Genomic DNA, 72,089 nt, shown 5'->3' with positions numbered 1-72,089 from the left:
CAAGCACAGTTGAAAACCATAACCAGTGCCACGAGCAGCTCACGTGAACAGACAGTGCACGCAGTTACTAGACACACACCAAAGAACACCACCCAGAGAGCGTGTTTCAGAACAGAAAGAACAGAGAGAGTTCTAAAAATGAGTGACACAGACATAAAACGCTTCAAAAACTGTAGATATTGTGGAAACAAGATGCACGGGGAAAAGGAGCATTGCCCTGCCAAAGGAAGGCAATGTGCTAAATGTGGTAAACGGAACCACTTTGCAAAAGTTTGCAGGACTGTTTTTGTAAAGCAGTACACACAGTGAGTGACAGCCAAATGCCAGATAGAGAGCCAAATGCAGAGGAACTGTTTATTGATTCTGTGTCACAGAAAAAACAGATTTCAGAGACTGAGCAAGCTTTTGCAGACATTGAGATAGGAGAACAGGGCACAGAGCTTAGGTTTAAACTAGACACTGGAGCTCAGGTTAATGTAATTCCTCTGAGTGAGTATCACAACTTGAAGGATGAATGTGAGCTACAGCCCACCTCATGCAGACTGACCAGCTATGGGGGTGAGCAGCTCATTGTAAAAGGCACATGCGTGCTGAAATGAAAGTACAAAGAAAGCAGAATGATGTTGGACTTTTACATTGTTGACACTCGAGCACCTCCAGTGCTAGGTCTAAAGGCATGTTTAGACATGGACCTCGTCAAGCTAGTGCTATCATTGACAGCACCAGTTGAGAAGCAGACTGTCATGGAGGAGTTTGCTGATGTATTCAAAGGAATCGGACTATTCCCAGGTGAATGCACTATTCACCTTGACCCAGCAGCAACCCCTGTGGTTTGCCCACCGAAAAGGATACCCCTTGCTCTATGTAGTTGCCTGAAGGAGGAGCTGCAGAGCATGGAGAATACAGAAATCATCATCCGGGAAACAGAACCGACAGAGTGGGTCAATGCGTTAGTAGTGGTTGAGAAACCACATACAGGCAAGCTCAGAGTCTGTCTTGACCCCAGGGATTTGAACAAGGCTATCAAACACCCTCACTACTCTTTACCAACGCTAGATGACATCACACCCAAGCTAGTGGGAGCACGTTACTTCAGTGTAATGGACGCACGATCAGGATACTAGACTATCAAGCTCACGGAAGAGTCATCTAAGCTAACAATGTTCAACACACCATTTGGACGCTACCGATTTCTATGTTTACCATTTGGTCTTATCTCAGCTCAGGATGAATTCCAGCGGAAGATCGACGAAACCTATGAAGGCCTCGACGCAGTAGTCGCAATCGTAGACGACATCCTCATCCTCAGGAATAGAGAGGAACATGACAGGAACCTCCGTGTGATGCTACAAAGATCACGGGAGAAAGGTATTCGGATCAACCCCGAGAAAATCATAATCGGATCCACCGAGATCAGTTATTTCAGACATCACCTCTCAACTGATGGCATTAAGCTGGATCCAGAGAAAATCTCCGCCACTCTGCTTCCATCTCTTCAGGGAGAGGTGAATCCCACTCTGCGGCGCATGTGGAGAGTTCCCTGAGGAGCAGCCTGCCTTGTATGATGACAGGGGCTAAGAAGCCGAGAGGGTCGTATAGGCTGTTGACTGTAGAGAGCACTCCTCTACGTGTGAAGGGTTTCTTGGCGTCTAAGACTTGGAATGTGAACGTGTCTGTTGCTATGTTCCACAACACCCCTAGGCTACACTGTAGGGGGAGGTCATCAGTGAAGAGGTCTAGGTCCTTGACGTCCTTAGCACGATCTTCAGGGGGGAATGCCTCCATCACTGCTGGTCTGTTAGAGGCTATCTTGTGCAGCCTGAGGTTGGATAGTGCAAGTAGTTCCTGGGCTCGTCCGAGGGTACTGATGGCCTCTGCTTCGGTCGGGAATGACTTCTGTGCGTCGTCGACGTAGAACTCTCGTTCGATGAACCCTCTCACATCACTGCCAAAGTCGTCTTCTTCTTCCTTAGCAGCCCTCCTTAGTCCGTATATGGTGACAGCAGGGGATGGGCTATTCCCAAAGACATGGACACGCATTCTGTAGTCCACAATGTCTCTATTGGGGTCATTGTCCCGATACCACAGGAAGCGGAGGAAGTCTCTATGGTCTTCTCTCACCACGAAGCAATGAAACATGTGCTGGATATCAGCAGTGATGGCGACGAGCTCTTTCCTGAATCTCATGAGCACTCCCAAGAGGCTATTGTTAAGATCGGGCCCTGTAAGGAGTACGTCGTTGAGAGAGATGCCCTGATATGGTGCACTGGAGTCAAACACCACGCGGATCTGTCCGGCTTTTTGGGGTGATAGACTCCGAAGGAAGGGAGGTACCAACACTTTTGGCCTTCCTGGAGTGGAGGAGCTATCTCTGCATAATCGTTGACAAGCATTTTCTTGACAAATTCTAGGAAGTGTGCTTTCATCTTTTCAGATTCCTGGCGACGTCCTACAGGGTACACATTAACGAGGCATATCTTGGAGCATGCTCTTGCACTCACTCCTTCTCCACACACCTCGGTGCACCTGGATGTAATCTCCAGACCGGCAGCTCCCTCTCTTTCCCCGCCGTGCTCTGAAGCAGGAGGAGGTGACTCTAACTTCCAAGAAGCTGGGCCTGGGTGGAGTGCTGAAATGTGCCGATCACTTTCGCCTTCTGTGCATTTTGCATCTACCTTGCAGTTCTTGGCGAGATGGCTCGTGGAAGAGCAGCACTTGAAACATATAGAGTTCTCTTCAAGATATTGTTTCCGATCTTCCACGGACATCTCCCTGAAGCCTCTGCACTTCTTTAAAGGACGGGGCTTGTTGTGGATAGGGCATTGTTTGCTCATATCCTCAGGTTTCTTCTGAATCTTTGTGTGCTCAGTTGAGGACACTTGCATTTTGTGGACAGATATTGGTGTCTTTCCATGTCTGTCGAACTTGTCTCTTCTGGCAAGTGCTGGGTGGGTGGAGAAAAAGTTGAAGCTGGGGTCGTTCCTGGCTTTGGCTTCTTTACGGATGAATTTAACGAATGCAGAAAATGGTGGGAACGCCACGTTGTGCTTTAGCTTGAACTTTGATCCAAACGTTATCCACTTCTCCTACAGGTTAAATGGAAGCTTCTCAATGATGGGACTTACCCCTCTGGAAGTGTCTAAGTACGATAGACCGGGTAGGCAGCCGTCCTGCTTTGCGGCTTTGAGTTCTGACAGCAGATCTCCAAGATCGCGGAGCTTCTGGGGTTCCTTACTCGTCAACCTCGGAAAGTTCTCCAACCTGTCAAAGAGAGCCCTTTCAATGGCTTCGGGCGAGCCGTAGCTTTCTTCCAGCCTCGCCCAAGCCTTCTTCAACCCCTCTGGCAGCTGTCCCACATTGGCCGCTTTTATCCTGCAGGCCTGTCCGGCGGACTCTGGGCCGAGCCATTTGATAAGGAGGCCGAGCTCTTCTCCTGCCGACTGGTCTAAGCTCGATATGGCATCGTGGAAGCAGGACTTCCAAGCCCGATAATTCTCCGGCCTGTCATCAAACTTGATTAACCCCGAAGTCACCAGCTGGGTGCGTGCAAGGTATTTGGTGAGGTCGTAGGTGCTGGGACCTGTGCCAGGGTTGCCTTGGCTAGGGGCTCTGTTGGGGGTCTCAAGGAACCAAGAGGGGATTTGTCTCTGACTTTCTCTATTCGGCATCCTATTCCTCTGCACCGTGTCTTCCGTTCTGCTGGGGGAGACTCTGCAGCTTGAGGCACACTGTCTACTTTGACCTTGGTTGGCAACTTGTGGCATGTTATACGAAGTGCTTGCGTCTGTAGAGATGTGCGGGCCTCCATCCCTTTCTCCTGTAAACTGTATGTCGGCATGGTCGCTCACGTAATCTATGGTGCGCTGTCGTGGACTCTGCCACGAAACGGGTATTAAAGGTTTATAATCAGCTCCCTCCAAAATTGCCTCGAATACTTGTGTCTCGGCTAATGCAGCATCTATCTCTTTTTGTTGCTGCAGAGCGTCTAATGTGGCTTGGAGACGGGCCTGTTCGGCTTGGCATTCAACTTGGTGACAGGCCTGTTCGGCTTGGAATCCGGCCTGTTCGGCTTGTGATTCAGTTTGGAGACGGGCCTATTCGGCTTGGAGTCGGGCCTGTTCGGCTTGTGATTCAGCTTGGAGACGGGCCTTTCTTACTTTTATTTCTATTTCACTGTTCACATGCGCAGCTCTGGCTTGAGCTGCCATTAGCTTAGCCCGTGCTCTGGCGATAGTCACACTTATTCTAGAACCACCTGATGACCGTGAACCAGCTTGCGATCTGACGTAACCGGAGAGGTCATTTGAACTTCGTACCTTTCTTCCTGTGTAACCCAGGAAGTAGAATCCCAGGAAGTAGAACTCCAGGAAGAACCTGGCAGTAATGGAGGATTCCATGAGGGTTTCACAATCCAATGTAATCTGATTTCATATGTTAGGCCAAGCGCAATACAGTTTCGTCTGCCTGTTTAATGTCTTCTCCTCGCTGCAAAGCATTTTCGTTATTATCTTCTGACATGTTGACGTGAGGTAGATGTGCTCTACGAGGTTAAGGCTTACTCTGGGTTCCTCCTTCTCCGCTCTTCACAGCTAGCCGTATTGCTATCTTTTCACTGATATCTTTTCACTGATATCTTTTCACTGTACTGGCCACGCTAAATGTGCTCCTATCTAGTTATCCAGCAAGTTAAACACTTATTCAAAAATAATTCTTCGTGAAGCCGTTTGCTGTTTTGAAGCTTTACTTGAACAAATTTGTGAAACTGTAAACAAAGATAAAGTATGTTTTGTACATAAACTGAGTATTATACATTCGCTATTACATAAGATAGAACATATTTACAACAGTAGAATAGACTAATTGTATAACTAACTAACATTTGGACTAACTTCTGTAACTATCAAATATTAACCTTTTATAAACATATTATTGTCAAAATACTACTCTGACAATGTTGCTATTATGCTAACAATTAAAGATACTCAAAGATATTGCACTTGGCCTAACATATGAAATCAGATTACATTGGATTGTGAAACCCTCATGGAATCCTCCATTACTGCCAGGTTCTTCCTGGAGTTCTACTTCCTGGGATTCTACTTCCTGGGTTACACAGGAAGAAAGGTACGCAGTTCAAATGACCTCTCACAGGAAGAAAGGAACAAAGGTCAAATGACCTCACACAGGAAGAAAGGAACAAAGGTCAAATGGCCTCTGTTTCATACAAACACACTGCTAACACATAACCACCACCAGAGGGTGCTATCTGCACATAAAATAGTTCATCGGTCCAGAACAAAAAGGGATGTAACATTTGCATATTTAATTATCATTGGCCTGTAGGCATCTGTAAGGAATACCTATTATATTCACATGTGATCACATGCTGAGTTGTCATTGGCCTGCAGGCATCTGTAAGAACTACTATCATTTTGGAAGACCCAGGCTAGGAGTCCTAACTCCATCTTGTCCCCACTGTGCTGTATGAATCAGATCATCAGACCTTATGCTTAAATAAAGAGTTAAACTGTAATACTCCGTTGCCCTGCAATTTATTATTTTTGTACAAAGTGTGCAAAACAAGACAGGGCCCACATATCCCAGAGGCACATGCAGCTCACAAGTGTCCCTGGGATCACGTGGGCCAGGCTAGCCAACAGGAGAAGGGAATCTCCCTTTACGCTTTTGACAGATAGACCTTTCAAATATATGAATGGAGATCACCCCAAAAACACAATAAAACATTAAATACATTTTTTTAAAAGCCACCACGTTTTTAAGATGAGTTATAATTACAATAAATTCAATATTTTAAACAAAAATTTAACTTTTTGAAAAGAAAATTAACGTTTTTTACGGGGCTAAAAATAAACGTACCCTTTTTTAAAGTATTTTAAAATTTTAAATGCGTGCAAAAATGTTTTTTTGTCCTTTTTTCAACTCTTATGCTGGTAAAAGCAGGCCTTATGCCTGCTTTTACCAGGCATAAGATTTTTAAGGGTTTTCTGCGGGCAGAGGTTCTCCAGAAAGCAGAACTATCCGCCCGCAGAGCCCCTTCTCCAGGGCAGGCGTCCGATCTGTCAAGAGCATTCTTGACAGATCGGAAATACCGGTTTTCAGCACATGCACTGTGCATGCCTGAAACCGGCGTTTCCGATGTCCCTATGGGTGTGTACACAGCCCGTACACACCCGTAGGCATCGGAATATACGGCCCAATGTTTTAAAAAAGCATGAGGAGCTGTCCTTTTAGTTCATTGTGATACTTTTATATCATTTCATTTCAGCTTTAGAACCTGGGTCATTTTTGTGAGTTATACCTTCTCTTAATAAAGCATCCATGCATAGTCTTCTTATTAGTAAGATGAGTGATGTGACTGGTATCTCTGTGCCACAGAAGCAATTTTCCATCTGTAAATCTCTCAAGGATTATCAGCCACACATTCACAATCTTCAAGTTTTTGATCTTCAAATGATCCTGCGTCTCATCAGCATGACAGTAAGGATCAGTCCTCCGCCTTCAATAAAATGTATGAAAGTATAGCATTCTGATTATGGAGATCGTAGAATTCTAATCATTTCGGTGTTTACCAAAATTGGAACACTGTCGTGGTGTTGTGAACCACAGCATCTCCAAGCAACTTTGGTTTGGGCCCATCAAGGGACTCTGGCACTTTGAATGCTGAGGATTATTTTGGGAGATTCTCAATGTTGGAGTTAGTTGCTGTTGACAAGCAGGACTAACTGGGGTGTTGGCATCTTGGGTACAGGGAGTACTTTACAAAACATTATTTGGGACTGTTTTAAAAATTTACTGAAAAACTTAAATGATAGGGCACAAAGGATGAAAACAGCCAGAGAAAAGATACAGGAGCAGTGATTTGTGAATAACAAAGCTGGTTTTGTAGGAGGAGATCGAGGAAGATAAGGAGCTCCACAGTGATCAAAGGTCACATACAGTGTGATGGTGAAGTAGATTAACATTTGGGTTAAAAAGCTTGACACTGCACTTCTGCTGAAAACAAGGGAGTAACAGAAATGCAGTTAGCAACAACTCAATTCTGTATATGCAAAATTAACTCCTCATGTCCAATAAAAAATAGAAACCCCTGGAAAAACCCAGTGAAAAGTAGATTTCAGGAAGCATTATATCTTCAGAATAATAAAGCAGTAAGGGTCCATGTGCATCAAGAACTGGACAACATCCAAGCTTGGGCTGATAAGTGGCAAGTAGCATTCACACCACACAAGTGCCAGGCAATGACCATCTTCAACAAGAGAGTCTAACCACCTCCCCTTGACATTCAATAGCATTACCATCATTGAATTCTCCCACCATCAACATCCTGTGGATCACGTTTGAGCAAAACATAACTGGGCCAGCCACATAAATACTGTGGTTATAAGAGCAGGTCAGAGGCTGGGTATTCTGCGGCGAGTGACTCACCTCCTGACTCCCCAAAGCCTTTCCACCCTCTACAAGGCACAAGTCAGGAGTGTGATGGAATACTCTCCACTTGCCTGGCTGAGTGCAGCTCCAACAACACTCAAGAAACTTGACACCATCCAGGACAAAGCAGCCTGCTTGATTGGTACCCATCCACCACCTTAAACATTCACTCCCTCCACCACCTTAAACATTCACTTCCTCCACCACCATGGCTGCAGTGTGTATCATCTACAAGATGCACTGCAGTATCTCGCCAATGAGGACAGCACCTCCGAAACCCGCGACCTCAACAACCTAGAAGGACAAGGGCAACAGACACATGGGAACACCATCACCTTCAAGTTCCCTTCCAAGTCACACACCATCCTGACTTGGAAATATATCACCGTTCCTTCATTGTCACTGGGTCAAAATCCTGGACCTCCCTCCCTAACAGTACTGTGGGAGTACCTTCACCACACTGACTGCAGCGGTTCAAGAAGGCCTCTCACCACCACCTTCTCAAGGGCATTAGGGATGGGCAATAAATACTGGCCTTGCCAGTGATGCCCACATCCTGTGAATGAATAAAGAAAAAAGAAAAAAAAGAATGTAAATTTGGTTTTAGTAGTCATCCATTCCTGTTAGCCCAGTACTAAAGTAACAAGTACAAGAATTATCCATTTCTATTCACCCACCAAGTACAAAAAATGTAATTATTCTGTCACATTTGTAATGTGCACAATGAGTTTCATTGGAGAAAGTATCTGTATTAACAAAAGAAAGTGTTTGTACTTCAAATTAAATTGTGACAGGAGGGCAAACTAGGAAAACACAAATTTAGGACAGGTAGTAAAATTCTTCTTTGCACAATGTAGGTAATTTGGACTTGAAGAGCTGGCGTCAGCGGGAGAAATCTCGGTGGGAATCGCGGAGCGGCGACTATAAAAGAGGCTCCAAGAGACCAGGTAGGCCTCAGAGCGTCAGTGGGAGAAATCTCAGCGGGAATCGCGGAGCGGCGACTATAAAAAGGCCCCAGAGGCTCAGGTAGGCCTCAGTGCGTCAGCGGGAGAAATCTTGGCGGGAATCGCGGAGCGGCGACTATAAAAAGGCCCCAGAGGCTCAGGTAGGTTTAACAATCTCCAATCTCAGAGGGAGAGAAGTAAAAAGTAATCAAAGTGTGACATCACCAGAAAGCAGGTAAGTGATTGGTTGGTGAGTATTTCTCTCTTTATAAACTTTAACTCTGTGGTTTATAGTTTCTAAAGTCTCTGTGGTGTAGCGGGGACTGTTTATAAACCAGGGCCCTTAAATATACTATTTAACTGTAGTGTAATTGGTGGGATTGATTTGATTTAATTTAATTGCAATTAATTAAAGGGTAAGTCATGGCAGGATGATTCGGTGCCGTGGTATGCTCCTCCTGTGCTATGTGGGAACTCAGGGACACTTCCTGTGTCCCTGAAAACTATGTGTGCAGGAAGTGTGTCTAGCTGCAGCTACTGGCAGACCGCATTGCGGCGCTGGAGCTGCGATTGGATGCATACTGGACCATTCACGAGGCTGAGGACGTCGTGAATAGCACGTTTGATCAGTTGGTCACACCGCAGGCAAAGGTTGGACAGGCAGAAAGGGAATGGGTGACCAACAGACGGAGTACTAGGCACAGGCAGGTAATGCAGGGGTCCCCTGTGGACATCCCTCTCTCAAACAGATACACCACTTTGAGTACTGTTGGGGGGGATGGGTTACCAGAGGAAGGCAGCAGCAGCCAACTTCCTGGCACCAGGGGTGGCTCTGCTGCACAGGACGGGAGGAAAAAGAGGGGTAGAGCTATGGTAATAGGGGATTCTATTGTAAGGGGAATAGATAGGCATTTCTGCGGCTGCAAACGAGACTCCACGATGGTGTGTTGCCTCCCTGGTGCAAGGGTCAAGGATGTCTCAGGGCGGCTGCAGAACATCTTGCAAGGGGAGGGTGAACAGCCAGTTGTCATGGTGCATATAGGTACCTACGATATAGATAAAAAGCGGGATGAGGTCCTAAAAGCGGAATATAGGGAGTTAGGAGGTAAATTAAAAAATAGGACCTCAAAGGTAGTAATCTCAGGATTGCTACCAGTGCCATGTGCTAGTCAGAGTAGAAATAGAAGGATATTTCAGATGAATACATGGCTAGAGGAATGGTGCAAGGGGGAGGGATTCAAATTCCTGGGATATTGGAACCGGTTCTGGGGGGGGGTGGGACCAATTCAAACCGGACGGTTTGCACCTGGGCAGGGCCGGGACCGATGCCTTAGGGGGAGTGTTTGCTAGTGCTCTGGGGGAGGGTTTAAACTAAAATGGCAGGGGGTTGGGAACCTGAGCAAGGGGACAGAGGAAAGGGAAACAAGAATAAAAGCAAAAGATAGGAAGGAGAAAAACAAAAGTGGCAGTCAGAGAAATCAAGGGTTTAAATCAAACATGGCCACAGTAAATAATAATCCTAATAGGTGTAAGAGCATTAAAAAAACAAGCCTGAAGGCTTTGTGTCTTAATGCGAGGAGCATTCATAATAAGGTGGATGAATTAGCTGCGCAAATAGAGGTAAATGAATATGATTTGATTGGGATTACGGAAACATGGCTCCAGGGTGGCCAAGGCTGGGAACTCAACATCCAGGGGTATTCAATATTCAGGAAAGATAGGCAAAAAGGAAAGGGAGGTGGGGTAGCATTGCTGGTTAAAGAAGGGATGAACACAATTGTAAGGAAGGATATTAGCTCTGATGATGTGGAATCTGTATGGGTAGAACTGTGAAATACCAAGGGGCAGAAAACAATAGTGGGAGTGGTATTTAGACCTCCAAACAGTAAAACGGAGGTTGGGGATGGCATTAAAAGGGAAATTAGAGAAGCGTGCAATAAGGGCACTGCAGTCATCATGGGTGACTTTAATCTACATATAGATTGGGCTAGCCAAATTAGTAACAATACTGTTGAGGAGGAATTCCTGGAGTGTTTAAGGGATGGTTTCCTGGACCAATGTGTCGAGGAACCAACCAGAGATCAGGCAATCTTAGACTGGGAATTATGTAACGAGAAAGGATTAATTAGCAATCTTGTTGTACGAGGCCCCTTGGGTCGGAGCGATCATAATATGATCGAATTCTTCATTAAGATGGAGAATGAAGTAGTCGACTCAGAGACTAGGGTCCTAAATTTAAATAAAGGAAACTACGATGATCTGAGGCGTGAGTTGGGTAGGATTGATTGGGGAATGTTACTCAAAGGGTTGATGGTGGATAGGCAATGGCAAACATTCAAAGACCGCATGGATGAACTACAGAATTTGTTCATCCCAGTTTGGCATAAAAATAAAACAAAAAAGGTGACTCAACTGTGGCTAACAAGGGATATTAGGGATAGCATAAGATCCAAGGAGAGGACATATAAATTGGCCAGAACAAGCAGTAAACCTGAGGATTGGGAGCAGTTTAGGATTCAACAAAGGAGGACAAAGGGATTAATTAAGAAAGGAAAATAGAATATGAGAGTAAGCTTTCAAGGGACATAAAAACTGACTGTAAAAGCTTTTATAGATATGTGAAGAGAAAAAGATTGGTGAAGTCAAGCGTAGGTAGGTCCCTTGCAGTCAGAATCAGGGGAATTTATAATGGGGAACAAAGAAATGGCAGACCAATTAAATACATATTTTGGTTCTGTCTTCACAAAGGAGGACACAAATAACCTCCCAGAGATGTCGGGAAACATAGGGTCTGATGAAAGGGAGGGACTGAAAGAAATCAGTATTTGTAGGGAAATGGTGTTAGGGAAATTGATGGGATTGAAGGCGGATAAATCCCCAGGGCCTGATAATCTACATCCTAGGGTACTTAAGGAAGTGGCCCTAGAAATAATTGATGCTTTGCTGATCATCTTCCAGCATTCGATGGAATCTGGAACAGCACCCATGGATTGGAGGGTAGCTAATGTTACCCCACTATTCAAAAAAGGTGGTAGAGAGAAAATGGGGAATTACAGACCGGTAAGCCTGACATCGGTAGTGGGGAAAATGCTAGAGTCCATTATAAAAGATGTAATAGCAGAGCACTTGGAAAACAGTGACAGGATCGGACAAAGTCAACATGGATTTACAAAAGGTAAATCATGCTTGACTAATCTACTGGAATTTTTTGAGGATGTAACTGGTAAAATAGATAAGGGAGAACCAGTGGATGTGGTGTATTTGGACTTTCAGAAGGATTTCAATAAGGTCCCGCATAAGAGATTAGCGTGTAAAGTTAAGGCACATGGGATTGGAGGCAAGGTATTGACTTGGATAGAGAACTGGTTGGCAGACAGAAAGCAAAGAGTTGGAATAAACGGGTCTTTTTCCGAGAGGCCGGCAGTGACTAGTGGGGTACCACAGGGATCGGTCCTTGGGCCCCAGCTATTCACAATATATATTAATGATCTAGATAAGGGAACTAGATGTAATATCTCCAAATTTGCAGACGACACAAAGCTGGGTGGGCGTGTGTGCTGTGAGGATGATGCCGAGAAACTCCAGGATGATTTGGACAGGTTGGGTAATTGCGCAAATGCATGGCAGATACAATAGAACGTGGATAAATGCGAGGTTATCCACTTTGGTGGCAAAAACAGGAAGGAGGATTATTATTATATTGGGAGAAGGGGAAGTGCAACGAGACCTGGGTGTCCTTGTGCACCAGTCGCTGAAGGTAAGCATGCAGGTGCAGCAGGCGGTTAAGAAGGCAAATGGCATGTTGGCCTTCGTAGCGAGAGGGTTTGAGTACAGCAACAAGGAAGTCTTGCTATAGTTATACAGGGCCTTGGTGAGACCACATCTTGAGTATTGTGTGCAGTTTTGGTCGCCTTATCTGAGGAAGGATGTTCTTGCCATGGAAGGAGTTCAGCGAAGATTCACCAGGCTGATACCTGGGATGGCAGGAATGACGTATGAGGAGAGATTGGGTTGATTGGGCTTGTACTCGCTGGAATTTAGAAGAATGAGAGGGGATCTCATTGAAACTTATAACATTCTGACAGGGCTGGACAGACTAGATGCAGGAAGGATGTTCCCGATGGCCGGGGAGTCCAGAACCAGGGGTCACAGCCTAAGGATAAGTGATAGGCCATTTAGGACAGAAAGGAGGAGGAATTTCTTCACCCAGAGAGTGGTGAACCTGTGGAATTCTCTACCACAGAAGGCAGTAGAGGCCAATACATTAAATATATTCAAGAAGGAGTTAGATATATTTCTTAAGGCTAAAGGGATCAAGGGGTATGGGGAGAAAGCAGGGACCGGGTACTGAATTTGGATGATCAGCCGTGATCGCACTGAATGGCGGAGCAGGCTCGAGGGGCCGAATGGCCTACTCCTGCTCCTATCTTCTATGTTTCTATGTAAAACAGGCAATATCGATTCAGCCACCTATTCTACATCTCTCCCGCCTTTAACTTCCATTGATTTCAATAGATACCTGGCTTATTCAGGAGAAAGTTGGTTGAAGGATTTAAATGTTCATCCCTGCACTGATGACACCCAGCTCTAATTCACCACCAGCTCGCTCAACCCTTCCACTGCCTTTGTGCTGTCAAACCGCTTGCCGGACATGCAGTCTTGGATGAGCTGCAGTTTCTTCCAGCTAAACATTGTGAAGACCAAAGCCATCATTTTCAGCACCTTCCACCAGCTCAATCACCTTGCCGATGATTCCATCACCCCTCCCGCACTCTGTATCAAGCTGAACCAGACTATTCCAGCTTCCACCTCTTATTTGGCTCAAGCTGAGCTTCTGACCACATATCCTCTCTGTCACAAAAACTGCCTACCTCCACCTTTATGACATCACCCACCTCCGCCCCTATCAATTTTTTTTTTTCAATTTTCAATTTTCAATTTTATTTGTCACATAACCAAATACAACAAGTGAAATCCAGTCAGTGAAATGCTTTTTTCTTAACGAGTCGAGCGCACCAATCAGCAAAGGACACTTAGCTGCCTGGTACGCACGGAGCTCGCAAGGACGGCAGCCATCTTCATCGGCGCCATATCTTATCCCATCTGCTGCTGAGAACCCTCAAGCCATGCCTTTGTCACCTACAGACTCGACTATTCAAATGCTCCCTTGGCCAGCTCCCATTCTCCACCTTCCGCAAACTTCAGCTCATCCAAACCTCTGCTGTTTGTAACCTATCCTGCACCAAGTCCCACGCACCCACCACCCCGTCTTCACTGCACGACATTGGCTGCCCATCCCCCACTGCTTCCAATCTAAACATTTTCATCTTCATGTTTAATCCACTTCATTGTCTCACTCCTCCTTATCTTTATAACAACCTCCAGCACTACAAATCCCTCCCTAACTCTGCGTTCCTCTAACTCTGACCTTTTCTGTATACCTCCTCCCGGAACACAATTTGCAGTCATGCCTTCAGTCAACTCGGCCCCATGCTCTAAAATCCCCTCCCTAAATGCCTCTGCTTCTCCCCTCCTCCTTTAAGACCCTCCTTAAATCCCCCTCTTTGACCAAACTGCTCGTCGCTCCTCCTAACATCTCCTCCTTTCACTTGGTATCCATTTATTTGATGACGCTTCTGTGAAGCACCTTGGAACACTGTTCTATGTTAAATGCTCGATAAAAATATAGGTTGTAGATGTTGTTGAAAAACTTTCCCTTCCTGATTTGTGTGGTTGAGGTTAAGATGCCTCTACTTAAAGCTAAATCTTGCTACTTGACATGGCACATTTCAGCAACAATGTACACTGCTGCTAAGTTCTCTATTATTTCTGCTGAAATAAAAGACGCTGAATAGAGAGCCCTGAAGTAAACTGCTTCGAAATAGTAATGATTGTCGTCTGCATCCCAAACTGCCTAGGAATTTTGGATGCTCTCCCAGCTGCCCAAGCCTGATGCGAGATTATTTTTTTGAGCAGCTTTAGTTACACCGATGATGAATTTTAATCTCATTTGATGCACGCATTCAGTTGATGCGCCCCCTTATATATTTTGGTCAACCTGGATACTCTTCCAGCCTCATAGCCAATATGGTTGTGGCATTTCACCTCAATCTGGATGTTCTGTTGGTAGATTTTCGTTTTTTTTTTGTCATTCTCTCGTCTAGAAAATGACCCAGTTGATGTTGAAGTGGATGTCTTTGGGGAGTTCTATCAGCAGCCTCAGTTGCTGAAACTGTCAGCTAAAACTCAGCTGCTATCTCGCCTTGTTGGCCACCAGGAGGGTTTGGTTCGTGCTCTAGCAGATGCGGTAGCAATGCTATATTTGTCATAGAGCCAGCTTTTTGAGAGCTTTTTTTTTGGCATTCACTTTCTAATTTTCTCTATTTTTACTCCTGCAGGCAGTGCTATAGAACAGTGCCAGCAGTCTCTGAGCTCTGAAACCAAATTAACATTCATCACATAGGATCCGAAACCGTGTGAAAAGACTTTTTTGAGCTTGGGAAGTATTCAGAGCCAAATCTGATATAGTCCTCGCCCAAAGTGTGCAAGTGGGGAGATGCTGCTCCCAAAGCTGCCGCCATGAGATAGTGATCAAGAGCAGAAACCCTACCCGTCGTTTCCCTCCAAATCTGGAGGTGTTGAGGCCAATTATAGCAGTTTCATCCCTACTGTAACTGAGATCCGTTAACTCCGAACATACCAGGGATAAAATCTGGGACTACCCCGGCACTATATGATTCAGTGCCACTCCATTCACTACATTTACTACTGAGTCATTCAGGAGTCCCAGTTTTTTTTGGTATGTGTACTTTAACTTTGATTTTTATTAGATTGCGTATATAAAAAGAAAAGGGAAGACTTGCATTTATAGAGCGCCTTTTGGATGTCCAAAAGCACTTTACAGCCCATGCAGTACTTTGAAAGTGTAGTCATTGTTGAAATGCAGCAGCCAATTTGCACACAGCAAGGTTTCACAAACAGCAGTGTGATAATGACCAAATAATCCGTTTTTAGTGATGTTGGTTGAGGGATAAATTTTGGCCAGGGCACCAGGGAGAAATCCCCTGCTCTTCTTCAAAGTAGTGCCATATGATCTTTTACATCCTCCTGAGAGGGCATACTGGACCTCAGTTTAACGTCTCATCCGAAGATGACACATCTGACACTGCCGCACTCCCTCAGTACTCCGTCAACCTAGATACTCTGCTCAAGTCTTTGGAGTGGGACCTAAACCTACAACCTTCTGATGGAAGGTCATCGACCTGAAACATTGACTCTGTTTCTCTCTCCACAGATGCTGCCTGACCTGCTGAGTATTTCCAGCATTTTCTGTTTTTATTTCTGGAATCTCAATAACAGTGTCACTCCAGGCTTTATATAACCTGGAGTAAGATGAACAGCCATCTGAAATATTGATGCGTTGTATTTATTCTTTGTTGAATTGTAATCATTCTTCCCAGTTTCTGCCATCACCATGAATTTTAGCAGTGTTAAAATGTTCAGAAGGGAGTTTGTTCAAATTCCTCATTCAGAAAGGAGGGGGAGTTTGGCACAGGAAATAGATGAAAAGTAATTTTCAATCTCATTCTTGCATTCGAATATTAAATGCAATTAATTTTCTTTCAAGCTCAATAAAAAATGTGGGGAATGCGCTGTCTGCTGTAATTCTTTGAGATGCAAGCTTTCACTGATACTTAAATATGATAGATATATTGTATATGATGTGTTTTTACTGTTACTAACATTGGGTTCCTTGAATCTCATGACTGTTGAAATGCAATCTCTCTTTAAAGGGATGTGTGGTGTATTTTGCACGTTGGTCTGTGCTGAGGGTCAACAACCACTGAGGACTAAGTGTTACGCTCAGTAAATATCTTTGTTGCCACCCTACAGGAACATAGCACTCAGACCATAAGAATATTAACACAGTGAAGTATGAGAAAAGGCCATTCAGCTAACGTAGATTGTTCCTCTGGTAATCTAACTCTCCCAGTCTAGCATCCAAGTGCTTTTTGAAGGCCTCTAATCTCTCTGTCAACTACCTTGCCTGGGACATTATTCCAAACATTTATCACCCTTTGGGTAAACAAGTTCTTCCTAATGTGTCATAAAATTTACCTCTAAATAAGATTGCCCCAGAAATTCGGGACGGGGGCTTCCCACTGGTGCAAGCCCCCAACCTGCACTTAACTAGCGCACCGGCCGTTGACCTGTGGGCCCCTGTGGTATTCCGATCCTGGGCCTGCTCCAATTGCCGGCACGCAGTGCTTGTGTATCCCAGGGGCGCAGTTAGTTTGATGCATCCCCTGGGATCACGTGGGCCATGGAGAGCCAATGGTAGCAGGGAAATGCCCATTCATAAAATTGACAGAAAGAGCTGTCAAAACTATAAATACTATAAGCCCCAAAACATCACTAAAACTTCAAATACATTAAAAAAAGAATCACATTTTTAAAATAACTATAAATTACATAAAATAACTATTTTAAATAATAATTTAAATTTTTGAAAAAATTAATTACATTTTCTAACGGGGCTAAAAATAAACTTACCTTTCTTTAAAGTATTTAAAAATAATAAACCTGTGGAAAAAATGTTTTAATTTTAATTAATTCACCACTTACCTTGTTAAAAGCAGGCCTTGCGCCTGCTTTTTACATGTGTAACTCCTGGAGACTTGCCCTCCCGGAGAAACCTGGAAAAAAAACGTAAGTTCCATGCGCACGTGCTGCCTCTCCGGTGCACGCGTTCCACCTGTCAACCCCTTCCTTTAAGGGAACGGAAGTTCCGGTTTTCCGCGCATGCACAGTGCATGCACGAAACCGGCACTTTCGTTGGGCCTACGGGTGAGTATCCCATGCATACTCACCCTTGGAGACCCGAATTACTGGGCCATTATGTCTTCTGGTTCTATTAGCCTGATTTTACTTTGAAGCAATAATGTGGGTTAACCTAATCTATATTGTAGGTTTTAGAGATATTAACATAAAATGGCTAATATACAGTGACATAAATGGCTGATGTAATATGAATTATGGGAAAGTGGAGTTGCTTTAAGTTACAAATGCAGACCAGCACTTCACTTGCAGAGAGGTCGCCAAGGCAACACCAATGAGACATTCCTCATAGCCAGCTAGATGGAACAGAATGAAATAAGGAGGAAGAACAGGGCTTTGTCATTAACCATAATATAAAGTTAAGCAAGAGTAAGTAACAGAATAGATTAGATTATAATGTGGGATGTCTATACCTATGATTGTGACACCATAACAAAAAAATAACAGTCAGCAAATTAGTCTAGAGATAATGAGGGCATGGCTTAAGACAAGCGACCGAATGCTGCTAGGTACCAAAAAAAGAGTCCTTGTAAATCATAGATTTGAAAAGTTCCAGCTGCTTTTGTAAGCTTCCCACTAAAACTAAGCAGAGCAGACAGAGGATTCAGGTGACATAGATGGATTACTGCAGTGTATAAAGACTGAGAGCGTCTCCTGATGTGAGGGGGCGAGGAGCTGCGTGCGGTGGTGGTGGGGGGTGGGGGAAGTGGCGGGGCACGGCCACAGCTTGGGCCTTGGAAACTATAAAGTATGTGTCTATACTTAATCCAATAATGAAGAGACAGCTTGGAAGATTCAACGTAGGTCTTTACTTAATACCAACAGGCGGGAACTGAGGGGAGATCAGTACCCACAGTACTATTTATACCCCTATGGCCAGGAGTGGTACTACGGTATCACTACGCCCGACAAAGTAGTGCTGCCCTGGCCATAGGTTTAAAGTAACATACCTATTACATACACAACATTCCTCCCCTTTTAATTAAAACGTACCCGTGCAATTAAGTCAATAGCTGCCCCATAACTAGGGCTAATAACATTTGGTAACACAATATACATAACATATTTACATCAAGAGTTGTCTACTTATATATATATAAACAGAAACATGTTATAGATTCAGTCTCTGAGGAGGCCTCCTAGCTCGACTAGGATAACGTCTTTCTCTAGTCGGTCTCGGTGTAGGTGGCGGTACTTCCGTCACCCCTTCATCGCTGGACTCATCGGTGTCTGATGGCACATCCTGTGCCGTGGAGATCACTGGAGTGCTGAACTCCTCGCAATCCTGAGACCTCTGTAACGACGAGCTGGGCCGTGATTCCGCTGTAACAATGTGCTGAGACGTTTGAGGTAGTGAATCAGTTGGGTTTCTGGACTCCACAAGTTGATCAGCATGTCGTCTGATTATGCCTTCCCCTGTCTCAACTGTGTACATCAAGGGTCCCTGGCGGGCCTTTATCGTACCAGACCGCCACTTTTCATTCCGATAATCACGGGCCAACACTTGCTGCCCCACCTCGAAGCTCCGTGTCTGTCTGTCAGGAGCCCTACGAAATACTCGGTTTTCCACATCTCTCCGAATGTTTGGTCTGAGCAATTCAAGGCGAGACCTTAACCTTCTATTAAAGAACATGACGGCGGGGGCCTGGTTGGTCACCGTATGTGCAGCATTACGGTATGCGAATAGGAAGTTGTCCACCTTGTGTTGTAGTGGCAACCTTTCCTCCTCCATCGCCTTGATGGCCTTTTTAAAAGTCTGTACAAAGCGCTCTGCCAGCCCATTTGTAGCCGGATGATATGGTGCGGACGTATAATGTCGCACTCCATTCCTTTTTAGGAATGCTTGAAATTCTTCTGCCACAAATTGTGGCCCATTGTCCGAACAGACTTGCTCGGGCACCCCGTTTCGGGCAAAAATGGTCCTTAAGACTGCGACCGTCTTTTCGGCTGTCGTTGATGACATCTTTATGACCTCCGGCCATTTTGAATGGGCGTCCACTACAATAAGGAACATCGCATCCAGGAAGGGGCCAGCGAAGTCCACGTGGATCCTTTGCCACAGCATTGAGGGCCACTCCCACGGATGTAGCGGGGCTTGTGGTGGTACGTTCTGTACCATCTGGCACCCTTGGCACGCTTTTGCTACTTCCTCAATGTCCTTGTCAATGCCGGGCCACCAGACGTAGGCTCTGGCGAGGCTTTTCATTTTGACACCCCCCAGATGACCTTCGTGTAAGTCCTGCAACACTTTATGTTGTAATTTTTGAGGGACCACCACCCTGGCTCCGCACATCAATGTGCCCCGGCAGACGGACAACTGGTCCTTCCTTGCCGAAAACGCCGGCAATGATGCGTCACCCTGCGCCGGCCAGCCTTTCACGGTTAACTCGTAAACCCTTGCCAATGTCGGGTCATTCCGTGTTTCCTGCTCGATACATTGGCTGGTGATGGGCAAGTGTTCCATAACAGCCGTATGATATATTTCCACGGGGTCCTGTACTATCTCTTCGATCTCGGCAGGCAAGGGTAGCCGCAACAGGCCATCCGCATTGCCATGCTGTTTGGTACCCTTATATTCGATAAGGTACTGGTGTGCTCCTAAGAACAGTGACCATCTCTGTAGCCTTTGGGCCGTCATCAGGGGCACCCCTTTTGTTGGATTAAATATCGACACCAACGGTTGATGATCCGTCAGTAGTGTGAAACGTTGCCCATGTAGGTAGTGGTGGAATTTTTTTACACCCCACACCAGACTGAGGGCCTCCCTGTCGATTTGCGCATAGTTTCTTTCGGCTGTAGTTAACGACCTTGAGGCAAATGCTATTGGCCTCTCCGTCCCGTTGGGAAATTTGTGTGACGACACTGCCCCTATACCGTACGGGGAGGCGTCACATGCCAACCTCATTGGCATTTTTGGGTCAAAGTGTGCGAGCACTTCCTTTGATGTAATGAGTTGTTTACCCTTTTTAAAAGCAGCCTCACACGCTTCGTCCCAATTCCAGGAGACTCCCTTTTGCAGCAAGGAATTTAGTGGATGTAAAATGGACGATAAGTTCGGGAGGAACTTATGGTAATAGTTTATAAGGCCTAAGAATGATCGTAACTGAGATACATTCTCAGGGGGCGGGGCCTTCACTACTGCCTCGATCTTTTCCGGGGACTTATGCAGGCCTTCCTTATCTATAATGTGACCACAGTATGAGATACATTCCTGGAAAAACTCACATTTCTGCTTGTTCACCCTGAGTCCGTATTGTTGCAACCGCAGAAGTACTCGCTCCAGGTTAGCGAGGTGGTCGTTATCCATTTGTCCTGTCACCAGGATGTCATCCAGGTAGCACTGCGTTCCTGGAATGCCCTGCAGGACCTGTTCCATGGTCCTCTGCCATATTGCTGGGGCGGACGCCACACCAAATACCAGGCGATTGTACTGGTACTATCCCTTGTGTGTGTTAATCGTTAGGAGCTTTTGCGAGTCCTGTTCCACCTCCATCTGTAAATAAGCTTGACAAAGGTCAATCTTCGTAAAGTGTCTACCCCCAGCTAACGATGCGAATATGTCCTCTATCCGCGGCAGCGGATACTGTACCGTGTGCAGGACTGGGTTAATAGTTATCTTAAAATCCCCGCAAATGCGAACCTTCTTTGGTTCCCCCGGTGTGTTATTTGCAGATTTCTTTATAACTGGGACGATGGGCGTGGCCCACTCACTGCACTCAATCTTTGTAAGGACACCTGCACTCTCTAAGGCATCCAGTTCTGCTTCCACAGCTGGCCGAATGGCATAAGGCGCCGGTCTGGCCTTACAAAACTTGGGGTTTGCGTCTTGAGCAATAGTTATTTTTGCTCTAATGTCCTTTAAGGTCCCCAGCCCTTGTTGGAACACCTCTGGCATTTTTGCCAATATTTTCGACAGCCTGCTTGTAATGGTTGTATCATTCTTGGTGGTCTCTACTTTTAACTCGTGTATCGACTTCCAGTCGAAATGGATTTTTCTTATCCATTCCCTACCCAAAAGTGGTGGTCCACCGTTTGGTAGGACGTATAAATAAAGTCCTGGCACTTTTCTGCCGTTGTATTTAACTGTTACTTGCATTTTTCCCTTCGGGTAAACTTTTGTCCCGTATATGTTTTTAATTTAATTTCCGTATCCTTTAAGGGAATGCGTTTGAACAGCCTGTTATAATCTTGTTCATTAATTACTGATAGGGCTGAACCCGTGTCCAGCTCCATATTAACTTCGACGCCTGCTACCTTCATTTTAACCCACATTGTGCTGTGGTCCTCCGTTTTGTCTACACCATATAACTTGAGACATCCCAGACCTTTAGGCTCTGCTTTTGTGCCTTCCTGTGACTTGTCTGAGCTACTGTCAGACATCTTATGTATTTTTGTCCTTGCCTTGGTACTGCTCGGACTGCCCCCACTATTGGGTTTCGTACCCGACCGACAAACTTTCGCTATATGCCCCTTTTTCTCACACTGCTGGCATATTTTATCACGAAACCAACAATTACTTTGGTCGTGGGTGGTTTTGCCACAACGGTAGCATTTACCTTTGTGAAATGTCACCTCATGGGTGTCATAGCAGGTTGTGTTTTGTCGCATTTGAGCAGCACCCTGTGCTGCTGCTTCATGGACGGATGCTATTTCAATCGCCTGATCTAGGCTGAGCTGTTTCTTGGCTAGCAACCGTTTTCGTGTACTCTCATTTAACATGCCACAGACAAATCTGTCTCTGATCGCGTCTGCCAAAAAGGCTCCAAACTGGCAATGTTTGGACAACCTTCTGAGCTCAGCCAAATAGGCTGCCTGCGACTCATCATTCCTTTGGTCGCATCTGTAGAAGTGGTACCTTTCCGCTATAAATGGTGGCTTAGGGTTTAAATGTTCCCTTAACGTATCAACAATTTGGGCATACGTTTTGTCTGCTGGCTTTTCTGGAGTAAGAAGATTCCTCAGCAGACCGTATGTTTTTGCCCCCATAAAATTTAATAAGGTTGCTACCTTTTCGGCATCTTTCACCTTGTGTACTATGCAATAAAGTTCATGCCTTTTGACATAGGCATCCCACTCTTCTGTGTCCTCAACAAATTCTGACAACCAGCCTTCTTTAGACATTTTAAACTGCTGAAGAGCTTTTCCCGCCTTTCTCCACTAGATGGCATTTTTGTTTTTTTTTTAATTTTAAACTGCTGAAGAGAAAAATAACTTTTCGCCTTTGTCCACTAGATGGCGTTTTTCCCGCCTTTTCTCCTGCTGCTGCTAACGACCTCTCTCCAGCTTCATTATTTTTGGCCCTTGCAGCTCCTGTTATTGCCACCGCCGCTATTAACAAAGACCTTCCCCTCTCGTGGCTTGCTAGTCCTCGTGGCTCCGTTTGTTCCCCAGATCGCCTGCCCGTTCTGGCCCTTGCAGCTCCCGTTCCCCGGGAAGGATTTCAGTTTACCTGGCCCTGGGTGGACTTTTGCCCCGTGGCTGGAGCGCCCGTTCAACCTCTTCTCTCAGCTGCTGCAGCCTCCGCTGGAAACCTCTCTCTCTCGCTCCGTTGCTGCCACTCCTCCCGAACCCGGAGTGCTGGGCGCCCTCCTTCGGTCGACGCTGGACTCTGCAGGCTGGCTGGTAAGAAGCCTCTCTCCTTCTCTCTCCGTACTGCTGCCGTTCCTTTGTTGCACCGTGTACTGGTGAGTTCGAACCTTACTCGTCGCCAGTATAAAGTATGTGTCTATACTTAATCCAATAATGAAGCGACAGCTTGGAAGATTCAACGTAGGTCTTTACTTAATACCAACAGGCGGGAACTGAGGGGAGATCAGTACCCACAGTACTATTTATACCCCTATGGCCAGGAGTGGTACTACGGTATCACTACGCCCTACAAAGTAGTGCTGCCCTGGCCATAGGTTTAAAGTAACATACCTATTACATACACAACAGAAACTAGGGATCAATCTCAGGGCACCTGAAGGTTCCATACAGTGGGCTGACCTGATGATGGTTACCGTTGACTCACAGTTATATGTTTGCTAAAATCGATAAGATAGAAGCTATATGTTGTATTTCTGAATAAAGTATTAAAGTTGCTGACACGAGACTCTCGGACCTATTAATTAATAAGGTTAGCCAGAGTGGCTAAAATCTGACATATATCATTTAATCTTGTACATGCCTCCTCCTCTCTGTACAGCAGATTCAGCTTCTTTAATCTTTCCTCATGCCTACTGCCCTTTGCCCTTGGGATCAGTTCTTTTCTGCACCACCAAAAATGCATATACCTTTTTTTCTTATATTGTGAACTATACACTTGAGTGGTCTGTCTGCATTTTAAAGCCTTGGCATAACCTCTTCAGACTTGTACTCTACTGTTCTGGCTATACATCTGTTTGCGTTGCTAATTGTTTCTCCACATACCTAGCTATGCTATGTTAATTCTATTCTATTCATTATGTAGTTTTTTCTCACCCATTATGTAATACTTTACATTTGTAAGTATTAAATTTGACTTAGATAACCTGAGTCCTGCCAATCTTGAACTACATTTTCTTCCTCTTCTACTCTCCATCATTTTGACATCCATACCATTCATATAGCCACAATAGCTACCTCATGAGTATTTTACAATTAAAATAGAAATATAGGCATTTGAATATTGACCATAGCAGAAATGGTTTGCAAAAGAATTGAGCTTTTCAAATTGTTACAGATAACAATGAGCAATTTGCAAATCTTAGCAACACTGCTCAACAATTATTCACTCAACATTTCATTATCAACAAAAGTACAAAACTTTTAGGCCTAGAAATTCGGTATAGCCGCGTTTGGGGCGCAAGTCCTGGCGATGCGCAAAGTTTAGCGCCAGACGCAATTTAGCGCCACCTAGCACGATATTGGGTTGCAGCGCCCCTAAAGGCGATTGTGGCGCTAAATCAGGCGCTGCACGCTACTCCTAAGGCGCTAACCCGGCGGCGCCACCCAATTTTGCGGCGGCGGGGCGCAGCGAGGGTGCTGTCAATAACCACTTTCCCTGAGACACACTGGCGCCGGCCAGCTCTTAAAGGGGCAGGTCAATTGGCATCACCAGACACACTCACTGCCTTGTACGCCATCAAAGCGGTGGGAGCCTACCTGTGGCGCACCAGCCTAGCAAGACATGGAAAGGGTGAGGCAGAGGGCGGAACGCCTCACTGATGGGGCATTGGATGCTTTGGTTGGCGCAGTGGAATCAAGGCCAAGGAAGATGGTCGGAATGTGATATATGTTTTGGACAGTCTCCCGGGTGTGAGAGGCAGTTATGTGTCAGTGTATTCGTTTTGCTTTCTGTTGCCATAGCTTTCTCATGTTTGAAGGAACCACATTTTGTGTAATGAAACACTTTCTTCATTTACAATGGCCATGCCTGCTATTTACATGCATCTTGCCCTTCACAGGCTTGGGGGTATCAGACCGGTTCCATTCCTGTTCTTGGAATGGCAGCAAGCATTCCGTGAGAGGGGCCTAGAAGCTACTTCTGATCAGCCTCTGACGCGCAGCCAGAGAAGAGCCGCTCGCGTAGAAGTTCAGGCCAGCAGGCATCTTCTCAGCCACCGACAGAGATGTCCTGCACCTTATCTGAGGCTGCAGATCTGGCTGAAGCAGCTGGCACAGCTCAGTCACCACCTCCTTTCTAAATTGCAGCCTTCTGACACACTGCTCCTCCGGCATGTTCATGTAGGAAAACTGCTGTCGGAAAACCCTGCCAGCGTAAGGTCTGCTGTGGCGACGTCTGTTGGCCCTCCTCCGTCTGGCCATGCTCGTCCCCCTCTCCTAGCGTCTCAGTGCCCTTTCCAGATGATTCAGCAGCAGGACATTCCCCTCCAATGCAGCCCCCATAATAAGTGCCCACCGGAAGGTTCTCTGTTGTCAAGGCTCACCAACAGCAAGGTGATGGTCAGAAGGCTGAAGATCATCTGTCTGCACTGGCTCAGTGGTCAAATGGCTCTCAGTGTGCAGCTCAGCAACTCTTTGTAGCTCTCGAGGAAGTTGTGCTTCAAAAATGGCTGCCGCTATTAAACCACACCAGTCCGCTTTAAATAACGCTCCTCCAGCCCGAGAGCGACTTGGTAAGGTCCAGGTAAGCTGTCACTATTAGCGCCAGGTGCTACGGAGGGGGGTGCCACTGAATTTCCGGTCCGGGGCACCCGAAAGGCGTTGCACACTCAAATGACGTCATAATCAGCCTGCGCCCATGAGCGGGCGCTAGGATTTAGCGCCGGCGCTAAATGCAGGCTCAATATGGGGCGAGGCGCCTTGCGCCCGCCCGGAAATTGGCTAATGCCCCACTTCTCGGCCTCTTTAGGCGTTAATCGGTGGAACTAACAACCGAATTTTTCTCCCTTAATGTAATATTTTACACCAAATTGATTAGGCTGCTAAAGCATCCCGCTTTAATGAGGTAACTTTTAGACGTACCTGCAGGATATGAAGTGTTCTGACCACTGAAGCCGAGCAAAGGGAAATTGGGAGTTGCTTCCAGTAAAAAGTAAGTGGCTTGATTGGCTAAATTCTTTGCTTGGATCAGCCTGTTATATTTTCAGTCGATTTCCCCTGTAATTGTAAATCAGCTTGCCTGCTTCTATTTAAAAATAATGTCCCTAGAGCTGCAGTGGATACAATGGCCCAAAATTTGCGATCAGAGGCTTCCCGTGGGCGGATGCCTCCCACCAGTAAAAAAATCTATGCATTTAGCTGGTGGCCCAGGAGGTACGGAGACTTGCGATCCTGGGCCTCTCCGTGTATGCGCGGACAGAGGCCCATGTATCCCGGGGTGGCCCAAACAATTAAAGAAGGGAATCCCCATTCATACTTATGGGAGTTCCATTCCACATTAAAAATGAGTTCTCAGCTGACTGATGAGTCCAATGTGGGACCTACAGTCTCTGTCACAGGTGGGGCAGATGGTGGTTGAAGGGGCGGGTGGGTGGGGTGCTTGAGTTGACGTGCGCTCCTTGCGCTGCTTGCGCTTGGCTTCTGCTTGCTCCCGGCGAAGAGACTCGAGGTGTTCGATGTCTTCCCGGATGCTTCTCCTCCAAATTGTGCGGTCTTGGGCCAGGGATTCCCAGGTGTCAGTGGGGATGTTGCACTTTTTCAAGAAGGCTTTGAGAGTGTCCTTGAAGCATTTCCTCTGCCCACCTGGGGCTCTCTTGCCGTGCCGGAGCTCCAAGTAGAGCTCTTGTTTTGGGAGTCTCGTATCGGGCATGCAGACGATGTGACCCGTCCATCAGAGCTGATCGAGCGTGGTCAAAGCTTCGATGCTGGGGATGTTGGCCTGAGCGAGAACACTGACGTTGGTGCGCCTATCCTGCCAATGGAATTGCAGGATCTTGCGGAGGCAGCATTGGTGGTACCTCTCCAGTGCTTTGAGGTGCCTGCTGTACATGGTACATGTCTCTGAGGCATACAGCAGGGCGGGTATTACTGCTGCTCTGTGGACCATGAGCTTAGTGCCGGGTTTGAGGTCCTGGTCTTCAAACACTCTCTTCCTCAGGCGACCGAAGGCTGCACTGGCACACTGAAGGCGATGTTGGAAATTGTCATCGGCGTCTGCCCTTGTTGACAGTAGGTTCCCGAGGTATGGAAAGTGGTTCACATTGTCCAAGGCCTTGTTGTGGATTTTGATAATCGGGGGGCAGTACTGTGTGGTGGGAGTAGGTTGGTAGAGGACCTTTGTCTTATGGATGTTTAGTGTAAGGCCCATGGGGGGAGAAATTCAGTTGTTTGCGCCTCCCGTTAGCGCCTTAAGAGGGCGCAAAGCAACTAGCGTCCAGACGCGGCGATGTTTGCGCCACTCGCGAAATTAACTAGACATTTTGCGGCGGCACTAAACACTGCCGCCACGATCTCCTGCACCGGCAGATCGTGACGTCAGTTGAGTGCGCAATGCCCCGGTAGCGCCCCGGACCCGATATTGAGTGACGCCTCCTGCCTTACCGCCTGCCACTAGCAACGACAGGTTGAGGGGAGCGTTTTGCAGTCAGGAAGGGACTGGGGGAGCGCTATTTAAATGTGACCGCTTCCTGCCTTTTTTTGTTGGTGACATTTATGCACCACGCATTCTGAGAGAGAGAGAGAGACTGCTGGAGAGATTCAACGCTGTGTGAAGGAGTTTTGGGTACTGAGCAGCACTTTGCAGGTTCATTATGATTTGCCCTTGTATCAGTTTAGAAGAGTCTATGGGGGCTGCACTCTGAGCTCGTTGCCTGGGTCTCTCCATTGTTCTTTCCAGCAGATTTGATGTACAGGTCTCTCCAGGCCGAGATTCAAGGCTGCAATGAGTAGGGTGTGGATGGAGAGCAAGATCAACCCTCCCCTTTAAGATAAAAACAGAAAATGCTGGAGATACTCAGCAGGCCAAGCAGCATCTGTGAAGAGAGAAACAGAGTTAATGTTTCAGGTCGATGACCATTCGTCAGAACTCCCCTTGAAGAATTGGCCAGTGCCAGTGTGTCAGTGTTCCATTGCTGACTGACATCACATGAGCTTCGCCAGCGCTCTGAGGTAGCGCCTCGCTCCTTTGCCTTTGCGCCTTAAGACAGGTGTGAAGCGCCTGATTTAGCACTCCAATCACCTCCAGGGGCGATAAAAGCCAAGTTTGCCGTCGGAGGCGATAATTAGCGCCAGGCGCTAAACTTTGCGCACGGCCGATAATGGCGCCCCAAACGGGGTGATACTGAATTTTTCCCCCATGCTCTCATACGCTTCGGTGAAGGTGTTGATGATGGTTTGGAGTTCGACCTCCGAGTGAGCGCAGACGCAAGCGTCATCTACATGCTGTAATTCGACAACAGAGGATGGGACGGCCTTAGATCTGGACTGGAGGCGACGGAAGTTAACAGTTTCCCATTTGTTCTCTAAATTAGCTCGACTCCAGCAGGGAGCTTACTGAGGATGAGATGGAGCACTGCAGCAAGGAAGATTGAGAAGAGCGTTGGTGCGATGACAAAGCCTTGCTTGACCCCGGTCCATACGTGAATTGGGTCCGTGGTGGAACCGTTGGTCAGGATCACGGCTTGCATGTCGTCATGAAGCAGGTGGAGGATGGTGACAAAATTTTGAGGGCAGCCAAATTTGAGGAGGATACTCCATAATCCCTCACGGTTGACAGTATCAAAGGCCTTTGTGAGATCAAAGAAGGCCACATACAGCGATTGGTGCTGTTCCCTGTATTTCTCTTGTAATTGGCGCGCGGAGAAGATCATGTCCATTGTGCCCCTTAGTGGGCGGAATCCACATTGCGACTCTGGGAGGAGCTCTTCGGCCACTGGGAGAAGGCAATTGAGGAGGATTCTTGCGATGACTTTCCCTGTGGCAGACAGCAGGGATACTCCTCTGTAATTATCGCAATCTTTCTTGAAGATTGTTAAATCTGTGTATCTTGAGGTGGTATGTTCTTCAGTAACTAGACAAGAGACTGCAGATAACAAACAACAGGTGTTTACTGGATGAGGGTTACTCTAAAACTAAACGTACAGATCCCTACTCAGGGTTATATACCGGTGTGGTCACTGCCGGTACTACAGTATACAGGAGCTGTAAAAAGTAGTTCTCCCCTTAAAGGTACATACACTACAATTCCTCCCCTTTTAGATTAACAGTACCATAACATTCATTTAACAATTAAATATCAACTAATTACAATTAACACTTTTAACATGCAACAATAACTGAAAATAGTCTATTTATAAATTCAGTCTTTGGGGAGGCTTCCTGATCCTTTCTGGATAGTGCCGTTCCTGAATGTCTTGCTCTTGGTGCGAAGGCGATTCTGGCCCCCTGTCGTCGGTTGGTTCATCAGCTTCCGATGCTACTGTTTCTGGGGTAGATGCTACCTGTATGTCGGGTTCATCACCAGGTACGTGAGACATGGGGTTGACTCGTTCCTGTGACTCTAGGATCTGGTCAACATGGCGTCTCACAATGTTCTCCCCAACATCCACTGTGTACATTAGTGGCCCCTGCCGTGTGCATATCGTTCCTGGTTGCCATTTCTCTGTTCAGTAGTCGCGGGCCAAGACTGGTTGCCCTACATTGAAGCTCCTTGTCGGCTTCTCATTGATGTGCTGGAATTGCTTACTCTCAACATCTCTTCGTACATTTGGTCTGAGCAAATCCAGACGAGATCTCAACCTTCGGTTAAAGAACATCATGGCCGGGGTCTGGTTGGTGACTGCATGTGTCGCATTTCTGTAGGCTAACAGGAAATTGTCCACCTTATGCTGCAGTGGAATGTCATCATCGCACATGGCACTTACTGCTTTTTTAAAGGTTTGTATGAACCTCTCAGCCAATCCATTTGTGGCTGGATGATACGGGGCGGATGTGTAATGCCTTACCCCATTCCTTTTCATAAATCTTCGAAACTCTTCGGACACAAACTGAGGTCTGTTATCAGAGCAAATCTGCTCTGGCAAGCCGTTCCTGGCAAATATGGTCCGTAGGACTGCAATAGTTTTCTCCGTGGTGGTGGAGGACATTTTGATCACCTCAGGCCATTTCGAGTGCGCATCCACGGCTATTAAAAACATTGAATCCATGAATGGACCAGCAAAATCAATATGCACTCGTTGCCATGGAGATGAGGGCGACTCCCATGGGTGTAAAGGGGCATGTGGTGGTGCATTTTGGACCTTCTGGCATCCTGAGCAGCTCTTTCTCAGGTCCTCGATTTGCTGATCGATTCCCGCCCACCACACATAAGCCCTAGGAAGGCTTTTCATTTTCACCCCTCCCAGATGGCCTTCGTGAAGCTCATTGAGCACTCTCTCCCTTAACTTCAAGGTCCCCTAGCATACTGTCAGCTGTTCTCTTCTGGATGAGAATGCTGGCAACAGTGAGTCGCCATGTGTTGGCCATCCCTTCAACGTCAAGTCATATACTCGAGACAGTGTCGGGTCATTTCAGGTCTCCTTCTCTATATCAGCGTTAGTTACTGGCAAGCATTCAATTATAGTCGAATAAAATATTTCGACAGGGTCCACTGCTGGTGCTTCCTCCGCAGTAGGCAGTGGCAGGCGTGATAGCCCATCAGTGTTTCCATGCTGTTTCGTGCCCTTATACTCGATTTCATATTGGTTCGCCCCTAGAAAAAGGGACCATCTTTGTACCGTTGCACAGTCATCACCGGAACGCCCTTCTTTGGATTAAAGATGGAGACAAGCGGTTGGTGGTCAGTCAGCAAGGTGAACTTCTGCCCGTGCAGATAGTGATTGAACTTTTTCACTCCCCACACTAGGCTGAGGGCTTCCCTGTCAATCTGGGCGTAGTTACGCTCGGCTGAAGTTAGTGACCGAGACGCAAAGGCTACTGGCCTCTCCGAGCCGTCCGGGAATTTGTGCGACAGCACCGCTCCAATGCCATAGGGTGATGCATCACTCGCCAACCGAATTGGTAGTGCTGGGTTGAAATGAGCCAACACCTCTTTTGATGTGATCAATTCTTTGCACTTCTGGAAAGCTCGTTTACATTCGTCATTCCACTTCCATGGTACCCCCGTCTGCAGTAGGGTGTTCAGTGGGTGTAGCACTGTAGACAAATTTGACAAGAACTTATGGTAGTAGTTCACCAGCCCGAGGAACGACCTCAGTTGTGAAACATTTTCCGGTGCTGGAGCCTTGACTACTGCCTCAATCTTTTCAGGGGACTTATGTAACCCCTTTTCATCAATAACGTGGCCACAATACGAGATCTGCTTCTGGAAAAACTCGCATTTGTGGCGATTAGCTCGGAGCCCATATTCCTTCAATCTAGTGAGCACCTGCTCCTGGTTGGCGAGGTGATCACTGACATTTTCGCCCGTGACCAGGATGTCGTCCAAATAACACTGGGTCCCTGGAATGCCTTGCAGGATCTGATCCATTGCCCTTTGCCAAATAGCCGGAGCTGATGCTACCCCGAACACCAGCCGGTTGTATTGGTAGAGACCTTTATGCGTGTTGATCGTGAGATACTGTTTCGAGGCTTCTTCTACCTCCACTTGCAGGTACGCCTGGGCCAGATCAATCTTAGTGAAGCATTTCCCTCCAGATAGTGAGGCAAAAATATCTTCAATCCGCGGAAGCGGATATTGTACAGTGTGAAGGACTGGGTTCACTGTCACCTTAAAGTCCCCACAGATGCGAACCTTCTTTGGTTCCCCAGGCATATTGCTCAACGACCTCTTCATCGCAGGAACGATGGGTGTAGCCCACTCGCTCCAGTCCACTTTGGACAGTACTCCTGAATGTTCCAAACCTTCCAGCTCTGCTTCGACGGCTGGACGGATCGCATAAGGGACCGGTCTGGCCTTAAAAAACTTTGGGCTTGCATTTTCCTCTATTTTGATTGTCGCTGTTATGCCTTTTAGTGTTCCGAGTCCCTCCTGGAACACTTCTTCTGCGTCAGTTAGCATTTTTGACAGTCGTCCAGGTGTGACGTCGTCATCCTTTTTGGCATCTATAGTCAGTGCTTGTATGGAATGCCAATCTAGCTGTATCTTCCGGATCCATTCACGCCCTAGTAGTGGTGGTCCTCCATCTGGCAATACATATAGGTCCATTTTTGGTGTTCCCTTGCTGTTATATATAACGTTCGCCCTCATTTTTCCTTTGGGGTCAACTTTTTGCCCCGTGTACATCTTCAAGACAATCTCCGTATCTCTCAAGGGTATATGTGAGAATAGCCACTTGTAGTCCCTTCGGTTTATGAATGTTAGTGCTGATCCTGTGTCCAATTCCATTTTCACTTGGACTCTGGTTATCTTGAGCGTGACCCAGATAGTTTGGTGATCCTCCATTTTGATCACATTATGTAGTTTCAGGCAACCCAGCTCCTTTCTTCCGGAGTCTGTATCACTCATCCATTCGTCTGAACTACTCTCCGTCACCTTATGTACCTTCTTGTACTTCTCCTGTGGGGATTTCTTGCTGCTGGTTTTCTTTTCCGACCTGCAGACTTTTGCTATGTGTCCTACTTCTCCACACTGCCTGCACACTTGGTCCTTGAACCAGCAATCCTTGTGGTCGTGTGTTGTTCTGCCGCAGCGATAGCACTTCACTGTTCCATATGACATTTCATTTGTGCCATATTCTTGCGGTCTCCGTTGTATCTCTGCAGCGCCCCGTGCTGCTGCTTCATGTGATACTGCCATGCTGAAAGCCTTGTCCAGCGTAAGATCTTTTTCTGATAGAAGCCGTTTTTGGGTTCCTTCACTTTGAAGCCCGCACACAAACTTGTCCCTTAAAGTATCTGCTAGTCCCGTTCCAAACTGGCAGTGTTTCGAAAGCTTGCGCAGTTCCGTTAAAAACTCAGCATTACTTTCATCTTTATGCTGGTTCCTTTTGTGAAACTTAAATCTTTCCGCTATCAGCAGCGGTGTGGGGTCTAAGTGGTCCTGTAGTATTGACACTATGTTTTCAAAATCCTTTTCCGCTGGCTTCTCTGGGGTTACTAGGTCTCGCAGTAAGCCATACATTTTTGCACCCATTGAATTCAACAATACCAGCGCTTTCCTGTCATCTGGCACTTCATTCGCCTTGCAGTACACTTCTATGCGTTCGACATATGTCGTCCAATCTTCGACTTCATTGTCGAACGCTGTGACACTGCCACTCTTCGGCATCCCTGCGTGTGGTTAGACTGGCTCAAAATGGCATCCCCCGCGCTCTCCCTTCTTCTCCGCTGTGGCTCAAACAAAATGGCATCTCCCGCACTCTCCCTTCTTCTCCGCTGCGGCTGAAACAAAATGGCGTCTCCCGCGCTCTCCCTTCTTCTCCGCTGCGGCTCAAACAAAATGGCATCTCCTGCGCTCTCCCTTCTTCCCCGCTGACGCTGCTCACCCCCTGAACACCGCCTCTCTCTCTCGTTGACGCCACTCGGTCCTGAACAGCGGCTGCGCCCTGTGCGCTCTACCCTCTCTCTTCTCGCATCGATGCCGCTCGGTCCTGAACAGTGGCTGCGCCCTGTGCGCTCTACCCTCTCTCTTTTCCCGTCGACGCCGCTCGGTTCCGAACACCAGCTGCGCCCCGTGCGCTCTACCCTCTTTCTTCCCCGCTGACGCTGCTCGGCCTTTTCCTGTGCCATCGGTCAGCTCTAGCCGCCGCTGTGCGGGAAGGGTCTGCGCCGTACCTGTTGCCAGCCCGTTTCGCTGGAGTCTCCATTGGATGGTCGACGCCCGTGCTTCAGGAATCGGTCTTCTTCTGCAGAGTTGCAGGTAGGCTCGAATCTACTCATCGCCAATGTTAAATCCGTGTATCTTGAGGTGGTATGTTCTTCAATAAATAGACAAGAGACTGCAGATAACAAACAACAGGTGTTTACTGGATGAGGGTTACTCTAAAACTAAACGTACAGGGTTATATACCGGTGTGGTCACTGCCGGTACTACAGTATACAGGAGCTGTAAAAATTAGTTCTCCCCTTAAAGGTACATGCACGACAAAGATGGTCACAATTACGGCGTCTCTGAAATCCCCTGGCATGCTCTCTTCCTTCCAGATAAGAGAAATTAGTTCATGAATTTGCACCAGTAGTGCTTCTCCGCCATACTTTAGTGCCTCGGCATTGACTCCATCTGCTCCTGAGGCCTTGTTGTTCTTCACCTTGTTCGGTCAGAGAGACAAGTACAAGGCTTCATGGCAGCACCCTCGCTCCAAGCACTGGCATCTGCTGGACTACGTCATTGGCCGAGCGAGGGACCGCAATGACATCCGCATCACCCACGCCATGACAGGAGCTGATGACTGCTGGACAGACCACTGCCTAATCCGCTCTGTCATCTCCATCAATGTAGCCCCAAAAACAGCGACGGCAACAGAAACAATGCCACAGGAAAATCAACGCTGGTGCACTCAAAGACCCCGCTAAGAAAGCCCTATTCAGCCTGCGCTTCACAAACAACCTGCCGACTCCCAGTGATGCAGAGACACAGAGTGCCCACAGTGTCTGGTCTGCAGTCAAGGCCTCCATAATCAGCACCTGTGAAGAGACGCTCGGTCACTCGACGAAGACTGTTTCGACGAGAAAGACCGGGAGATCCAGGAGCTAATAAGCCGCAAGCGCAAGGCATTCCTGGTCTGGAATCAGCAACTCGAGAGCAAGAAAGCAGCTCTGCAGATGCCTGAAGACCGAGGTCCAACAAAAATCTCGTGACCTAAAGAACAGATGGTGGGTGGCGAAAGTGCAGGAGATCCAGCAGCTAGCCGACAACCACGACGTGCGTGGATTCTGTAGCGCAGTCAAGACCATCTATGGCCCAAGCACACAAGGTCCTACCCCACTGCGGGCCAAGAACGGAGAGGTAGTCATCAAGGACAGAGAGGCAGTCAATGCCCACTGGAAGGAAAACTTCAAAGATCTCCTTAACTCTGTCTTCGACACGAGTGTCCTCAACTCCATCCCGCAGCATGCCAACTACCACCATCTCAGCACAACTCCAGCCCGGCATGAGGTTGAAAAGGCCATCCGACAACAGATCACTTAAAAAATATACGAACGCATGAAATAAAAAAAATTTAAATTACATATTTAAAATTAATTAAAATGCCGTTTAATTAAATATTTTAAACAAAAGTAAAAATGTTTGTAAAAAAAAAATTAATGCTTTAACGGGGCTAAAAATAAACTTACCTTATTGGACAGGGTTTTTAATGTATAAATGAGTGATAAAAAAAAAATTCTATTTTTTAAAACTCTTATGCTGGTAAAAGCAGGCCTTATGTCTGCTTTTACCAGGCGTACGAATTTCACAGGCATTCAGTGGGGGGAAGTTGTGCAAATAGTGCGGAGGCCCATCTCCTGAGAATGCAGAGGATCTGTCAAGAGGATTCTTAACAGATCGCAAGTTCCGAGTTTTAGCGCATGCACTTTGCACGCCTAAACCTGGAACTTGCGCGGCCCCTACGGGTGCGTGCGCACCTCGTACGCAACCATAGGGGTCGCAAAATATGGCCCATATTTTTTTATCAGTTGTGACTCCTGTAAAAATGAATCTCTTTAAAAATAGGTTAAAAAGCACGTCTCAAGAAAATGAGTTGTTGACTGGGATTTGCTGAGTTGATAATAATGAAGATTATCTGTGTTCTAGTGCTGCTCGTAATACTTAAAGGATAACGAGTGCAAACCTCATTACAGCTGGGCTGATAAATTGTTTGATCTTGTATCAAGCTTAGAAAAGCTGCACCTTCTAGAATTGTAGACCTCTGTGTGCCTTCGACAAGTGATGATTATTGTGCCTATAACGCTGAGACATTTTAATGAAATTGATAACAGGAACGACATAGTATTTACAGCATAGAAACAGGTCACTTGGCCCAACGGGTCCATGCGGTGTTTATGCTGCACACAAGCCCCCTCCCACCATTCTTGAAATAAGGTGGGGGGGACATTGGGGGATGGGGCGGGGTGATGGGGGGAGGGTGGGCCGTGAGGGGATGTGGGCAATGGGGGGAGGGTGGTGGTGGGAATGGGGGGAGGGTGGTGGTGGGGGATGGAGGGAGGGTGATGGAGGGGGATGGGGAGAGTGGGGGGAGGGTGGTGGTGGGGGTTTGGAGGGAGGGTGGTGTTGGGGGTGGATGTGGTGTGGTGGAGTGGGGGGGAGGGTGGTGGAGTGGGGGGAGGGTGGTGTTGGGAGGATGGGGCTGGTGGAATGGGGGAGGGTGGTGGAGTGGGGGTGGGAGGGTGGTGGAGTGGGGGGAGGGTAGTGGTGGGAGGATGGGGGTGGTGGAATGGGGGGAGGGTGGTGGGGAGTGGGAGGGAGGGTGGTGGAGTGGGGGGAGGGTAGTGGTGGGAGGATGGGGTGGTGGAGTGGGGGGAGGGTGGTGGGGAGTGGGAGGGAGGGTGGTGGAGTGGGGGGAGGGTGGTGTTGGGAGAATGGGGCTGGTGGAATGGGGGTGGGGGGAGGGTAGTGGTGGGAGGATGGGGTGGTGGAGTGGGGGGAGGGTGGTGGGGAGTGGGAGGGAGGGTGGTGGAGTGGGGGGAGGGTAATGGTGGGAGGATGGGGGTGGTGGAGTGGGGGGAGGGTGGTGGAGTGGGGGGAGGATGGCGGGGGGTGGGGTTGGGGAGGATGGGGGTGGTGGAGTGGGGGGAGGGTGATGGTGGGAGAATGGGGAGTGGTAGGAGGATGGGGGGTGGTGGAGTGGTGGGAGGGTGATGGGGAGTGGGGTTGGGGGGGTTTGAGGGGTTGGGGATTTGGTGGGGTGGGCGGGTGGGGGGTGGATGGCCTGCGGGAGTGAGCGGAGGCTTTGTGAGGGAGTCTCCAATTGCGGGGGTTGGGTTAGATAGGGACCCTGGATCCAGGAGGTAAGTATCAAGAAACTTACCTGCTGGATCCAGCAGTCCCGCCATGCTGTAACTGCCGGGTTTTATGAATTGTGTGAAAATCGTCCACATTCTGCCCGCCCCCCATCCTGCTTCCCGTCCCGCCTCCGTTAAAACCGGAAGTGGGCGGGTTGGATCCGGGTTCAGGTCGGGATTCCCATTTTTAACAAAACCCAAACCCACCCATTCTTTTTTTTGGTTAAAATTACCCCCAACCTCTCAGTTCTGGTATCATTCTAGTAAATCTGTTTTGCGCCTTTTCCACTCCCTCTATATCCTCTTTCTAATATGGAGACCAGGTCTGTTCAGAGTAAATAGCTAAGATATCTTTCAATGGTTTCCACTTTCTCACAAAATATATATACAATTGGTTAACAGAGAAAGCTTGCAGCAACTTCGTACCTTCATCGTGGAAACTAACTGTTATTTGCTTCTGTATTGGGTCATATTTCAGTGAGTCCGGTGGGCACTTAGGTGATTAAGCAATGCTGAACCACAATAATTAAAGTGTCCTGGTAGGTGATAAATACACCGCTGAATATAATTTGATGGACATTGTGGATTATCTGCAGAGAGCTATGCAGTGGGGTGATCAGCTACATCATTTCTGTTCTTATGATAAATGTTAAAAACAGTGTATAGAAAATTTGAAATTGGCACCAAAGTTGCAGTTGTTTGTTAAATTCCATGGAGAGTTGGTTGAAACTGCTGGGTACTGGAAATATAATAAAAGGACAAAAATACCATCTGATATGGATGCTGGCTGAAATGCTACATTTTCCGTGACCAAGCAGGAGATGAGATAGAAGAAAAGGTCACCCATCCCGTGGCACTGAAGCACAAGACAAGGGATTGATGCTCCTCTCAGCAGAGTTACAGAGGAGCTTGTTGATCTTCTGAGGCTTTTGAAATAGGTAGTTCTGTCAGTGAAGCAGAAGACGTCTATTCTAAGACTAAAACCCATTTTTGCAATTCTGCTCTATTCCACTGAGATGAATCCATTCTCCACCACATTACTTCAATAGAGTACAGACGCTTAATATCATGGGGGAGAGGAAAAACTGATCAGATTGGACAGACAAATTCTAAGAAGCAGATAATCGTGGGGCTGACGAATGAGACTCTGAGGCAGTCTGTTCGGCACACCAAGATGAGAGTTGAAGCATCTTGCAAGGACAGCACTGCAAGGTTAACTGCTGAACAGAATTCAAAGCTAAGGTGTTGTGAATTGTGTACGTTTGGGGTTATTCTTCTGGGTGCATTCAGGGTCTGCTAGTTTTTAAAGGTAGCATGTACTTTACATGACTGATGTTGATGTGGTCTCATCATGGATGAAGCCAGGTCAATCTTGAGATTTTGATCTCTACATTGGCTTATAAAGTTGCCTTTTGGATGCGGCCATCTGCCAATGATAGCCCAATATTTTGGAAGTTGCTCCCACATCCCAAATGAGGAATTAACGCGGGGGATGGGGGGGAGGGAGAAGAAAGCAGGCAAATAAAAGGATCACCTTTTATTTTTAGAGGGAGAAATTCTAAAATATGGACCAGATAGTGGGGAGAAGGTCAAATTAAATATAACATTAATGAAAATGGTCAAAGAAGTAAATCACCTGAAAGGGTGGTGGAAGCAGATTCAATAGTAACATTCAAAAGAGAATTGGATAAATACAAGAGCTGGCACAGGCGCATGGCCGCCTTCTGTGCTGTATCATTCTATGGCTCTTTGATTCTATGATTCTATGAAAAAGCAGTTGTCTGTCTGAAATTTATTTAACATTTATTTTTTTTAATGTTTTTATTTTATGGTATTACAGTAATAAAACAAATTGACATTGGAATACTTTATTGTTGGTTTATTATTGTTCCTTTCAGCATCTTGGGTCATTTCCCTGGACTACTGGCAGTCTGACGATTAATTCACTTGGTATTTGGATTTGGCCAGTTTGAAGAAATTGTGTTTGTGCAGATTGCTTAAAAGAAGTAACCATGACACAGAAGCAGGTAAGTGATTGTAACTGTTGTGGAATGAAAGCTAAACAGAAGCAATTTTTCTTTCCCAATCTTTCCTGATCCTATCCATAAAACAAAAATGACACTGCAAAGTAAGATGTATTTTTGAATCTATGCCCACCAACTATACACTCAAAATCAATGTCAAAGAAGTATTATTTCTGTATTGGTGGAGTGTGAGGGTCAGCTCAGTTTCTAAAGTGTCTTAGTCTGAAAAGTACCTCAAAAGACTTTTTCTTAAACTTGCTTTAATGTTGAGCGAGTTGACTTCACAAGTTAGGAGTCTGTTGGAAATGTCGGATAATGTGACATCAGACCTTAATCATCACATAGGGACATCTTATAATAAAGGACTGGATTTTGCCAGCCCTGGGGAGGGGGGTTTGGCGGCAGGACTGCCGGGAAAATGGCACAATCTGGGGACGGGTGCTAAACCCGCCTCCAACCCGCCTCTGTGCCATCTTGCCAGGAGGCAGGAAACCGTCCCGCGCCAGGTCCCGTCTCCTTGGAGGCGGGAAGGGATTACAACCACTTAACTGCCTGTTAACAGGTAGTTAACAGCTGATACAAGGTCACTCAAGGGAAAATAGCGTGGATTGGCCAGAAGTTGATGGAGGCGGGACTGAAATCCGACAAGTGGGAGTCCCGCCTCCAAAAGCTCCCCACTGGTAAAATCCAGCCCTAAGATCCAAATAACAGCAAGATCTGTATATTCCTGAAATGAATCAACTGACAGGGAACTTCATAGATGTCTATAGGGTAATAAATGGTATACTGAAGGTTCATCTGGAACTGTACTTCAAAAGAAATCATAAAGGTAGGACAATGCAAAACCGGCACTGGGCTGTTATCAAAAAGTGATAAACATGTGCAGTGGACTTTCATATAGGGTGGTGCAGGCAAAAAAGAACCCTCTGTAATCATTTAAACAAACAGCTGGATGCCATGGTGAAGGATTGTGGGTTCTTCCTGGGTGGTTGAATTTGGCCAGCTTTATTACCAGTTCCTGTCTTCTGAACGAAGAATGTGAAGACTACAAGAACTGAAGTTGAATCCACTAGAAGACGGAGCAAACTTGTATATGATATGAGAAAACGTGCATTGGTTCTGTAATTTCCTGAGTTTAATTTGTTTTAAATGAAATAATATAACACTACAACTGCATTAAAACACGGAAGCAGAGTTTACAATGCATGCTTGTTGACATGTTCCAGGCCAGCCCATCATTCCTGAAGGGTATCTTTGTTCATTTGCTCAAGTCATAGTAATAAATTTAAAGAATAAGGATGATGCCTAGGATTACTGCATCATCTTAGTTCCTAAATCAATAGTTTTAATCTTGAAATTCACTCCTGCTTTGCTACTTGATTGTTTTGCTGCTTGGTTGCATCTCACCGAAGTTGTTGACTTATTCTCTTTGAGTGGATGTCCAGCATTGAGTAATGCTTCTTGCTGTGACTGTTTCTGATGCCATTCCCATGTTACTGTTTTGATGGAGATGTGAAGCTAAATTGAAACACTCTGTTGATTCTGTGTTGAATGACAGAATCATTTTTCTGACAACATCCTTTTACAGGGGAGGCAGCGTTTCATGAAATAAGTTTCATTTTGCTATATGAAATTTTCATTGTGTTAACCCACACACACACCCCCACACACACCCACACACACACACCCACAAGCACACCAGCCTTACAGTTAATCAGAAAGTTACAAAACTTTCCTCGTACACAGTGTGTTGCTTCATAACACTGAGGCTGTGAATTTGCCGGTGCTCAGAGGGCGGGTTTGGAGTCGGGTCAGGAGTAAGAATCTAAATGAATGACGGCGGGTAGCGATCCCGCCGCTATCCCGCCTCCACGCTACTTTACTTAACAGCTTGTTAACTGTCTTGATAATCTTATTTTAACTGCTTATTCTGATTTTGGAGCATTTTCTGCTCCAAACGCCAGCTGCATTGTGCCGGGTTTAGTAAGGAGTTGAATTGTTGGCGGCTGTTCCAACAGCTTAAAAGTGGTCCTATACCATGGCTGAGTTTCAGATGCCACAACTTAGTGCTTTGAGGTTTTGACAAATACTTTGCAACTCTACTGATCTTGAGTGTTCAAGCTGAGATCAATCTGCAGTGTGACCTCCTTGGAATATCCTCTGGCCACTTTGACTGAGCGCTTACAACCTCTATTCCTCAACTGAGATATATACCAGCGGTATGGGAACCATTTACATCCTCTCATCCTGGTCATCAGATTCGGAGGAAGAGCAGCCATGGCAACAGCACAACCAATCACGACAGCAGCAGCAGCAGCAGGAGCACCATCCTTCTCCTCAGCCACCTGCTGATGCACAGGGCAGAGGGCATCAGTGCAGGGCTGCACCTCGCTGCAGGAGATACCCCCAACAAAGGGTTTACAGGCCAAGGGTGAGCTTCCTCAACATGAGTGAGCAGCAGTGCCAAAGGAGGCTGACACTTTTGCGAGACATAGTCGCTCACATCTGCACAATGCTGCCCCAACACCTGGAGCCCAGAGAGGGGGTGTGGACACTCCTTACCAGTGGCTGTCAAAGTCACCACCGCACTCAACTTCTTTGCTTCGGGCTCCTTCCAGGGATTAGCAGCAGACATCAGCAGCATCTCCCAGTCGACCGCACACACTTGCATCATGCAGGTTACAGATGCTCTTTGCAAAGTCACATAATTACATCCACTTCTCCACGGGAGAAGCAAGTGTAACCACGTGTGCGATTGGCTTTGCAAATATGGCAGGTTTCCCAAGGGAGCAGGGCATCGTAGACTGCACACATGTGGCCATTAGGGCACGCCATCACAACCCAGCTGTATTTGTCAACCACAAGGGCTTCCACTCCCTTAACGTCCAGCTGGTGTGTAAACACAGGAGGAACATTATGCATGTTTGCGCCAAGTTCCCTGGCAGTTGCCATGACTCGTTGATCCTGCGGCAGTCTGCTGTGCCTCAGCTCTTCAATCCGCCAACACAACTTTCTGGATGGCAATTTGGAGACAAGGGATACCCCTGAAAAAGTGGCTTATGACACCGTGCAGAGGCCATCAAATGAAGCTGAGGAGCGGTACAATGTGAGCCACATTTCCACCAGAAGCCTCATAGAGCAAACCATCGGCTTGCTCAAAATGTGATTCAGATGCCTCGACAGATCGCACCAGCCAGGATCTCCAGCGTCATCGTCGTCTGCTGTGCCCTGCACAACATCGCTCAACAGCGTGGCTTAGCACTGCCTGAGGAACAAGTGGCTCAGCGCACAGCCTCCTCAGAAGAAGGGGAGGAGTAGGAGTAGGAGGAAGAGGAGGAGGCAGAAGATGAGGGACAGCTTGCGGGGCGGGTTGTGCCAATTCCACCAGCACGCAACCACATTGCTGGCCGTCAGGCAAGGGATGCATTCATCCACGCCAGATTCGTGTAAGCTTATGCTTCAACCGCAGGTGGCTGGCAGATAGAGATTAATGTCTGGACGACCTTCTTAACACGCCATACATCATCTGTCCAATAAACGGTGCTTTCCTATCACTCTCACCACCATCATTACAAATGCACATTGCCCTGAGCCCTCACTGTGCAACTTCCATTTCTCAGCACAAATAGGCCAAATCTTCAATTCTTCACCATCACATTTGTGACTATTTGTGTGTTAACTTTCTATTACGCATGCTTCTACGTGGTGCTTCCCCTGTGGCTTCAGCAGATGTCGAGGCACCTTGCTCACTTTTATGCTGTGCCTGCTCAGAAGCCTTTGGTGGGCGTATTCTGGGTTTGGGAGCCTGGGAGGGCTCCGCAACAGTCTGCTCTTCCTGCGGCTGTGCAGAGGCTGAGGCGGCCATCTCAGTTGGGTGCAGAATCTGGGGCACTGACTGAGGACTCCACAGTGGCATGGTCATGTGAGCGCTTGGAGAGGAGCCCACACTTCGTTTTGCCCGCCACCAATATCCCTCTCATGGGTCAGCTGCACTTCATTGCTAGCAAGTGGCTGGAGAGCACCTTGCTGCACATCAGTGGGGCCATGAGGACCCATCTCTGTACTGACAGTCCTCATAACGGGGTTCCTCTCCTCAATAGATGCTCATCTATCCTCCATAGCGGACCACCTATTTAGAAGAGTCACCATGCTCTGTTGAGTCTGGTGAGTTATGTCCTCCATGAAGGTTGCCACCCTCTCTATGGCAGCACATTCATGTGCCATTGTGTCCACCACGTCAGTACTCATGTTTGAGATGGACTCTTCCATTTTCTGCATACTCGCAGTTACCCTGGATGCAGATCCTGTCACAGACTCCTGCACTTGTTCCTGGATTTCCAGCACCGCTCTCTTTCTGGATGGCCCCAGGGCACAGCATCTACACGCAGCTGAGCAGAGTTCGGAGTGTCCAACGACCTCCGACAAGGACTCTCCACTGCTGTCGCTGTCACCACCATCTGCTGATGCTCACTCGTGAGCTGTGATACACCAGGTGACAACACTACTCTACGTCGCGAAGGACCCACTGAGGTGTGTGTATCTGCGCTGGTGCTGGGTGTGCTGAGTCCTGGTGACGCTGCTCCCTCAGAGGCTGCAGCTTCCTCGGAGAAGGAGTCCGGCTCTTCCTCCTGGACAGTGGGGAGGGGGCCTCTCGATGGCCCTGTGGGAGAGTAAAGGCATGACTTAGACATCTGATATTTAGGTAGCAGACACATCCTATTGTGCAGATGATCAAAAGTCAATCTCTATGAACAACAGATACCATTTCAGTCAATCATGAAATTAAATGAGAGGTTTGCAAATCTATTCTGTCACCAGCTTCCTCTACTGGACCCGTCTCTCTGTCTCCCACTTCCAGCTCCTCGCCATCGTCCACGATGTCGTGAGCAGCCTCCTCAACACTTGTCAAAGTTGCGAGGGATGGTGGCCCTCCTCCTGTCCTCCCTCTCTCCCTCTTATTGTGGGCTGTCTTTTCCTGCAATAAGGGAAACAAGTGGAGTTTCAGCGAGATGGATGGAGTGAGTGTGAAGAATCCATTACATAGAAGCTTAGAGGGAGACCAAGATGGAGGAAGGTGACAAGGGGAAGGTGCCACCCTGTGCGTTGTTAGTTGTTGTCATTGCATAACAGTGAGAGCGAGTGTGAGGGGTGCATCGTAGGATGGTGAAGTGATGCAGTACAGAGAGAGATGGATAGGTAAGGGTGCAAGGGAAGTAAGGGTAAAGTGGGATGTGGAGGAGCAGGCTGACAATGCAGAGTGCTGGTGATGAGAAGAGACGGGAAGCAGATTGAAGGTAAGTGTGATGTGATACTCACTTTTGCAGAGCGTAGCAGATCATTGAACCGTTTTTGGCACTGAACCCAGGTGCGTGAGCACAAGGACCTTGCTCTGACCTCCTCAGTAATGTGCAGCCAGGCTACCTTTGTCTACTGAGGAGGCTTCTTCCAGCCATCGGGAGGGAACAGAATCTCCCTGCGCCCTCTTACTCCCTTCACAAGAGCTTGGAGGAAGTCCTCATCAAAATGAGGAGCAGCCTTTGCTCTTGCAGCAGTCATATTGACCTGGGCCGATTTCCCGACCAGCACATACAAAATGAGAAGCTAACGCTACATGGACCCCTTAAAAACTACTGAATGAATGATGTCAGCAGGGGCAAACAGCAGACCCACTCCCACTCATTGGGCCGGGTAGCGCACGGCGGGCTTAATGAGCCCACTTAATGCAAAATCGTTTTTTGGAAGCGGCTGAAACCAGCAGCAGGACCGGAACCCGCCCACCAGGCAACTTGACTCCAACCCGCCTCCGCCAGTAAAATCACGGCCTGGGTGTTCACTCGACTGAAAAGACTGATTTTTAACTGTGGTGACACCAAAATGAAGAGGGGTGGGGATTTTTTGTTTGGTTTTGTAAGTATAAATGACAGAAAGGACAGCTTTTTTTTTTACCTGATTTTTTTTCAGGTAAAATATAAGCTGCTTAGGTCACCAGTTGATAATAGTTAAAATGTAGATTAGAACATAAGAACATAAGAATTAGGAGCAGGAGTAGACCATACAGCCCCTCGAGCCTGCACTTCCATTCAAAATGATCATGGCAGACCTTCGGCCTCAACTGCACTTTCCCACCCGATCCCCATAACCGTTGATTACCTTAGAGTCCAAAAATCTATCGATCTCAGCCTTGAATATACTCAATGACTGAGCATCCACAACCCTCTGGGGTAGAGAATTCCAAAGATTCACAACACTCTGAGTAAAGAAATTTCTACTCATCTCGGTCCTAAAAGGCCGACACCTTTTCCTGAGACTGTGGCCCTGATTTTCTGCCAGCCACCGGGCGGGTTTTCGGGCGGGCGGGGGCCGAAAATCTCAGAATTAGGGGGTCGCGACCCCCCCACCGCCTGATTCCCCGCCCCGTCCGACTTTCGGACCGCCGTTTCTCTGCGAGCCGACTCAGTCCCGCCCGCCGCTGGCGGGACTGGCCGTCGGGACCCTAATCAGCAATTATTGGCATGTTTAATGCCATTTTAAGGGGCCCTTGCTATTTTCAAGGGTTCCCCACGCTAAACACGCCTGCGGGGAACCCCGCTGATGAAACCTAGCGTGAAGCATCCCGGCTTGCTTGCACTCAGCTGCAGGTAGTTCGGGAAAGCTGAGATTTAATCGGAGAGCATTTGTATGTTGAAGGACCTTGTTGTTGCAGGCTTGGGGCTACTTGTTCAAGGCTTAGGCACAGCTGTGGAAGGTTGTAGCCTCACACACTTCTCCAATGCGATCTCCTGGGAAGCCCCTCTCGCCACCCTCACTCAGCACTTCCTCAGCGGAGACATCTACCAGAAGCATGGGACGCCTTATTCTCCTTCCCTTCTTGCCATTAGAGGATCTCCAGCAGCAGAGGCGGCAGCAGCAGAACCAGGAACAGCAGGATCAGCAACAGGAGCACCAGGCTGCTGCTCACTCACCTGAAGTTGCACAGGCCAGAAGGGGCTAGCGCTTGGAAGTGGCTTGAGAGCACCTTGCTGTGCATTAGGGGGCCATGGGGACCCATATCTGCACTGGCAGTCCTACTCAGAAGGACTTCCATGAAGGTCTGGTTTCTCTGTTCAATAGATGGCCATCGCTCCTCAAGAGATGTCATTCTCTTATGAGCACTCACCATGTTTTCCGTACCCTGGCGAGTTATCTCCTCCATGGAGGTTGCCAACCTTTCCATGGTGATGCGTCCATGCGCCAATGACTCCACAAAGGCTCTGCTCATGTTCGCTATGGACTCCTCCATTCGCTCCACACTCGCAGCGACCCTGGAGACAAAACCTGCCAGAGACTCCTACATCTGTGCATGGAGATCCACCACCTCTTCTCTTGCAGATGGACCCAGAGGCAGAGGGTCGACATGCAGTGCAGCTGAGCTGAGGTGGCAGAGTCCTGCGCCCTCCGACGAGGACTCTCCACTGATGTCCCTGTCTCCAGAATCTGCTGAGGCTCACTTGTGAGCTGTGAAACACCAGGTGACAACACTACTCTATGTCCCGAAACTCCCCCCGAGGTGTGAGTGTCTGCGCTGGTGCTGGGAGCACTTACTTCTGCTGACGCTGCGCCCTCAGAGGTTGGAGCTTCCTCTGAGGAGCCTGGCTGCACAGCCTCTTCCTCCTCCACAGTGAGGACGGGGCTCTGGATGGTACTGTGGGGGAGTCAAGGAAGGAGATAGAGATGTAATGCCAAGGTTCTTCTGGTGACTCCCAGCGAGTTGGCATCTGCTGACACCTGCATCCATGCAGCCTTGGTCTCAGTGGGAGGCCTCTTCCTCCCTGACCTATGGAAGAGGACCTCCCTGTGAGCCCTAACCCCATCCAATAATGCCTGCAGTGAAGCCTCGTCGAATTTGGAGGCAGCTCGGGGTCTGGCACTGGCCACAGCTGCTGCAGGCTCCTCTGCCATCCTGCATGGTTTGTTTGGAAGCCTTCAGAGGATGCAGTGCTTGCTGTGGACCTTGAAAGCACCACGAATGATGACATCGTACTGTGGGGCTTCCTGACTGGAAATGGACAATTAGCAAGGCTGCCCACACGCTGGAACTTAATTGGCCACTTGAGGGAAAATTGCATGCAGCTGGCTGACCCATTTTCTTTTGGGTCGGAACCCCACATTCGGGGAACCCGCCCATTTCCTGCACGATCCACAAAATCAGGCCCTATGTCCCCTAGTTCTAGACTCTCCTGCCAAAGGAAACAACTTCTCAACATTTAACTGGTCAAGCCCTCTCAGAATCTTGTATGTTTCAATGAGATCACCTCTCTCCTCTTAGGACAACCCTCTCATCCCAGGAATCAATCTAGTGAACATTCATTGCACTCCCTCTAAGGCGAGTATATCTTTCCTTAGGTATGGAGACTAAAACTGTGCACAGTACTCCAGGTGTGGTTTCACCAAAGCCCTGTACAATTGCAACAAGTCTTCCTTGCCCTTGTACTCCAACCTCCTTGCAATAAAGGCCAACATACCACTTGCTTTCCTAATTGCTTGCTGTACTTGCATGTTAACTTTCCGTGTTTCGTGTACAAGGACACCCAAATTCCTCTGAACACCAACGTTTAACATTTTCTCACCATTTAAAAAATATTCTGTTTTTCTATTCTTCCTACCAAAGTGAATAACCTCACATTTCCCCACATTATACTCCATCTGCCACCTTCTTGCTCACTCACTTAAACTGTCTATGTCCCTCCTCAGAGCTTACTTTCCCACCTAGCTTTGTATTGTCAGCAAATTTGGATACATTAAACTCGGTCCCATCATCTAAGTCATTAATACAGATTGTAAATAGCGGAGGCCCCAGCACTGATCCATGCGACACCCCGCTAGTAACAGCCTACCAACCTGAAAATGACCCGTTTATTCCTATTCTCTGTTTTCTGTCCTTTAACCAATCCTCTATCAATGCTAATATATTATCCCCAACCCCATGAGCCCTTGTCTTGTGTAACAACCTTTTGTGTGTCACCTTATCGAATGCCTTTTGAAAATCCAAAGAAACTGCATCCACTGGTTCCCCTTTATCTACCCTGTTAGTTACATCCTCAAAAACTATAGATATGTCAAACATGATTTCCCTTTCATAAAACCAGTTGACTCTGCCTAATCATATGATGATTTTCTAAATGCCCTGTTACCACTTCCTGAATAATAATAATTACCTGAATAAATTTGGTCTTCAGTTCATTTTGGAATTATTTCTTAAATAGTCAGTCAGAAATCCTGTCAGGAGACAAACAGCCAAACTTGCAGTGAGAAAATGTGACTGAGGTATGATGGAAAATTGTGCACAGTGCCAATACTCTCACTGTGGGATCTCCCTGAAGCCAATGGAATAATAGCTGTGGATCTAAGTATTGACTTCAAATATTTCAGAGGCTGAGATTTTCATTTAAAAACATGAATGCGCTACTTAAGCACACAAAAGACTACTTAGTATGGCAGTGTAATCAAGTTATCACAAAATAAGTGATTTGTTTCACATTTTTATTAAGTTGGAAACCTTATTTTGGACATCAGAAATTTCAGTTGTTGTGGAAAAATGATGGGCAAAAATATTTGGAATTTTTTGAACAGTTTTATGGTTCACTTAGCAAGCCTTCTGGTCTTCTACCAAATTAATTTGAGCGAATCCTAATTAATTATTTTGCACGTCACCAAATAAGGAAATCAATCAACTGAAGGAAGTTAGAATGAATTTTAAAATTGGTTTGCATACCTTTAATAATAAATACATTTGATTGGAAGATTGAGATAATCAGAGGTAATTAGAAGAAATAGGGCTTAAAAATAGTAACGTCAAGTATGATAAAGTAAATGTTGCGCTTCCCTTAACTGTATGTTGCACATTATGCCACTGGCATGGCCAGCATTTATTGCCCATCCCTCGTTGCCTTTGAGAAGTTGCTGAAGATGCTTGCACAGTGCCATTAGGTAGGTGTTAAATCTGTGAATCTTTAGGTAGTATGTCCTTCAATCAATAGACAGAGACTGCAGGGGAACAATCAACAGGTGTTTTCTGGATGAGGGTTACTCTAATACGAAAGTACAGATCCCTACTCAGGGTTTATATACAGGTGTGGTCACTGCCGCTACTACAGTATACAGGAGCTGTAAAAAGTAGTTCTCCCCTTAAAGGTACATACACTACAATTCCTCCCCTTTTAGTTTAACAGGACCATAACATTCATTTAACAATTAACACTTTTAACATGCAACATTAACTGCAAATAGTCCATTTATAAATTCAGTCTTTGGGGCGGCTTCCTGATCCTTTCTGGATAGTGCCTTTCCTGAGTGTCTTGCTCTTGGTGCGGAGGCGATTCTGCCCACCTGTCGTCGGTTGGTTCATCAGCTTCCAATGCTACTGTTTCTGGGGTAGATGCTACCTGTATGTTGGGTTCATCACCAGGTACATGAGACATGGGGTTGACTCGTTCCTGTGATGCTAGGATCTGGTCGACATGGCGTCTCACAATGTTCTCCCCAACATCCACTGTGTACATTAGAGGCCCCTGCCGTGTGCATATCATTCCTGGTTGCCATTTCTCTGTTCGGTAGTCGCGGGCCAAGACTGGTTGCCCTACATTGAAGCTCCTTGTCGGCTTCTCATTGATGTGCTGGAATTGCTTATTCTCAACATCTCTTCGTACATTTGGTCTGAGCAAATCCAGACGAGATCTCAGCCTTCGGTTAAAGAACATCATGGCCGGGTCTGGTTGGTAACTGCATGTGTCGCATTTCTGTAGGCTAACAGGAAATTGTCCACCTTATGCTGCAGTGGAATGTCGTCATCGCACATGGCACTTACTGCCTTTTTAAAGGTTTGTACGAACCTCTCAGCCAATCCATTTGTGGCTGGATGATATGGGGCGGATGTGTAATGCCTTACCCCATTCCTTCTCATAAATTTCCGAAACTCTTCGGACACAAACTGTGATCCATTATCAGAGCAAATCTGCTCTGGCAAGCCGTTCCTGGCAAATATGGTCCGTAGGACTGCAATCGTTTTCTCCGTGGTGGTGGAGGACATTTTGATCACCTCGGGCTATTTTGAGTGCGCATCCACGACTATTAGTAACATTGAGTCCATGAATGGACCAGCAAAATCAATATGCACCCATTGCCATGGAGATGAGGGCCACTCCCATGGGTGTAGAGGGGCATGTGGTGGTGCATTTTGGACCTTCTGGCATCCTGAGCAGCTCTTTGTCAGGTCCTCAATTTGCTGATCGACCCCCGGCCTCCACACATAAGCCCTAGCAAGGCTTTTCATTTTCACCCCTCCAAGATGGCCTTCGTGAAGCTCATTGAGCACTCTCTCCCTTAACTTGGGTGGAATTACCACTCGGGACCCACACATCAAGGTCCCCTGGCATACTGACAGCTGTTCTCTTCTGGATGAGAATGCTGGCAACAGTGAGTCGCCATGTGTTAGCCATCCCTTTACCGTCAAATCATATACCCGAGACAGTGTCGGGTCATTTTGGCTCTCCTTCTCTATATCCGCGTTACTTACTGGCAAGCGTTCAATTATAGTTGAATAAAATATTTCGACAGGGTCCACTGCTGGTGCTTCCTCCGCAGTAGGCAGTGGCAGGCATGATAGCCCATCTGCGTTTCCATGCTGTTTCGTGCCCTTATACTCTATTTCATATTGATTCGCCCCTAGAAAAAGGGACCATCTTTGTAGCCGTTGCGCAGTCATCACCGGAACGCCCTTCTTTGGATTAAAGATGGAGACAAGTGGTTGGTGGTCAGTCAGCAAGGTGAACTTCAGCCCGTGCAGATAGTGGTTGAACTTTTTCACTCACCACACTAGGCTGAGGGCCTCCCTGTCAATCTGGGCGTAGTTACGCTCGGCTGAGGTTAGTGACCGAGACGCAAAGGCTACTGGCCTCTCCAAGCCGTCCGGGAATTTGTGCAACAGCACCGCTCCAATACCATAGGGTGATGCATCAAACGCCAGCCGAATTGGTAGTGCTGGGTTGAAATGAGCCAACACCTCTTTTGATGTGATCAATTCTTTGCACTTCTGGAAAGCTCGTTTACATTCGTCATTCCACTTCCATGGTACCCCCGTTTGCCGTAGGGTGTTCAGTGGGTGTAGTACTGTAGACAAATTCGGCAAGAACTTATGGTAGTAGTTCACCAGCCCGAGGAACGACCTCAGTTGTGACACATTTTCCGGTGCTGGAGCCTTGACTACTGCCTCAATCTTTTCAGGGGACTTATGTAACCCCTCTTCATCAATAACGTGGCCACAATACAAGATCTGCTTCTGGAAAAACTCGCATTTGTGGCGATTAGCTCGAAGCCCATATTCCTTCAATCTAGTGAGCACCAGCTCCTGGTTGGCGAGGTGATCACTGTCATTTTCGCCCGTGACCAGGATGTCGTCCAAATAACACTGGGTCCCTGGAATCTCTTGCAGGACTTGATCCATTGCCCTTTGCCAAATAGCCGGAGCTGATGCTACCCCGAACATCAGCCGGTTGTATTGGTAGAGACCTTTATGAGTGTTGATCGTGAGGTACTGTTTCGAGGCTTCTTCGACCTCCATTTGCAGGTACACCTGGGCCAGATCAATCTTAGTGATGCATTTTTCTCCAGATAGCGAGGCGAAAATATCTTCAATCCGCGGAAGCGGATATTGTACCGTGTGAAGGACTGGGTTCACTGTCACCTTAAAGTCCCCACAGATGCGAACCTTCTTTGGTTCCCCAGGCGTATTACTCAACGACCTCTTCATTACAGGAACGATGGGTGTAGCCAACTCGCTCCAGTCCACTTTGGACAGTACTCCAGAACATTCCAAACCTTCCAGCTCTGCTTCGATGGCTGGGCAGATCGCATAAGGCACCGGTCTGGCCTTAAAAAACTTTGGGCTTGCATTTTCCTCTATTTTGATCGTCGCTGTTATGCCTTTTAGTGTTCCGAGTCCCTGCTGGAACACTTCTTGTGCGTCAGTTAGCATTTTTAACAGTCGTCCAGGTGTGACATCGTCATCCTTTTTGGCATCTACCGTCAGTGCTTGTACTGCATGCCAATCTAACAGTATCTTCCGGATCCATTCACATCCTAGTAGTGGTGGTCCTCCATCTGGCAATACATATAGGTCCATTTTTGGTGTTTTCTTGCCGTTGTATATCACGTTCACCCTTATTTTTCCTTTGGGGTAGACTTTTTGCCCCGTGTACATCTTCAAGACAATCTCTGTATCTCGCAAGGGTATATGTGAGAATAGCCGCTTGTAGTCCCTTCGGTTTATGACTGTTAGGGCTGATCCTGTGTTCAATTCCATTTTCACTTGGACTCCGTCTATTTTGAGCGTGACCCAGATAGTTTGGTGATCCTCCATTTTGATTACATTATGTAGTTTCAGACAACCCAGCTCCTTGCTTCCGGAGTCTGTATCACTTTTCTGTTCGTCTGAACTACTCTCCGTCACCTTATGTACCTTTTTGTACTTCTCCTGTGGAGATTTCTTGCTGCTGGTTTTCTTTCCAGACCTGCAGACTCTTGCTATGTGTTTTACTTTTCCACACTGTCTGCACACTTGGTCCTTGAACCAGCAATCATTATGGTCATGTGTTGTTCTGCCGCAGCGATAACACTTCACTGCTCCATATGACATTTCATTTGTGCCATATTCTTGCGGTCTCCGTTGTATCTCTGCAGCGCCCCGTGCGGCTGCTTCATGTGATACTGCCATGCTGAAAGCCTTGTCCAGCGTAAGATCCTTTTCTGATAGAAGCCGTTTCTGGGTTCCTTCACTTTGAAGCCCACACACAAACTTGTCCCTTAAAATATCTGCTAGTCCCGTTCCAAACTGGCAGTGTTTCGATAGCTTGCGCAGTTCCGTTAAATACTCAGCATTACTTTCATCTTTATGCTGGTTCCTTTTGTGAAACTTAAATCTTTCTGCTATCAGCAGCGGTGTGGGGTTTAAGTGGTCCTGTAGGATTGCCACTATGCTTTCAAAATCCTTTTCCACTGGCTTCTCTGGGGTTACTAGGTTTCGCAGTAAGCCATACGTTTTTGCACCCATGGAATTCAACAATACCAGTGCTTTCCTGGCATCTGGCACTTCATTCGCCTTGCAGTACACTTCTATGCGTTCTACATATGTCGCCCAATCTTCGACTTCATTGTCGAACGCTGTGACAGTGCCACTCTTCGGCATCCCTGGGTGTGGTTAGACTGGCTAAAAATGGCGTCTCCCGCACTCTCCCTTCTTCTCCACTGGCTCAAAATGGCGTCTCCCGCGCTCTCCTTTCTTCTCCGCTGCGGCTCAAAAATGGCATCTCCCACGCTCTCCCTTCTTCTCCGCTGCGGCTCAAAAATGGCGTCTCCCCCGCTCTCTCTTCTTCTCCGCTGCGACTCAAATGGCGTCTCCCGCGCTTTCCTTTCTTCCGCCACGGACGCTGCTCAGCCTTGAACACTGGCCGCGCTCTGCGCATTTTCCTGTGCACCTCTCTCATTGACACCGCTCGGTCCTGAACCCCGGCTGCGCCCCGTGCGCTCTACTCTCTCTTTTTTTTTTTCCCGTCGACGCCGCTCGGTCTTCAACCCCGGCTGTGCTTTACCCTCTCTCTGACACCGTCGATGCTGCTCCGCCTTCCCCTGTGCTGTCGGTTGGCTCCAGCCGCCGCCGTCCGGGAAGGGTCTGCACTGTACCTGCTGCCAGCCCGTCTCGCTGGAGTCTCCGCCGGATGGTTGACGCCCGTGCCCCTGGAATCGGCCTTCTTCTACAGAGTTGCAGGTAGGTTCGAATCGACTCGCCGCCAATGTTAAATCCGTGAATCTTTAGGTAGTATGTCCTTCAATCAATAGACAGAGACTGCAGAGGAACAATCAACAGGTGTTTACTGGATGAGGGTTACTCTAAAACTAAAGTACAGATCCCTACTCAGGGTTTATATACAGGTGTGGTCACTGCCGGTACTGCAGTATACAGGAGCTGTAAAAAGTAGTTCTCCCCTTAAAGGTACATACACTACAGTAGGGAGTTCTGGGATTTTGACCCAGTGACAATATAGGAACTGTATATAGTGTACAGTTCATTTAAGCGTAACATTTACTTTCTGTCATACTTCTCTGCCACAATTAGAGATGAGACAGCAATAATCACTGGAGGTAAAGTTGTGAGTCCTAGGTGACAGCAGGAAGACATGCCCACTAGCAGCGCAAATCAGAACTTTGGCCAGGCAAGTCAGAAAATGGTTGGAAGGTTGAAGGCAGTATGTTCCCATACTTCTAATTTGTGTGGTCAGGCAGCAATGCGAAATTGCTAAATTGCCCCCACTGTGTCGTCATTTGTTTTTTTAAGATCACTTCAGTGCTCCCGGAATGATGCTAGTGTGGCGGAGACCACATAGGGACAATAACACAATTCACAATGTATAGCCAATGTGGTTATATGTACCTAAACACAATTCACTATGTATAGCCAATGTTGTTAGATGTATGTACTTGGTTGGGTTATCGGGGCAGGGTCCCTTTAAGAGCGTCGGTAGCGTGATGACGTCATGCATCGGTAGCGTGATGACGTCATAGCCCTGCAATGAGGCTGAGAACCTCAGCCCTCATGGAGAGTGAATAAAGTAACACGCGTTTTGCCTTTGCTGCAACAAAAGTCTCAGGGCTTGAAATTCACTATCGCCGCGCCTGGTCTTTAGCGCCCGAAAGTTTGCGCTGCGCCCGGATTCCCGTATCGCCCGCCTGAAATTCAGTTGCAGCGCCGCAAGACGGAGGCGGGCGCTATTGCAGGGTTTGGCCGCCTCCGCTTGGGGCGCTGAAAGTCAATTTCAGGCGTCCAGCTGCCGCAGCGCCACCCGATGCGGTGCGGCAGGCTGGGGTACTGCAGGCCTCCTCCTTCTCTTAAGGAGGAGCTGCCTGCAGCCGTGAGATCGCCGCTGGATTCCCCCGGCAAATGAGCCCGGCACCACGGAGAAGTGCCGGGCTCGCGGGGGTCAGAGACCAATGCCGCGGGGGGGGGGGTGGTGTGGGAGTCCGGGGAGGGAGGTGCGGCCAGGCGGCCGCCGGGAAAGCGGCCGGCCGCACCTCCACCTTTACGCCCCGGCCTCTCGGAGCTGCAAGGCCCCGTTTTACAAACGCTCTTTGCGGCCGCGTCGGGCGAGGCGGCCGCAACTGAATTTGGCCGTCGGCCCTGCATCGCGTTGGAACCGGGGCGCTGCGCACACCGATGACGTCATCGGTGCCGGCGCAGCGCTACCGGCTAACGCCGAGTTTCGCCCAAACCTGAATTTCGGGAGCAACAACACTTCCGGCGCAAAACACCTCTTTAGGCGCTAAGTGGGTGCAAACACCACTGAATTTCTAGGCCTCAGAGCCTGTTGATTTCTAGCGACTCCAACACTAGTGTGAATCAGCATTGAGGGTTAAGCCCAGCACTTCTTTTGTCTTAGCATTAACCCCAGCACCCGCTACTTCAGCATTGAGCCACTGGAGGAAAACAAATCTGTATTTTATTGTTGTATTGCCTCATTAGCATTCAATTCTTTTACATTTTTGGACTCTTGGTGATGGTAACCAACATCGGGATACATTGAACAATGAGTTAAGAACTAAAATAGGAGCTGCAATTACATTTAAGCCTAAATTTTGAATTCAGGAATTTAGCATTATTTATTGGGTATAGAATGGAAACATTGGAGACAAGTTCTAAAATATGTCAGTGATCTTGTACATTTACTGTGCTTTCTGTACTAGAGAATAAATTAAATGATGACATTGTGGCGTACCGATCACAGAAAGGACGCAATCCGCTTTTCAGTCTCAACAATTAAACCTTTTCTGTTGAACCTCTCCGAGTTCAGTATTTTTTGCTAGGCGTACGTAGACTCCTACATTGGTGACCCCGACGCTCAGGACGACTCCTAAGCGTAACCATGGCTGACACAAACACAGTTTCTGTGAAGCTGCCGGAGTTCTGGGAGAACCAAGCCGCCGCCTGGTTCCTTCAAGCCGAATTGCAATTCCGACTCCGCGGCATCACCGCTGACGCAATGATGTACAACTACCTCCTCACCTCCCTGGGCAGCTCCACAATCACGAAAATCTGGACAACACTACAAAACCTTCCGGAGGAAGGCAAGTACGCATATCTCAAGGCCGCGCACCTTAAAAAATTCACAGCCTCCCAATTCGTGCGCAACTGCCACCCCCTCGACCTCCCGGGCCTCGGTGACTCCACGCCGTCAGACTTGCTCTCACACATGCTTGCTCTGACCGACGAGAAACCGCCCGGCTCCCTCTTCCGCACGCTCTTTATCCGCCAACTACCCCCCAGCATCCGCCCGGCGATTGTGGTGTCCAGCCTCACGGACCTCGAGGACCTGGCCGACGAAGCCGATAAGCTCCTGCCCGCCGGCTCCAACCACGCCATCACCCCCGACCTGGCCTCCGCAGCATCGGTGCGCGCTCCACCCTCTATCGCGCGGCCACACAGCTCGGCCACGAGGCCCCCCAGGCCCCCACGTCCCCCAAGCCCTCCGACCCAGGGCTACTGCTACTTCCATACCCGGTTCGGCGCACGGGCACACCGCTGCAGCCATCCCTGCACGTTTCCAACCGCCCCCACACCGGCCTACACGATGGCCGTGGGGCAAGCAGGCGCGCTGCTGTACGGTACGGACAGCGCCTCCGGACGCCGTTTCCTATGCGACACGGGCGCGCAGCGCAGCATCATCCCCGCGTCCGCCCTCGAGATCCAGCGAGGCGGCCGCGGCCCTGCGCTGGCTGCCGCCAATGGCACCGACATCCGGACGTATGGCACCCGCACCGTCACCATCGACCTCGCAGGCCGCCGCTACCACTGGGAGTTTATCACCGCCAAGGTGCTCTCCCCGCTCCTCGGTGCGGATTTCCTGTGTGCCCATGGCTTGTTGGTCGACATGCCTCGGCGCCGCCTCATGGGCATGAACACCATGTCACCTATCCCGGGCGCCATGGCCCCCCCCCCAACCCGCCGAAATGGCATGGCAGTGCCGCGCCCGCTCAACGGACGACTACTCAGCACTCCTGGCTGATTTCCCAGCCCTCACCAACCCAACCTTCTCTGTGAAAGTTGCTAAGCACGGGGTAGAACACTTCATCCCCACCACAGGCCCACCGGTGTATGCCCATGCCCGCAGGCTGGACCCGGCCAAGCTGGAGATCGCGCGGGCCGAGTTCGCCACAATGGAACAGCTCGGCATCATCCGCCGCTCCAACAGCCCCTGGGCCTCCCCACTCCACATCGTCACCAAACCCAACGGGGGATGGCGCCCCTGTGGGGACTACCGGCGCCTAAACGACGCCACCACGCCGGATCGGTACCCCATACCGCACATTCAAGACTTCTCGGCTAGACTGGCCGGCCGCTCAGTCTTCTCCAAAGTTGACCTGGTGCGCGGTTACCATCAGGTGCCAGTCCACCCCACGGACGTTCCCAAGACGGCCATAATCACCCCTTTTGGGATATTCGAGTTCCTCCAAATGCCCTTCGGCCTCAAAAACGCGGCTCAGGCCTTTCAGCGGCTCTTGGACTCGGTCCTCCGGGACCTGAAGTTTCTCTTTGTCTACCTGGATGACATCCTGGTAGCTAGTTCCTCCAAGCAGGAACACATCGAGCACCTCCGCACCATGTTCCAGTGGCTCAGTGAGCACGGGCCCATCATCAGCCCAGCCAAGTGCCAATTCGGCCTCAGCAGGATCGAATTCCTCGGCCACCACATCACGCAGGACGGAGCCATTCCCCTGCCCGCCAAGGTGCAAGCCATCCAGCAGTTCCCCCGGCCTACCACCATCAAAGGCCTCCAGGAGTTCTTGGGGATGATCAACTTTTACAACCGCGGCCTCCCTCATGCGGCCCCTATACGAAGCCCTCCGGGGTAAGAAAGACAGAATGGCGATCGAGTAGTCGGCAGACATGTTGACCGCTTTCGACTCGACCAAAAAGGCGCTCGCCGACGCCACCATGCTCGCTCACCCACAGCCCAACGCCAGGGTGGCCCTCATCACGGACACCTCCGACCACGCGGTCGGCGCTGTGTACGAACAGTGGGTCGACGGGGCCTGGCAACCGCTAGCCTTTTTCAGCCGCCAACTGCGCCCACCGGAGGCCAAATACAGCGCCTTTGACCGCGAGCTCCTCGCACTGTACCTGGCAGTCCGCCATTTTAGATTTCTTCTGGAGGGCCGCCCCTTCACCGCGTTTGTCGACCACAAACCCCTGACATTCGCGATGGCAAAATCTGCGGACCCGTGATCAGCCAGGCAACAACGCCAGCTCGCCGCGGTGTCCGAATTCACCACGGACATCCGGCACGTCTCCGGTCGAGACAACGTGGTGGCCGACTGCCTATCCCGCCCCGCCGTCCACGGCGCCCACCTGGCAGTGGACTATGCTCATCTGGCAGCGGAGCAACGCACCAACCCCGATCTGCTCTCCGTGCCCACAACCCTCCCAGGGCTGCGACTGACCGACGTCGCCTGCAGCCCGTCCGCCGTCACAGTCAAATGCGACACCTCCTTGGCGCAACCCCGCCCCGTAGTCCCGGCGTCCTGGTAAAAACGGGTGTTCGACATCGTCCATGGCCTCTCACACCCCGGCACCCGCGCATCCATTAGACTGGTGGCCAACCGATTTGTCTGGCGCGGCCTGCGCAAAGATGTGCGCGTCTGGTCCAGATCCTGCATAGCTTGCCAGCGTGCCAAAATCCACCAGCACGTCAAAGCCCCACTCGAGGAGTTCACCGTGCCAGAAAGAAGGTTTGACCACGTCCACATCGACCTCGTCGGCCCCCTGCCACCATCACAAGGTCACACGCACCTGCTGACAATCGTGGACCGTACCACCCGCTGGCCCGAGGCCATTCCACTGATGTCCACCACCACCGCCGACATCGCGAGGGCATTCATCGGGACCTGGGTCGCTCGGTTCGGCATCCCCTCCGACATGACGTCGGATAGAGGCCCACAGTTCACCTCTGATCTGTGGGCCGCCATCGCCCGAAACCTCAGGGTGGCCGTTCACCGCACCACGGCTTACCACCCCCAAGCCAACGGACTGTGCGAGCGATTCCACAGGTCCATGAAGGCGTCCCTCCATGCCAGCCTCGAGGACGAGGCTTGGATCGACCGCCTCCCGTGGGTGCTACTTGGCCTACGCTCCGCGGTCAAGGAAGACCTGCAAGCCTCGGCGGCGGAACTCGTGTACGGCCAGCTGCTGCACGTACCCGGAGAGTTCCTGCCCACCGCCACGACCCCCTGGTCGGCTGACCAGCAACGCCGTGCTTTTGCCAACCGAGCACAACAGTTCACTCCGGTACCCACCAGCCGGCACGGTGAACCAGCAACCTGCGTACCACCTAGCCTGCACATGGCCAAATTTGTTTTTGTGCACCATGACACCCACCGAGGACCTCTACGGCCCCCATACGACGGACCCTACAAGGTACTCCAGACGGGGAACAAGTTCTTCCTCCTCCAAGTGGGCGGCAGAACTGACAAGGTGTCGGTCGACCGGCTCAAGCTGGCGCACCTAGAGCCCGACGAACCCGTTCAAGTGGGCCAACCCCCACCGCGGGGCAGACCGCCTAAGAGCCCGACGCGTCCGACCGCCCCGCTCCCGACACCAACCGCCAAGAGCCGTTCCGGCCGTGCCATCAAGCCGCCATGCCGGTTCGTACACTCCCTACTAGCGGATTCTGGGGGGAGCTGTGTGGCGTACCGATCACAGAAAGGACACAATCCGCTTTTCGGTCCGTAGACTATAAATCAGGCGTCACGCCTTTAAGAAGGATCACACCTTTAAGAAACTCAATCTGCAACATAGTTAAGCCCAGAGCGGGGGAGGAGCAGTCGAAGCTGTGGACTGATGAAAGGCAGTCGGACTTGGTGTAGTCTCTGACGCCATTTTTGTGTTCAACATGTAGTCTCAACAATTAAACCTTTTCTGTTGAACCTCTCCGAGTTCAGTATATTTTGTTAGGAGTACGTAGACTCCTACAACATAATGGTTAAACAACTTCCAAATTTAGCTTTACAAATTAATCCGAAAAATTCTCCGACATATATAAAAAGGTTGACATTAAAACTTTGGGGAAATTAGTCAGCACTCACAAAGAAGTGAGATGTCAATAGTGGAGAAGTGTATGAATAGTTAATCAATCATACTACAACCAAGAGGCAATGAAGCTGTTGCCGTGGTGGAAAAGAACCTGCTGTGTTGAGGTTGCACCAAGCGTGGAATTGGGTAGTTGAAGTGATTTTGTTACATTGTGAAGGATTAGAATGACAGCTCCTTGTGGAGCTGGTGAGTTGATCCTTCAGGATTTCATGAGATCTAATTGCTGGCTGATTTTATTCCTCTGGGATGTGCTGGCTTGAATGCCCAAAGAATTTTGGAGAGAGAATTTTTTCAAAATGGGAAAAAGCCAGATCCGTTAACAGACCAACTGACATCTGATCTGGACATCTTGGAGATTGACACAAAACTACATTAGGATCTCCACATACTGGAGTATGTGGAGATCCTACACTTCATTAGTGTTGGAAATTTATTTTTAATTAAAATTAATTTTTTAAACTTTGTCTGCTTTTCTCTTTTCCCTTTCTTTTTTAATCCCATCTGTCTTTCCCAATCTTTATTTAGGTTTCTGTACATGATTTAAATCTAATTTATGTTTCCTGATTTATACTTCCTGGTTTAGACTCTGTGTGCCTCAGTGAGGATTCTTCAATCTGATTGGTTGAAGAGCCACGCTGTTTCTTGTCCTGCTCACAGATGCCACAGATCCCTTGTAGAGGGTGCCGCACTGGCTCAGCCGGTAGATTAGAGCAAGTCTGTGCTCAAAAGCGCGAGAAAACATTGTGGGCAGCTGTCAGTGAGTTGAACGGTGAACACAATTCCTTCGCCGCTGACCGCAAAATCCGACGTCACAAAGGCTCTTGATAATTCCAATGCTGTCCACAAACTCAGATAACCATGCACTGCATCCTCTGGATGTTCATACACCCTGGAATAAATGATAAATGGCAAAGACGCTTTACAAACAGGACAGACAATGCACCACTTGAAGGTGACAGGTTAAAAAAACAAGTAAACCACTGTTGAAACTCGATGGTGGTATGTTTCTTGAAGTACAAACTAAGGATAAGCAATGGGGTACTTCATTAAACAACAGGGTCAAACGTATATGGCAACAGTGTTCTGAATATAACATTTACCGTGTTCATTTGCAGTAAATAAACAAAATGATCACTTAATAAATATGCGGTGCTCTGTTCTCACATTATTGATTTCATGCATCAATTTTGTGGAATATCTATTTCCACTGTAACACTGAGCATAAAAATGTTATATGCACAGTATATAGTTTTTAAAATCATACGTGAGAGTGCTTTTCCAACAGCAATTGTGTCTCCTGGTTCAGTTGGCGGTTATAAGCCACTCAAGATTTGCTGGGGCACTTTATGATACCACCTGCATGCTTGGATTAAATTACTGTCTGGTGATCACTCCCAGGCATCCATTATTCCTACTGTGTTGACAGGGAGAGGAGAAAAGTATAAGTAGCCTGAGTGAGGATAACTGCAAAGTTACCAAAGAGCTGTCAAGCAAATTGCTAGTAATGGAGATAGGATCTGTGGATCTTAACACTACAGTTGCTCTGCAGGTAACTAGGCAGCTGCTGTTGAGTTCTCCTGCTGGGAATGTGCGTGAGTGTAAGAATGATGACCGCTGATCCTAGTGATAACAAAATCATCGGCTTATCGAGGTTGATGGAGCTGATGACAGCAGCGAGGAGTTGCTGTGACTGATTCTGCTGCGATGCAGCATAATGACTAATATCAAATCTGAACATTCATCTGCATGACTTAAAGTGCTTCTTGTAGACATTCAGTGTGCCAGCAGTTTCACTGTATAGATAATAAATGGTCACATTTCTGCTCAAGTGCTGAATAAAACTGGCTATGGTTCAGATGTGGTCCTGCAACCTCTACATGATGGCCATACTATAGTGACATCTGGGATAATACAAATATATAAGACAACATATATGCAGGAGTGTGTTATGACAGTAACATGTGGCTTCATAAATTGCTGTAATTCTCTTCTTCTGGCTTATTAACAATAAGATTCCTGAAAAGTGTTATTTTTTGAAACAAACCCCAGCCTGGGATAAGATCACATATGTTGAGGAGGCAATTTTATTCCATTCTTGCAGCATGTTTCTATTTTTCAGGTTGCAGTTTTATTCTTGCAGATATACTGATGAACAGCGGTAGATCGTGAGCATCCATGTTTGAATCACATGATTTAACCTGAAGTGCAGCAATACTGGTTGACTGGAACTGCAGAGATATCAGATCTAATTTCCCTGCAGGTTACAGAAGAGCAAATATAACATGCCTAAGGGTTTCAAAGGTTATAAGAACATAAGAAGTAGGAGCAGGAGTAGGCCATACGGTCCCTCTAGCCTGCTCCGCCATTCAATAGGATCATGGCTGATCCGAACCTAGACTCACGTCCACTTCCCTGCCCTCTCCCCGTAACCCCTAATTCCCTTATCTGCTAGGAAACTGTCTATCTCTGTTTTAAATCTATTTAATGTTGCAGCTTCCACAGCTCTCTGGGGTAGCAAATTCCATAGATTTACTACCCTCTGAGTGAAGAAGTTTCTCCTCATCTCAGTTTTGAAAGGGCAGCCCCTTATTCTAAGATTATGCCCCCTAGTTCTAGTCTCACCCATCAGTGGAAACATCCTCACCGCATCCACCCGATCAATCCCCCTCACAATCTTATACGTTTCGATAAGATCGCCTCTCATTCTTCTGAACTCCAATGAGTAGAGGCCCAACCTACTCAACCTTTCCTCATACGTCAACCCCCTCATCTCTGGAATCAACCGAGTGAACCTTCTCTGAACCGCCTCGAGAGCAAGTATATCTTTTCTTAAATATGGAATCCAAAACTGCACGCAGTATTCCAGGTGTGGCCTCACCAATACCCTGTATAACTGCAGCAAGACTTCCCTGTTTTTATACTCCATCCCCTTTGCAATAAAAGCCAAGATTCCATTGGCCTTCCTGATCACCTGCTGCACCTGCATGCTAACTTTTTGTGTTTCATGCACCAGGACCCCCAGATCCCTTTGTACTGGAGCACTTTGCAGTTTCTCTCCATTTAGATAATAACTTGCTCTTTGATTTTTTTCTGCCAAAGTGCATAACCTCACACTTTCCAATATTATATTCCATCTGCCAAATCTCTGCCCACTCACTTAGCCTGTCTATGTCCTTTTGCTGGTTTTTTATGTCCTCCTCACTCACTGCTTTCCCTGCCATCTTTGTATCGTCGGCAAACTTGGATATGTTGCACTCGGTCCCTTCCTCCAAATCATTAATATAGATTGTAAAGATCAACAACCACTGAATTCCAAAATGTGTTGCTTCCTGAAAACTATATATGTGTATACAGATACAAAGATGGTCAGTGTGTTCCCAGAAAGAGGAGCAGAAGATAATCCAATGATTAACTGACTCTTAATGCAGTGATGACTTTTTATTTAATTGTGCGAACTATCATGCATTGCATATATTATATACAAAAATATATGCTGAAAACAGGTACAGCAAGCAATTGGGAAGGCTAATGGAATGTTGGCCTTTATTGCAAGAGGTATGGAGTATAAAAGTAGGGAAGTTTTGATGCAACTTTACAGGGCACTGGTGAGACCGCACCTGGAGTACTGCGTACAGTTTTGGTCCCCATATTTAAGGAAGGATATACTTCCATTGGAGGCAGTGCAGAGAAGGTTCACTAGGTTGATTCCTGGGATGAAGGGGTTGATGTATGAGGAAAGGTTGAGCAGGTTGGGCCTATACTCATTGGAGTTTAGAAGAATGAGAGGGGATCTTATTGAAAGATATAAGATTCTGAGGGGGTTTGACAGGGTGGATGCTGAGAGGATGTTTCCCCTAGTGGGGTATCTAGAACTAGGGGGCATAGTTTCAGAATAAGGGGTCGCCCATTTAAGATGGAGACGAGGAGGAATTTCTTCTCTCAGAGGGTCGTGAATCTTTGGAATTCTCTACCCCAGAGAGCTGTGGAGGCGGAGTCATTGAATATATTCAAGGAGGAGATTGACAGACATTTGAACTACAGGGGAGCCAAGGGGTATGGGGAGAGAGCGAGAAAGTGGTGTTGAGGCCAAGATTGGATCAGCCATGATCTTATTGAATGGCGGAGCAGGCTCGAGGGGCTGATTGGCCTATTCCTGCTCCTGTTTCTTATGTTCTTATTTGTGTTCTCCTCAACATAGATTATGTTATTGAAAGTGTAGTGTCCGAGGATCAATAATACTCAGACTGCAGGAGAACAATAAAACAGATATTTACTGAACAGAGAGTAATTCAAGACTGAAGTACAGAAGCCTGCTATGGCTTTATATACAGGGGTGGTCACTGCCGGTACTGCGGTATAGAATCAGTTCTTCTCTTAAAGGTACATACACAACAATTCCTCCCCTTTTAGATAAACAATACATAACATTCATTTAACAACTAAATAATAACTAATTACAATTACAATTTTCTCTGTACTATATACATCAACTGAAATAATCATTTATAAATTCAGTCTTTGAGGAGGCTTCCTGATCCTGACTGGATAACGCCTTTGTCGAGTATCCTGTTCTTGCGGCGGAGTTGATTCTGGCTCATTGTCATTGGTTGGTTCGTCAGCTTCCAATACCACTGCTTCTGAGGTAGACGCAATCTGTACTTCGGGTTGATTACCAGGTGCACCTGCTCGTGGTATGGGTTTGGCTTGTTCCTGTGATCTAGAATCTGGTCAGCATGGCGTCTCACGGTGCTCTCTCCAACGTCCACTGTGTACATTAGTGGTCCCTGCTGTGTACATATCGTTCCTGGCTGCCATTTTTCAGTTCGGTAGTCGCGGGCCAAGACTGGTTGCCCTATCTTGAAGCTCCTGGTTGGCTTCTCATTTATGTGCTGGAATTGCTTATCCTCAACATCTCGTCTTATGTTTGGTTTGAGCAAATCCAGGCGACATCTTAGCCTTCGGTTGAAGAACATTATGGCTGGAGTTTGGTTGATGACTGCATGTGTCGCATTCCGGTAAGCAAACAAGAAATTATCCACCTTGTGTTGTAGTGGTATGTCGTCATTATGCATTGCCTTTATTGCCTTTTTAAAGGTCTGAACAAACCTCTCAGCCAATCCATTTGTGGCTGGATGATATGGGGCAGATGTGTAATGTTTCACCCCATTATTCCTCAGAAACCTCCGGAAATCCTCGGACACAAACTGTGGCCCATTGTCGGAGCAAATCTGTTCTGGCAAGCCATTCCTGGTGAAGATGGTCCGTAGGACTGCAATAGTTTTCTCCGTGGTGGTGGAGGACATTTTGATGACCTCTGGCCATTTCGAATGGGCGTCCACAGCGATTAGGAACATTGCGTCCATAAATGGATCAGCAAAATCAATGTGTACCCATTGCCATGGAGATGAGGGCCACTCCCATGGATGTAACGGGGCCTGTGGTGGAGCGTTTTGGACCTTCTGGCATCCTGTGCATCTCTTGGTCATATCCTTGATTTCTTTATCGATTCCCGGCCACCACACAGATGCCCTGGCTAGGCTCTTCATTTTTACCTCTCCCAGATGACCCTCATGAAGCTCATTGAGCACTCTATCTCTCAACTTGGGTGGAATTACCACTCGGGATCCACACATCAAGGTCCCCCGGCACACTGACAGCTGTTCTCTCCTTGGCGAGAATGCTGGCAACAGTGAGTCGCCATGTGCTGGCCATCCCTTCACCATCAAATCATAGACCCGAGAGAGTGTCGGGTCATTTCGGGTTTCCTTCTCTATACTTGAGTTTGTAACAGGTAGACATTCGACTATGGTCACATGGAATATCTCAACAGGGTCCACTGCAGGTGCTTCCTCTACCATAGGCAACGGTAGGCGCGACAGCCCATCAGCGTTTCCATGCTGTTTCGTACCCTTGTACTCTATGTCGTACTGATGTGCCCCTAGAAAAAGTGACCATCTTTGCAGCCGTCGCGCCTTTATCACCGGAACGCCCTTCTTTGGGTTAAAAATGGAGACCAGGGGCTGATGATCAGTGAGTAGGGTGAATTTCTGCCCATGCAGATAGTGATTGAACTTCTTCACCCCCCACACCAGGCTGAGGGCCTCCCTGTCAATCTGGGCGTATTTACGCTCGGCTGAGGTTAACGAGTGCGACGCAAAGGCTATTGGCCTCTCTGAACTGTCAAGGAATTTGTGTGACAGCACCGCTCCGATGCCGTAGGGAGATGCATCACATGCTAACCGAATTGGTAGTGTTGGATGGTAGTGGGCCAATACTTCTTTTGAAGTGATTAGGCATTTACATTTCTGAAAGGCACGCTTACACTCATCACTCCATTTCCATGTTACTCCAGTTTGCAGTAGGGCGTTCAGTGGGTGCAGAATTGTAGATAAATTCGGCAAGAACTTATGGTAGTAGTTCACCAACCCGAGGAACGACCTCAGTTGCAACACATTTTCCCGCATTGCCTGCACACTTTGTCCTTAAACCAGCAGTCCTTCTGATCATGGGTTGTTCTGCCGCAGCGATAGCACTTTTCTGCTCCATACGCCATTTCGTTAGCGCTGTATTCTTGTGGTTTCTGTTGTATTTCCGCAGCTCCCCGTGCTGCTGCTTCGTAGGATACTGCCACGCTGAAAGCCTGTTCTAGCGTCAGGTCCTTTTCCGAAAGTAGTCGTTTCTGGGTTCCTTCACTCTGGAGCCCACAGACAAACTTATCCCGTAAGGTGTCTGCCAGTCCTGCTCCGAACTGGCAGTGCTTTGATAACTTGCGTAGTTCCGTAAGATAGTCAGCATTGTTCTCATCTTTGTGCTGGTTTCTTTTATGGAACTTGAATCTTTCTGCTATCAGCAGCAGTGTAGGGTTTAGGTGTTCCTGTAAGATATTAACAATCTCTTCAAAACTTTTCTCCATTGGTTTAGCTGGGGTAATTAAATTCCGCAATAGGCCGTACGTTCTCGCGCCCATCAAATTTAATAATACAGACGCCTTCTTTCCATTGGCCACCTCATTGGCATTGCAGTACACTTCAATTCTTTCCACATACGTGGTCCAGTCTTCTACCTCGTTGTCGAAAGCAGTGATACTGCCACTCTTCGGCATCTTGGGTGATTTAAAATGGCACCTCCCGCGCTTTTTCTTCTTCCCCAATGTAATAAAATGGTGCCTCCCGTGCTTTTCCTTCTTCCCCAATGGAATAAAATGGCGCTTCCTGCGCTTTTCCTTCTTCCCCTTGCTGCCACACTGCTCCTAGCGTTCTACAGGGTAATGGCGGCGGCCCGCGGCTTCGGCGCGTCTCACTTTTCCTTCCACGTGTTCTATCCTCTCCACGCTGCCCTGTTCTTGAGCACCGACTGCGCCCTGTGCGCGCCACCCTCTCTCTCTCTCTTCCTCCCGACGATGCTGCACGGCCCCTTTGCAGAGCTGCTCGATCGAGCCCGAGCCCGCTGCAGTCCGGAAGGGTCAGTGCACTACCTGCTACCAGCACGACTTGCTGGAACACCTCGACTGGGGAGCCAGGCCCAGCTCTCCAAAGCCTCCCCTGCAACTCTCCGATGGATCCCTGGGCGGTTGCCCGCGGTCGACGCCCGCCGTTCTGGCTTCGACCTCCAAGAAGCTTCTCTTCAGGGAAAAGATCCCCGTGAGGTGATGCAGTACTGCAGGTGAGTTCAAACCTGCCCGTCGCCAGTGTAGTGTCCGAGTATCAATAACATCATCGGGCAGCACGGTGGCATAGTGGTTAGCACTGTTGCCTCACAGCGCCAGGGACCCGGGTTCAAATCCAGCCTCAGGTGACTGTCTGTGTGGAGTTTGCACATTCTCCCCATGTTTGCGTGGGTTTCCTCCGGGTGCTCCGGTTTCCTCCCACAGTCCAAAGATGTGCGGGTTAGGTTGATTGGCCATGATAAAAAAATTGGCCCTTAGTGTTAGGGGGGATTAAATACGTGGGGTTACGGGGATAGGGCTTGGGTGGGATGGCTGTCGGTGTAGGGACTGGGTGCTAGGGTTTGGATGATCAGACATGATCTCGTTGAATGGCGGAGCAGGCTCGAAGGGCCGAATGGCCTACTCCTGCTCCTATCTTCTATGTTTCTATGTAATACTCAGACTGCAGGAGAACAATAAAACAGGTATTTACTGAACAGAGAGTAATTCAAGACTGAAGTACAGAAGCCTGCTATGGCTTTATATACAGGGGTGGTCACTGCCGGTACTGCAGTATAGAATCAGTTCTTCTCTTAAAGGTACATACACAACAGAAAGCAGCTTTTGTTTTGAGCAGTGAAGTATCTGGGAAGTGAACAATATAGTAACAATTACATGAAATTTAATATCAAAAGATTAGTTCCATTTTATTCTTTAAACCACTCATATAACCATTGAACTTTTCAATCGGAAGGATGGTTCTTTATATCTATATATGCAGGGCAGCAGGAGGGTTATAACCAAACTAAGTGGGGGAAATCAACTACGGGGCTTACTCTTGTAGGAGGTAGAACTGGCTACTGGAAAGGTTTCAAAGCAAGGTTTAGTAGCAAAGATCCGTAGAGAGGTATTTGAAATCCTCGCTGCTGTAATTGGTCTGCAGAGCTCCAAGAAAGGAAAGGAGTCAATTTACAAACAAGTATGGCGTCAGCTTTGGCTCAGTGATAGCAGTTTCACCTCTGAGTCAAAAGGTTGTGGGTTCAAGCTCCACTCCAGAGACTTAAGCACATAGCCTAGGCTGACATTTCAGTGCAGTACTAAAGGAGTGCTGCACTGTCAGAAGTGCCGCTTTCGGATGAGACATTAAACTGAGGCCCCACCTGCCCCCTCGGGTAGGTACAAAAGGTCCATGGCACTATTCAAAGAAGAGCAGAGGAGTTCTCCTGGTGTCCTGGCCAACATTTATCCCTCAACCAACACCCAAAACAGATGATCTTGTCATTTATTTCATTGCTGTTTGTGGGAACTTGGTGTGTGCAGATTGTGTACTGCGCTCATTACATTACAGCAGTAACTAACAATTCAAAAGTATTTCATTGGGTGTAAAGTACTTTGGGACGTCCTGAAGTCATGAACGGCATATATATATATAAATGTAAGTCTTTTTTTTATTTCTTTTAAATTCCAGGACTGTGTTTGCTGTGTCCATGTATGAAAGAGATGGAGGAAAGTTGGGGAAAGACTAAAGGCAACAGTTTCAGTTTGGGTTTAAATTAACTTTGTACACTTTACGTTAAATTACAAAGTATGTTATTTTATAAATAATAAATTGAGAAACCTAGATTAAGGCTTGGGAACAAGAGTGCAGCACCAACATCATAGCTGAAAAGAGTAGGAGAGAAGATGAGGTAAATCAAGCTTGTGGTTTTTAAAGTCTTGTAGACTTTAGAAGGAAAAGATGACTGAGGTAGAGAAACCATCAGTTAGTGCATTTATGTCTTGATTTCAACACTGGGAATACAGGGATTTAAGAACGTATAGTAAGTGTATTTGGAGTTGAGAAAGAACAAGACAAAAAATAAGAGAAGTAACGATGCTTTTAGTAGTAAAATAGAGCCGAAAGCTTGTGACAAACAGAGGAAGTTTCTGATTCACAGAGGAGAAAGTTTGAGATACAGGGGAGAAAGGTTGTGAGAGATGGAGATGAGTAAAACTGACAGATGAAAAATTGAGGGACAAAGAAAGATGATCAGAGTTGGAGGCTTAAAGTGAACGGGTCATCTTCCAGACAACACACTTTTTATTGTATCCTGTTGAGACAGGCTGTACAAGAATAAATGTAAAATTGGTTTAAAAACCATTTTGTTTTGGATAATGTTTCCAGTTTTACTGCATTAGGCACATTTGGACTGCTGCCTACCAATATCTTGGACATTATTGAGCTGCTGTCTGATGTAACTGGTATATTGTTTTCTTGCAGAATTTGTTTTACAATGCTATTATATATATACTGATGTGCCATTACCCAGTAATGTGTTTCTGGTGCATTAACCTGCAATACCATCGATATTTGTATATTGCTTTGTTTGTGGGGGGATAACACACAAACTCAACAGCATGAAGTGTATGCAACTGAAGTGGAATAGTGGAAAAAATTCTATTCACCCTGCACAATTCCTGTTGGCGGCACTGAAATAAATAAAACAAACCTCCTTCTGCAGTGTATTTTAGGTTGGCACAAGTGACAATGAATTGGATCCTTTGCAGTGAAAATGGGTGTTCAAATGATGATGCGCCAGCAATCTTTTTGGAGAGGGGTGGGAGAGATGTGCAGTGTTTTTTTTTTGCCAGTTTTGAAAATAAAAAGATGGTCATTTCGAAAAGGTGGAAGATTTGCTCCCACTGCAGTGTAGTATTTGTGTTCTTTTTGAAGACATCGTCAATGTAGCACAGTATTGGCGGGGTGGGGGTGGGGGGAGAGGGGATTGGCTGTGGGTGGCGAGAAGCTCATAACAACCAGGGCAATTCTTCCTCTTTATTTCTTTTTCCAAAGAAAATATAATTTTTCCAAAAAAAGTTATCATTTATAGGGAAGCAAACAGTTACAATTTTTAGAACCAGGTTTTTTATAGAATTTAGAAATTGTATTTACATACAGATTTGAAATAAATGTGACACTCGTGTTTTTGGCTTTCCATAGATTCTGATTCGGTTCAGAGATATAAATTGAGGTTGTAAAAATAATCTCAAGTTTATTGAGGTTCGGCAAGTGTTTGCATAAATTCTTATCCTGCAAACTGCAGTATGTTCAGATGGGTTTTTCACTTATTGTCCTGTCAAGCGTCAGGTTTCTGGGCAGAAGAATATCAGAAAATGAGATATTTACTTCTATATTTTGCATAAAGTTAGGCTCAGCTGCTCTCATAGATTGTTAATTGGGCCAAATGTCACTTGATGGGAGGTGGCATGAATGGGTAATAGGATTAGGCAAGGAGCCCTGAATATCCTAGGGCCTGAAACTATGTCATCTGCTGCAAGAAATGGCTCCCATATTGACGATCATAATGATGACATTAGCAGATGCAGTCTTCTATCTTCATTCAATAGCCTATGGAAGCAGGTAAGAATTTTCAAAATGGAGTTTAGTTCATCGAGCACTCATAGGGCTGGCTTGAGAACTTTGGGGCTCCTGCAAAGGCTCCTTTGTGGGCTCCTTGCCACCGCCCCCGTCCCCCCATGCTGTGCTGGATAAGCAACGAAGATGTGATTTGTTATTCTAAGCTTTTCGGGATGTCCTTGCCAGAATTCAGAAATGTACGTGGAAAAAGTTACAACCTCTCTGGGACTGATCCCTGTTCTATTAATGGATTTATTTTGCTTCACAGCACAACATAACAAACACACACGACAGAGGTTCCAAATTATATTTAGACATGGTCCACTCACCTTAATCATTGATCTTCCTGAGATCTGGATGAGGTACACAGAACACTGCTTACATTGCTTGGTTCTGACCTGCTTGGAACTTCAACTGTCCTGTTTTGTCTGAGAGTTTTATGCATGCCTGGATAGATCCATAAGCAGAACTGTCCCCCAAAAGTTAGAAATTGAAGAGTAGAATCTCAATTCTCTGAACACTTAAATTAAGTTCCGTAGGAAAGTGTCCAAGGGTCCAACTGACCCCCTGAGCAACCATCAATGATTCTGCACCAGATTTACACTGCATGCAATGTAAAGCCAAAGTGGTGTGAGACTACCCTCTCTAGGAAGACTCACTCCATTTTGTTCTATATGTAGGTCTCTGGATTTACTCTGCCAGTTGATGTGAAGCAATAGTCACTTTGTACAAAAACTAAGCATGTAATGTAAACGTACCTATATTCTTACCCCGTATCTCTGTTACTTGTCTTCCTTCTCTCTGTCATTCTATCCCTGGGACTGAAATTCCTGTTTCGTTCTGAATTTAAGTAAAAAATAAATAAGCAATGGCATTTTCTTCAGCAAAGACAGAACATTTCAGCATCCCCTCCCATGTCTCTGTTACTTTCCCTTCCTTGTTTTCTTTCTCTGTGCTTCTCTTGCTCTCTGCCTTTGCGTTTCTTGATTACTCTCCCTCTTGCCCTCCGGTGCTCTCCCTTTTTCTTTCTCCTACTCTGGGACTGTTCTTGGTGCTTCCTCTGTGTCACTAGTCATCTCTAACCTCTTACCAACTGCTGATTTTTACTGCAGTAATTATCCCTACTCCATACCACCGTAAGTGCCCATTATGTGCAAGACATTCAGGCACCCCTGTTCCCCTGGCCCTGAACAGCCTAACAATATTCTGCGTAAATTGTTCTCGGTGTCCCGTGAACAGCTGATCAGTGCTACAAAGGAAAGAACTTACATTTATAGAGCACTTTTTATGACTTCAGGACATCCCAAAGCACTTCACCAAC

Source organism: Somniosus microcephalus, chromosome 23 (genome assembly GCF_052327205.1).
Source record: "Somniosus microcephalus isolate GS21.2 chromosome 23, FLI_Smic_1.0, whole genome shotgun sequence".
NCBI classification, from domain to species: domain Eukaryota; kingdom Metazoa; phylum Chordata; class Chondrichthyes; order Squaliformes; family Somniosidae; genus Somniosus; species Somniosus microcephalus.
This window is presented reverse-complemented; position numbering follows the sequence as displayed.